Here is a 71,433-nt window from a genome sequence, read left to right as displayed (position 1 = left end):
ACTTGCAAAACCCAAAACACGTACAAACTCCAAAACACTTGCAAAATCCAAAACACGTACAAATTCCAAAACACGTACAAATTCCAAAACACGTACAAATTCCAAAACACTTGCAAACTCAAAAACACATGCAAATTCCAAAACACAACGGAAGTGCTCCAGGACGCTAGGGGCAGTGTTGAGCTCGATTTGCAAAATAAACGGCAAGTTTGTCTGTATGGGACGGTCTAGTCTCCGTCGCGCTTCCCAGGTTGCCTAGCAACCGTGATACTAACCGCTGGAAACGTGTCATACAACTTGGTTTGACAGAAATGAGGGAGAACATATTTTGTTCATTTGTTTGTTTGTTTCTACATGAGCTTTGTGTGATTTGATAAGTATCTGAGGCTGAGACCACAGGACAGTAAAACATGATTTTTGGGCTTCATTTCTGTACTGAACAGTCATTTCAAGATTAATTAGTAAATAAGAATTAGCTGATGTTGTTCATGAGACTAAAGTCATATCACTTTGGTAATGTAAATATAATATGGCCAATATTCTAGTTATTATATTAATCATTATTAGCTATTACAGCAGTGAACATGAACTCTGTGTCAAATACTGAGCTTCAGTACAGATTCAAGTTGCAGTTATTTATATGTCTTATCACCTTAAATCTTCACTCAAAGACAAGTATCTTTGACAGTGCATATATAGGTGTATCATATATAAGAGACAAATGTTGTTCCTTCATGCTGGCATTACTAAATTTGGCTCATTGCTTACATATATTTATAAAAAGAAAATGTACAAGCTGTGATAACTGTTTCTGATAAAATGAAGAGTAGACTGATATATGAAATATTCCTTTATTGGGTGAGAAAATCAGACCATGTCATAACTGCTTTAAGTCATACAGAATAGATATCAGAGCCTTAAACAGGCTGGCTTCTGCTAAATGGGTCAAACTGGGCAGAAAGTAAACAAACACATAACATCCTTACAGAATATGATGTAACACTATAGATCAACTTAGCTCAGAATATATAAAGCATATAAACAATTACAGCAATATGATGCAACAAACACAGCAGTGCTACTGATCCAAAATACTCAAAGCTTCATAGAACTGAAACAAACATTTGTTTTTAGCTCCATTCTGCTGCTGATACATACTTTAGGTTTCTGAATATTACACTTGTTGCTGCCTTTCATAGTGTGTAACTTGAAGGCCCTGAGTACTTTCTCCCACACTGAAAACACTGGAATGATAAAATTATTTGAACATTACCTAATAAGACTGATTCAGGACAGACAATTAGTTATTTTAAACTTTTCTAGCAGTCCTTCACAAACAGGGAACAGTCTGTCTATTCTCTCCATCTGTCAGCTGCTGCTGGCTCTTCCTCCTCCTCTTCCTCACACACTGTTGAGTTTGTCCTGGTGGATCATCAGGGGTGCAAAGCCTCACAGATGATGTGCAGCAGTGGGTCCCTCAGTCTGTCCTCACTCTGGACACTTGCAGTCGTCACACATGGAAATCAAATGTGTGATAAGCTGCAGGATTCAAACACAAGTGTGACTTATAAACACATGTTCATATTTTTATTACACAATCAGAGAGAAAGAAACAGAGAGAGTGCAGGACAGACAGACAGGTGACAGTCTCAGGTGTATACACTGCTACAAAACAGCACAAAAGAAGGAGGATTTAGTGTTTGTGTTATTACGAAACAAGAGGAGTTCCCAGATGGTACAGTGGACACACATGTGTGACTCCTGTGATTAAAGCATCTTTCTTTCAGCTTAACGAGTGAACCGTCAGCTCGTTCAAACACACGTTAAAGTCCGTTTGGCTCGACACCACCGAACAGAGGCAGCAATATAACACAGCTAACATTAACAGTGCAGTGAATCCTGCTTGTGCTGTGATATTCAGGACTGCAAACCGAGCAGCATCACTGACTTTCAGCTTGTTGTGTTTGTGGATATATGACTGACTTTAATTATCCACAAAATCATCACAATCTCTGTAAGATTAAGGTCGACTATATATATATTTTTAAAGTAAAGGCTTTAAAACCAAGTTAATTCTGAAAGTACAGACATGACTAATGTCACATAACTTTCCCGACATGTGGCCAACAATAATGGTTTAATGTTCTTCATTAAAAAAATATTTGCGCATAAATAAGTGACATAATATTCAGTACTTACTTCTGAAAGTTTACACTTCCTCCGCTCCGCTTCCACCGTTTTTTTTCGGCAAAATTATCCACACCACCACCGCACTATGAAGTCTGGGATATGTTGGGCCATGAAGGCTACACCGACCCATCCTTAAAATTCAGGGAAATTATGGACGCATTTGAGGGCCGCATTTCGAGCAGCCTTTGAATTGGGAAAGCCTTCTCTTGTCGCTGTGACGTAATCGGCCTTAAAATGCGGCCTTTAAGGCTGCAAACCCCAAATCCGGTCATTGGTACTTCCTGGCTTGTGTAGTTACTAGGTAACAAAAGCTCAACACTGCCCCTAGCGTCCTGGAGCACTTCCGTTGTGTTTTGGAATTTGCATGTGTTTTTGAGTTTGCAAGTGTTTTGGAATTTGTACGTGTTTTGGATTTTGCAAGTGTTTTGGAATTTGTACGTGTTTTGGATTTTGCAAGTGTTTTGGAATTTGTACGTGTTTTGGAATTTGTACGTGTTTTGGAATTTGCATGTGTTTTTTAGTTTGCAAGTGTTTTGGATTTTGCAAGTGTTTTGGATTTTGCAAGTGTTTTGGAATTTGTACGTGTTTTGGAATTTGTACGTGTTTTGGAATTTGCATGTGTTTTTTAGTTTGCAAGTGTTTTGGATTTTGCAAGTGTTTTGGAATTTGTACGTGTTTTGGAGTTTGTACGTGTTTTGGAATTTGTACGTGTTTTGGATTTTGCATGTGTTTTTTAGTTTGCAAGTGTTTTGGAGTTTGCATGTGTTTTGGAATTTGCAAGTGTTTTGGAGTTTGCAAGTGTTTTGGAGTTTGTACGTGCTTTTTAGTTTGCAAGTGTTTTGGATTTTGCAAGTGTTTTGGAATTTGTACGTGTTTTGGAATTTGCATGTGTTTTTTAGTTTGCAAGTGTTTTGGATTTTGCAAGTGTTTTGGAGTCTGTACGTGTTTTGGAGTTTGCATGTGTTTTTTAGTTTGCAAGTGTTTTGGATTTTGCATGTGTTTTGGAGTTTGTACGTGTTTTGGAGTTTGCATGTGTTTTTTAGTTTGCAAGTGTTTTGGAGTTTGCATGTGTTTTGGAATTTGCAAGTGTTTTGGAGTTTGCAAGTGTTTTGGAGTTTGTACGTGCTTTGTCTCTAGGGGCCACCGTACAAAAGCGGTGAATATCACCATCAGTCCCTCATGATGCTTCAGTGCGAAAATTGTGACTTTAGACTGAACGGCGCACCCTGGTGGCAATGCAGTTCACCATGAAAGATGAAGTGGCTTTTGAGGGGCTTGGAAAGTTTAAAAAGTCTTGAAATTTAGCGCAAACCTCCAATGTGATGAAGGCTTTGTTGTTATGCAAACATTTTTCTTGAATAGCGCAAAATGGCTCCACAGCGCCCCCTACAAAATTTCAAAACATCAGCCCCTGCTCTGTGTTTTATCAATGAGTCTGAAACCTGGTAAGCTTATAGAAGACATGACGATGTACAAAAAAGTCTCTTGGAGCTTTATCCCAAATCCAACAGGAAGTCAGCCATTTTAAAATTAATGTGTAATTTTGGCGACATTTTCCCCTCTTTTCAGGCACCGTATACTTTGACGAACTCCTCCAAGGAATTTCGTCAGATTGACACAATCTCCAGTGTGTGGAATCTAAAGACCTTTGTGATGTTAAATTGCGAAGCTTTTTACGTTCAGGGAAACGGGGTGGTCATGGCAGTCTTCAGTCACCAATTCTGAATCATAACCAAGGTTATTATTGGTAACGAAAACTAACGAAATAACGAAAACTAGAAGTGAAAAAACATTTTCGTTAACGGAAATAAAAATAAAAACAAAAAAAGGAAAACTAACTAAAACTGTAATGAGTGTTAACAAAACTAACTAAAATTAACTGAATTTATAGCAAAAATGTGTTTAGTTTTCATTGATGTCAAGGGTGAAAATGAAGTTTAGTTTCCAGATTTTTTTCTTGCCGTCTCATTATGCCAGCAGGTGGCAAGTACGTTAGTCGAGTCGTCTGTGTTGCTGCTCCGTCCACGCGCAGAATCATGTCAGGAAAAGTCGGGAGAAAGCGCCAGAGTCCAATTTGGGATTACTTTGAATATGACTGTGTTTTGGATAAAGCAAGTGTCTTGTAGTGGAAAGAGACAAATTATGAGGGACATTTCTAAAGGGAAAAAATCCCACAAACCTTAAAGTGCACTTGAAAAGCTCACACAAGAAGGCTAACCTAGCTTACCTTGAGAAGGTAAGGGAGCACACTCAACCTTCATCCCCAGAAAACAGAAGCTAACCCAGGCAAGGCAGCGTGATGCATCCCGAGACAACAGGACGGGGATATCTACATAACTGTGTGAGTCAATTGCCTTCAAAAAGTTTATCAATTCACTTGAACCAAAATTACGAACACCCGGTGCTGCAAGAGTTAATAGTCTCATTGGGGCCAAGATATACATTTTATAGTTGCCTGGTATCAATGGTTGTTCATCTGCCTTTATTTATTTATTCATTTATTTATTTATTTATTTAAAGAACCCATCAAAGGGTCCTTCAATTGGCACACTGGCTCAAACAATACAAAAAAACACAACACAAACTCATGTGCTTTCATATATCACACCTAAATCAGGATTCCAAGCCATGGAAATAGGGCAGTCATGGCAGTAATCATCACAGCCTGAAAAGACTGGGCCAGCATTGGCTCCCTCTTCCTACTATCCTCCTCGCTAACATCCACTCCATATGCAGCAAATTATAATAGCGCTTGCCTTCTTGCCTTCACTGAAACAGTCTTATCTTCCCCGTGTGTTTCCAGTACTTTTCTTTGTGCTCATGTTTGTGCTGCCATTTGCTGCACCTTAACAAAGGTTTGTCATTTATTTCTTGAAATCGTCTTGGTAATGTCCATCCTCAGTCACACATTAAGTCAATACTTTTAACATATTAACCCATAAAAATCATTGAATACAGGTGTTCCAATCATTTACATGGCCACAGGTGAATAACATCAAGCACCTAGGTATACAGACTAGTGAAATTTACACCAATTTTGGTCAATCACTACAGACCTCAAAACTTAAGATAACCTTTATTAGTCCCACACGTGGGAAATTTGTTATGTCACAGCAGAAAGTGGACAGTGGACAAAAGAAAATTGGTTCCTACTTTACCTCTAGGGGGCAGCAAAACTATTAAAATCAGTTTCTGCTGCTGTTATTCTGGTGATGTCTTATGATTGACTTATTTAATTTGTTCCTTTTGAATTTTTCTTATACAGCATGATGTTCACTTGATTTCTGCTTCAGCACAATAAAGAACAATCACAAGCATTTCATGAGATTAAAGAGTTTAATTGGGAAAGAAATCAAATTTATGCAGTGTGTACAGTGATGATTCTTCTTCATAACTTCTGAAATTCTCTGTGGCCAAATGATGGTTGATGGCCATCCATTCCTGCCTTATCAGAGCTCCAAGGTGATCACAGTTTGTGGCTCTTTGTTTGTTCACTTGGATTATAAGGATTGACTATCTCAACCGGATTAAGATTTGGGGGATTTCCTCACTGTAAAATGCTATTTTGTGATCATCCGCAAAACCAATCTAAGGAGCTTGGAAAACTGGACTTCTTTAAGTTCCTTGAAGACATTTTACTTCTTCAGTTCAGTGGAGAGTCCCAGATTTTGCTTAAAATCTTAAACTGGCTGTAGATGTGGAAGTTACTATTTCTATCCAGCCTATTTCCAAAAACCAACAACAAAACAAAACTAAAACAAAAAGGAATGGCATTTTTTAGAGTAGATTAAATAGTAGGTAAAAGAACATGAAGTTTTTTTCTCATTAAATTGTTTATTTATGGGTGCCGGTTTAGATCGCTGGGATGAACAGGCAACCATAGGCTCTCTCTCTCTTCCCCTGCTTTCCTGTCTCTCTTCACTGCACTAATTAAGCCAGTAAAATGCCAAAAATTGAAAAATCATTTATTTATTACTTCAATACTTTGGGGTAATATGAATGCCTTGCCCCCTTTCCCATTTTCTAAAATCATCCAGTGGGTCAGAATGGCATCTTTGCCAGACCGATTCTGGGCCCCCAGCCTCATGTGTGATACCAATGTTGTATAGGCTTGGATACATGCACACAACAAAAACTTAAACCTAAAAATGAAAACTGAAAAAAGACGTGAATATAGTGATAACTAGAAATTCGCAGTATCGTGTTAACAGCAACGCGTTACTGTAATCTGATTAATTTTTCAAGTAACAAGTTAAGTAAGGGATTACTTTTGCAATAAAAGGAATTAGATTACTGTTACTTGCGTTACTGTGTTACTAAACAGGGATTTTGTTTGTGAGAGTGTCTCATGACAATAACGTATGAGCCTGCAATGTCCGTGGCAGCAACAGACATGTGCAGATCAACAATGGATAATATGGAGTGCGGGACAGAGTATGACCATGCAGCGTTTAAAACTTGGAATTACTGACATTACTTTGAGTATGATTCCGTAAAAAGTGACAAATACATTTGCGTCACGGGAATGTGAAATTCACAGAGAAACCACCGGATCCCCCATTGACATGACCGCTGCAGCACTGGGCAAACATCCATCCTGCTAAACAGGTGAAAATAATTTTAAGAATGACAGGACTTAGTGCCACTGAATCTTAGATTTTTCTTATTTTTTGCTGTATTTTACTTTCAGGGTGTTGCAGCTGAACAGGATGACTAACGTGGAGTCTCACGCAATGATCCCGCGTCGGTGGGAGCTCCAAGACTCTCCTAAGTAGCTCCCCCGACGAGGCCTGATCAGCAGCAGGTGTGTGGCTTCGGGTGTGGCCAGTCCGCCAGCAGGGCCACACCCACCAGGCCTGAAGGCGCCCGCAGAAACACATATACACACACACGCGCGCAAACAGGGAGAAGGACAGCAACACCAAATACAATAATAATATAATTCATAACTGCTCAGGGATCCTGGGTCACTCCGACCCAGGACCCTGACAGCTTTTGTATAAATACACAAACAATACACATATGCTTTCGATTGTGTAATTTAAGTGATCTAGGTAGCTCTGTTTTGGAAGTTCAGTTAACACTAGAAATTTGTTTTGAAGTTTGTACGTGCTTTGGAGTTTGTACGTGCTTTGTCTCTAGGGGCCCCCATACTTTTGAGGTGGCCACAATGAACCTGTGAAAATCAGTACAACAAAATGAAAGACATGACATTTCCTGTTGCCACTAGGTGGCGCTCTGTGTATTCCTGACAATGGGAAGATCAATCTGTTCAGGGCGGGTCTGACATCACACCTGTAAAGTCTGGTACTGATCAGAATGGATTTCATTGAGTTATACTAATTTGTTTCTTCATGGTGAGACATGAAAGTTCGCCATGCCACTGGGGTCACACCCTTTTGCGAAAAGTCACAGTTTTCACTATAACCCAAGACCAACTTCTTAAGGCTTTCCTGGAGAAATTTGAGGCTGCAGATGTCACCCATGACAATACTGTACCCCAAAGTGTAAAACATGACATTTCCTGTTCCCACTAGGTGGCGCTGTCCCTGATGTCAAATATGGCAATTGAAATATGTTCAGGGGTGGAGCCTTATCATATGTGTGCTCTTTGGTCCAGATCGGACAATGTATGACAGAATGAGAGGCAATAAGATTTTCATGGCGAGTCATCGAAATTCGCCATGGCACCACCGCCTCACCGTATTACGAAAACTCAAAAGCTCTGCAATTTAACATGGCCCAGGTGTGTAGTTGACACTGACCAAAGATGAAGCTTATATGACCAAATCCCAAGGAGTTCGAAAAAGTTCGAGGCATGGAAATGGCAACATTAGAGCCAAAATGTCACCTTCACTTCTTTCTTTTCTTTTTTTTTTTTTTGCTTGCACTTAAGATTTATTGAACAGTATACAATATCAAATACATGCATTCTTTTTTTCTTTTTCTTTTTTTTTTTTTTTGTGCCTGTCCCGTTTGGCTCTTTTGCCATCAGAATTGTTGTCTAAAGGCAAAGAAAGATGCCCAACGGATTTACTTTACCAAATTGACCATCCCAGCCTTGCCGTAATGGTCCATTTGATTCACCTTTTACTCTTTATTTTATTTTCACTTACTGAATACGGGACAGACTTGACTGGGGGAAAGAAGGGGAGAAAGAAAGAGGGAAAGAGAAACAGCTGAGAAGAGGGACGGGGGAGAAGGGCAAAAAACCAACAGAATGAGCAGAAGAAAAAAAAAAGAAAAAAAATGCATATATCAATCACCTGGATCACCTGCTGAGAAAGAAAAAAGAAAACAAGCAGAAGAGAACAAGATTAATAGAATAAACAACATCACAATGATATATGGGAATATGACAGTAAATACTAAATATTAAACATTATTGTGCAGCACATAAGATCAACAGAACACCGTGTGCTTTGAGGTAGGAGCCAAAAAGGGTGTAGTTTGTGGGTGTGATCACCCGTGTGTACACCTGTGAGCATGGACGCACTTGTTGTTTTTTTTTAAAAGGTTCCTTCATGTAATGATCTGCTAGAGGGTGTGGGGGGGCTACAGCCCCGTCCTCCAGGGCATGAAGCAGGTATGGAGGAGATCAAAACTCCAGACATCCAGAGGCCCCCAGAACACAAGAGACCAAGGAAGACCAACAGAGGGGCAGCCGCGCCACTGTCCCAGAAAGAGCTGAGGAGAGCCCCAGATGAGCCCCAGGCTCCAGGCCCCGATAAGTGGCCGCCAAGGAGTGAGCCGGTGTGTACCCGGACGCCCATCCCCGGACACAAAGAACCACCAACGCACCGATATCTGAGGGAGTCCGCCACTGGCAGGGGAAGTGGTGGTAGGGGGAGATAGGCCTCCAAACCTTGGAGGGCCTGAGATGTCCCCAGAGAGGTGGCGCCTGACACCCAACCTGACATATAGACACAGACATACAGGCACACACAGACACAAACATCCATTCCCACCCTCATGCTCTCATATGCACTTACTCCACACTCAACCAACGTGGAGACAGACATAAAGAGACGCTGTACACACGATCACACTCCCCAAGCGTACTCTACAAACCGGGTCTAGGTACCCTTGCCCCTGGAGGGGGGAACTGCACCCAGACCCAGGTGGTGTTACCCTTTTCCCTGCGGTGGGGGGAGGCAGACCGCCCCGACTCCGCAGCAGCAGGGAGCCCCCACACTCCAGACCGCAGTCGGACGGCCAACTCCTCCTCCTAGCCCCCCCGCTCCAGCAGGCCGCAGAGAATGGGGGTGAGAGAAGACTCCAAACCTCCCTCCACCCGTTCATTGTAGTGTTGATGCATGTGTGTTCTAAGGTGCATTTAAAACCCAGGAGGGCATGGAGCTACCTGCCAGAGAGCAGCAGGTAAGCGCATGGTCCCTCCTGCTAGCCCTCAATGTCTACGTGTATTTAACATTGAGAGGTGGGCAACGATGCCAGGGGTGGGGTGTACACCCTGATGGTACTTTGGATTCCGTGTATCGTGCCCACCCCCAAGATCCTATATGTATGTGTAATGAGAGTGTGAGTAATGTGAATGTCTAAGTTGTGGGATAAAATTGAGGCAGAGGCAGCCAGAAGGGGACGGGGAGGGGGGGTAGCCTCCTCTGCACCCTGGTGACATACCCCTACTCCAAGGTCCTGCATGTGTGGGTGGTTGTGGTGGAGCGGGAAGGGGGAGGCAGCTGGAGATGGGGAGGGAAGGAAGGGAGGGGTAAGTGACCCCTCCCTGGGGCCAGCTCCCCCGCTGACCCCAGTAGGCACCCCCATACTCCGCGACCCGCCAGGAAAAGGGGGCCCAGGCCCATCCAGACCGGGGATGTCACCTTCACTTCTAAATTGCGGACTTCCTGTTGGGTTCGCGTCAATGGCCCAACTAGCTTTTTTGTTTGTCTCGGCATGATACATATGTGTGCCAGATTTCATACATGTAGCTCAAACCATGTGGTCATAGGGCTGCATTTAACAAGGCATAGGTGGCACTCTAGAGCCATTTCCCAGTGCTCATATGTAAAACCATTAAAATACAAAATTTTTCACCAGACCTGGCATGTGTGCAAAATTTCATGAGTTTTTGAGCATGTTTAGGCCCTCAAAAAGGCCCTTGTTTTGCCTGAATAATAATAATAAGAAGAAGAAGAAACGGAGCAGATACAATAGGGCCTTCGCACTCTCAGTGCTCGGGCCCTAATAATAATAATAATAACAGCAGTTTAATGGAGTGGATGGACGAGTGAGTAAAATGTCGAGCTTAACCATTTGGCACTGCCGCTGGTTTCAAATTGTTTCCATTTTCTATCCATTACATTTTTTTAATAGGTTGACCTCAATTGTCCCTCAGGCTAAGCAATGTTTTGTAACCATGGCAACAATCAATTTTCTCATCTAATAAGAAAGCTAAAGAGCAAACTCTCCAAAGTGTCCTATTTTCTTTTTTCTTTTTAATAATTCACTTACCTGTATCGCTAAGGAAGATTGGTGAGTGGGAAATTTCATTAAAAATTACCCCCAAATGAAATCTTCTATTGGAGTGAATAATTTTAAAAGCAACTTAATGTCAACGATCCTTCACAGGTATTTTCTAATCTAATCAAAATTCGACACAGAAATGTCCTCGGGTAGCAGTGAATACCTGCTGCTGTCTGGTGTATTCACTCGGAAGTGAAAGAAAGCATTTATCCAATAGAAACGGTGTATATTTATAATTTAATGCGATTTAGGATTTAACATCTGATCATTCATCAAGTGAAACAATCTGTCACTTTTTAAAAAAGCATTTAATTTATACAGCCTATGCATAATGTATGTGTTCATATCATTAAACTTCATTGCACCGGCAAACGAATAAATCGAAAACTGGGGATTAAATGACAAAATGTGCTTTGCTTTAACAGGACTACATTTTCACTGAATCAGTAGCCCATAGAAGCAGTTCAGCTCAGCTGTGATTTATAATACATGACACCCTTTTTAAAAGCTCTGAAAAGATCCCAAAAAGCAATGTGATGATTTAGTTGCACATAATACACTGTATTAATGAGCTCATTGAACAGAGACTGCCTGGATTAGCAGCACTTCTCTGAATCAGCCCTTTACATGCTGAAGTACCTTTGCACACTTTCAACAGTGACGTGTTCACATACTGACCCCTGTTCACTTAGTGACGCCTTGTGGACTGCACACAGACGTCAAACAAGTGCCCATCGAGTGCACCGAAGTTTGGTCTGAGCCTTTAAATATGGGGATAAACAGCATCGCAGCCAACGGATAATACAATGAAAAGTAACAAATAGGAGAAAAATCCTTGTGTGGATGATGATTCACGGGAAGAAAACATAGCAACAGACTTTGGCAGGGAGTCTGCCTCCAAGCGCAGAGAGGAGTAAAAACTTGCAGAAGAGTAGTGAAGGGAAAGCGCTGAGGCCATCTGGTTTCCCAAGGCGGAGATGCCAAGTTTAGGAAAACACTGATTTCTCTGTGCTTTATCACAAATTGTTATCAAGGGGACAATTGGCATGCCTTTGTCATAATTTAACATTTTGAGTTTTGTAGGCAGTCCTCTTAGCTAAAGCGATAGATCTTTGGATTAACGACTCTTTGTTGTAAACTATTTCTTTCAATTCCAGCACTCACTTTTGAGTTTCACTTTATTACTGTTTGTCAGGACTGTGCAGTACACGGACACAATGGCACCGTAACAAGCCACACTAATTAAACCCTTAGCAACAACCACAAGATTGTTGCAGACAATTTGCAGTCAGGGTCGACTGAAAAGAATAAAAAATAAACAGAAAATCATTTGCTTCATTTCAATAATTAAAAGTTAACAAGTAAGTCATACAGACGTGCTCGGGAATACTATTTTGAGAGGAAAATATGTCTGCAGTTTCTCAGCCATCTACAGGTTGTCAGATTTCAGATCTATGTGGAAAGATAGTAAGAGGCTTCAGTATGTACATGTCTATTCACATATCTGCTGTAAAAGACAGATGTGCAAAGGAGGTGCTTCAAATGCAGCACTTTGCTGTTTAAAACTTTAAAATAGAACATTTCAGAATATTTGACACCACCCAGAATTTGAAAGAGGTTACCCAACCAGCTCTCAGTGTCCCAGCACTTATATTTGATGGCACTGCGATAGAAAGTTTCTTAATAAACAAGTGGTATAACCTTAAGGGGCGATCGTGGCTCAAGAGTTGGGAGTTTGCCTTGTAATCGGAAGGTTGCCGGTTCGAGCCCCAGCTTGGACAGTCTCGGTCATTGTGTCCTTGGGCAAGACACTTCACCTGTTGCCTACTGGTGGTGGTCAGAGGGCCCGGTGGCGCCAGTGTCCGGCAGCCTCGCCTCTGTCAGTGCGCCCCAGGGTGGCTGTGGCTACAATGTAGCTTACCATCACCAGTGTGTGAATGTGTGTGTGAATGGGTGGATGACTGGATATGTAAAGCGCTTTGGGGTCCTTAGGGACTAGAAAAGCGCTATATAAATACAGGCCATTTACCATTTATTTACTTATTGGGTTTGATTTAATTCAGTACGTTTCATGCGCAATCATCTGTGATGTTCTGAGGACAGCGATACTTCTGCTGAGGAGACATTAGAGAGGTTAGAAGTAAGTTTAATAGAAAATATGAAGCTGTTTTGTGTCTTTGTGCACGTAGTCATGTTCCTATGATGCACCCTAGCTCCTTCATTTATTTCGTAAATAAAGGAGACGATCAGACTTGAAAAGTCCATCTACCCAGACTGATTTTCCACAGTAGCTCCTCATACTTAAGGTCAGCTGTTAATGCAGGAGACCGTGTCCTCTGTATCCAGTGAGAACTTCCTTACCCTGATCATATTTCCATAACCATGACAGTGTTTGTTGTTACACCCTTATAATATTGAAAGTTGTAAAAAGAATTTCTCTCATTGCTCTGCAATGGAGTTTATATACATCACCTCTGAGGGTCCTACTGGATCGTTTGAAGCTGCATTGCTAATAATAGCACTAGATTACAGACTAGTGTGTCAGTGATCAGAGAGGTAAGAACAGGTTTATGTAAATTATTTTCTTCAAGTTGAGAAAGTACCCAAGCTTTCCTGACATGTTCTGACACATTTCGCCATCACTGTTGAAACTCAAAGGAGTTATTTGTCACTCAGAATAGAAATTGTACTGTTTGATTTCCTGTTTTTTTTCCTTTACTTTGTTTCATTGCGCTATGTTCATGTTTGCACTGCGTGCTTATTTTTATGAATATCAGAGTACATTTTATCATAAGATTGAGAAGAACTTTTCACAGCATCAAAAATACTTGCACCAAGTTCTTTTCTTTGTTATATAGTAGTGTGAGTGGGCATAAGTCTCGCTTTACTTTTTTCTTATGTTTTATATTTTTTATATATATATATATATATACATATATACATATATATATATATATATATATATATATATATATATATATATATATATATATATATATATATATATATATATATATATAATGTTTTTGTAAAGAATAAGCTGGCGATACATGTGACTGTAGTTTATGGGTGTGGCTATTTATGGCTTCACTGAGACATTTCGTGCCATTTCTTTGTGCTCATACTAAACAAATGATAAACATGCCTCTGAGACCTGAACATAAACTGCAAACCACTGTCTTCATATCTCCCTGCATGATCTTAATGGCTTGAGCGAAGCACTTTGTATGTGAAATTTGCTGTACAAATACTTGCTTTGACTAATATTTCAGCAAAAAAGTGCATATTGTTTATGTTTAATGTCACTTCTGGAGGTCTCATTCGTGATCGATGTATTGAAAAAACCAAATTTAGCCAAACAGAGCAGAACTGCTGACACAGACAGGAAGACACATCATGAAAAGTAAACACAGAGATAGCATAATGCTAAGGTCATAGATTAAAAGGAAATGGAAAGCACTAATGCATCCTTTTAAACAATCTAATGAGAACTATTTATATGTTAATATAGTATTCTAGCATAGAGTCTTTACAGGCTCTTTGTTATTGGTAAATGAATAATCACTTATGTTTTACAGCCATGAAAACAACATATTGATACTTGTTATTCTTGTGGTGAATGAAAGGTGTGTAAAAGCAGCAGATGAGATAAGGATATGCGAGATCCTGAAGAAAAACTGGAAATCTGGCATTTTTACAGATAATCATAGCTGGTGAGTTATTTTGTGAGGTTCACATGGAGTTCCTGTAATTATTGGAAGATTTAATGGTGCTGAATATGCCAGACGATTGTGCACACTGTAGCTTAGGAAAACCTGGGGATAAGTGATAATTATTTGTTTGAATGTAGTTATTTTAAGCTTTTTCTGCGACGTCAGAAATATCTCCCTGTTTATATTAGATTGAGACCACGTGTGCATTAGATGGAGAAGTTAATAATAATAATAATAATGGATTGCATTTATATAGCGCTTTTTGGGGCCCTCAAAGTGCTTTACAATTCCACTATTCATTCACTCTCACATTCATACACTGGTGGAGGAAAGCTACAGTTGTAGCCACAGCTGCCCTGGGGCAGACTGACAGAGGCGAGGCTGCCATATCGCACCATCGGCCCCTCTGGCCAACACCAGTAGGCGGTAGGCGAAGTGTCTTGCCCAAGGACACAACAACCGAGACTGTCCGAGCCGGGGCTCGAACCGACAACCTTCCGGTTACAAGACGAACATCCAACTCACGTTGTATAATTCTGAAGATTTCACTGTGAATCACAATTGTGCATCTGCATTTCAGCACGGCTCATTTGCTGATACATCCATTTATTTCTTGTATTTGTTTCCCTTCTGGAGTGTGAATGAACTCCTGCCTTATTTGTCCATACCTTCTATTTCACCTCAGGAAGGGTTTAATGAGAAGAATAAAGAATAGACTATTTAGATATATGTATATATGTATGTACATGTATTTGCTGTGTAAATGACTGAATGTTTGTTTTTTTTGTGCTGGAAGTTGTAGCTCGTCTGCACTTTTGCTATACATGATATAATGAAAACAAAGACTTCCAGGTCTAATTCTAACAGCACAGTCATGTCGTGTGATTGTTAACAATCCAAGCGGCATATCCATTCATCAACATCTTACAATTAACCTATTAACTTTTGATTCATTGGAGCTTTATTTTTAAAGAGGAACATAAAGAGTACTTGTATAACAAAAAAACATGAAGTTCTCACGAAGTCACATTTGAAGTGTTACTGCTTGGTTTTGGAGGGTTTTTTGTTGTGTTTTTGTTAATGGCAGACATGGAAACCCTAATGGTAGCACTTACAAAATAATAATAATGCACCTTTTGTTGAGGACTAAAGGTTTCAAATCTTAGCAGTGCTTTCTAGATCAGTTATAATCAGTTAGAACAAAGGACAATTACTGCTGATGTGCAGACCTTCTTTTCCTTTTCATTTATTTTATGGTAATTATGAAGTTATATGTTACACCTTTTTCATCCATTAAACCGAACTCTCTTTCCAATGAGGCACCAAGTAAATATTAATGTCTCCTCACAAAGGATCAAATAATCGCGTCATAAGTTAGAAGTGTGAGTTTTTAAACGGATAATGGATTTTAAAGGCACTTACAGCAGCATTCACAAAGTGGGCCAACCCTAACTTCCTGCAAATACCCACACCTATTATTTACAAATCATAGGCTATTTGATTCTATAATTTTTACTTAAACAAAAGCGAAAAACATTTTTTAAAATAAAGTAAAAATTGGGGAGGGGGGGGGGGGGGGGCGATTTAGGCCTCCAATGCAAACAGTTGATGACGGACCAGCTGTGCAGCTGCAGTTAACATGGTGCTCACAGTGAAAAGCCCACCAGTGTTCTCTTGCATAATTGCACTGCCACTAATTGGTAGTTTGGCCACAGATGTATTGAGCCGACTGGAGATTTTTAAAGAGCCTGCTGCACCTACACGCTGTGGGCAACCTACGTGCAGAAAGCGCTACGTAATCTTTGTGTGTGTGTGTGTGTGTGTGTGTGTGTGTGTGTGTGTGTGTGTGAGTGAGTGAGTGAGTGAGTGAGCGTGTTACAGACAGGCAGTGGAGCGTCTCTGGTCTCTCGTAAGCATCGCGGGGTTTAATCGCTCCTTCTCCTTCGTCTGCAGGAGGCGCCCGTCGAACCCGTCTGTCTGTCGTCGTCCCTTCGTCGGTCTGTTTTAGCCGTTGTCTTTAGACAAGTTGAAGTTTGGAGACAATAACCCGTCCTTTTATTTTACACCCCTCTTCTCCTGCTCTTTGGGTGAAGCTTCACTGTCATCCCGGAAGATTCAGCACCTTCTCTCTCTCCTCAGAGGAAGTTGAAGCAAACAGGTGCGTGAACCCACAGCTCGTGTATCCATCGCCCTTATCTTAAAATGTGTTAAAATCGTCCGTTTGATACTGCTAACATCTACACAGTTATTTAGTTATTTATGCATTTTTATCACACACTCCAACACAATAGATCCGTTCTCTATTCCGGTTATTTCAATTTATAGTAAAATCCATTCATCCATTCATGGATGCTTAACAAAGGCTGTGACCAGCAGTTCCTACAGGTGGGATTTCCAGCAGCCTCAGAGCACAGCTGCCTGTATGGGCTGAACCCCACATTTGCACAAATATTTCAGCCGGCGATATTGGCTTGGCAAACCTGTCGGAGGGAAAAGAAGAAGGGCGGTGGCATCGTGTGTGTGTTTCTTTCTTTTTAATATCGGGCGTTTCATTTCATCCCAGTGTGCTTTCTCACTGTTCCTGTTTTCAGCACCCTCACAGCTGTGTGTGCGTAAAATAAATAAATAAATACATCGGGAGCCAATCGAGCAGCCATGGACGCGTTAATGAAGGGTTTCTCTAAAGCCAAGGACGGGGTCGTGGCAGCGGCCGAGAAAACCAAGCAGGGAGTGACCGGAGCGGCTGAGATGACGAAAGACGGGGTTATGTATGTCGGTGAGTTCTGGATTTTAATTTCATTGGTGACAGTGTTGCCAGAAAAAAATCGACGGGACCTTTCCAATGCTACTAATTCACTAATATTAGTATAATTACTTCTATTATAGGCTGATTACTGAATTCAACAGGGGACTTGTGGGTTATATTTCTAATTGACCTCCACCTGTATGTTGTTACAGGTACTAAAACAAAGGACGGAGTCACAACAGGTAACAGCATACATTATTTCACTGCCTCTCTGCATGACTTTACCCGTTTTCTGAATTCAGTCTGACTTTTGGTTTGGCTCAAGCTGTTAGAAAATGTAATCTATCCAAATCCACAGGTGGTCAGTAAGAGAGCTGTACTGTAACTCTGTAGGTTGGGGTTATATTTCACTGTTTAACTCAACACAAACCGCCTAATCCCCCACAGGCTATGCCTTGCCATTTCTCATACATGAAATACAGAGAAGCAGAAGGAGGCCGTCTGCTGTAGGCATTCAGGGAAATGGCTGTGCTTTTGTAGGCAGGTGGGATTATGAGAGGAAAACACAACAGCGTGATGTCTCATTTATTGTGAAGGTGGACAAGGGATCTTTGCTTCCAGTGGGACTAAGCGATGCACATTAGATGATCTGATAATCTGCTTTCAGGTGGTCCGCACAGACCAATCTAATGTCCTATGAGTACCCACGACTTGACTAATTATCCCATGTAGCACTGCTGCATCCCTGTAAGCCACATTTTGGCTCACTGCCAATCAAGACAAAGCAAACATCACCTCAGAGTTGACTACACGGCAATCTGAACAGTTCTTAACTGTTTTGCAAAGTCACAAATTAGCATTACAAATTCCTCATGTTTAAATTGTGGGCCAACATTGGGTTTTTCCAGTGTTGCTGTAGGGAATACTTAAGCAAGACATCAAACAGACAGCAGAAGGTTTGGTGCTTGGCGGCCCACATGTCAATTGTTAATGACATTTTCAATCTTAATTTCACAAAGAGATCTCACTAAAAACACTCTGCAAGATGCATACAGGAACGCTGTTGAAGACTGGATACGTCACAGAGAAAGCTTTTGAATGAGAAAGCCTGCAGCCAGCTCCCAAAGTTGGCCTGTCAACCAAATGATATGTCAGGTGATGATCCTGTTTTAAATAACACCGCAGGCAAAGCAAGTACGTTTATTTACACCAAAGAAAATTATCATTGGCAACAGTTGACTGGGACATACTGTTGCCACTAAACAAATGTAATTGCTGTAGTTTTGGAAGTAAAAAGTGTTCCCATTCTTTCCATCAAGAATTTGTTTTTGTTTGTTTTGTTTTTTTTTACTAGTGTGACAGTGTGTTCTGGGATTATCTTGCAGAAATAAGCAAGACTATTTCAAAAAAGATATCGTCCAGATGTGCAAGTTAGATGTGCTATCAAACAAGGTCACACCCAGAGAAGGCAGTGGCCTTTCTGGATCTTGTTCATATATACACACACACGCACACACACACACATATGTGTGTGTGTGTGCGTGCATATTGTTGTGGCTCTATAGAGATACATCCTCTATTCTCCTCCTTTCCCTACAGTTGCAGGTAAAACAGTGTCTGGAGTTTCTCAAGTGGGTGGAGCAGTGGTTACTGGAGTTACTGCCGTGGCCCAGAAAACCGTGGAGGGCGCGGGCACCATCGCCGCTGCCACCGGACTGGTCAAGAAGGACCCAGCCAAACAGGTAAGAAAGAAGACTGTTTTTCTATATCAGTATAAGAACTGATATTACGATATGTAAGACACGTATATAGAGTCTGCAGTGTGGGTTACAAATTTGCCTAAAGAGCTAAAGATCACTGGTTTGATCTTTGGGGTTGGATCTGGTGCATAGCTCAGGTATATATATGTATATAAAACGGTGTGGTTTACAAAGTTTTAGATATTGCAGTCTCTGAAGAGGATGCAATCTTCTCAATACAGTTGGTATATATAACTCCAGCATTGAATACCCAAAGCTAATAGGTAGCACAAACACAGACCGTGATTACACAGTTACACCAATTTTAAACCATCATCTGACAGATGGAACTATACAAATTAAGGATACAACCTCCTTGTTTCATGCTATGACGAAGACCACAAACATTAGCATGTATGATAGCGTGGCTAAATAAATTGATGTACCTCGCCCTATGGAAGCTGGGATAGGCTCCACCCACGACCCTGAATCGAATAAGTGGAAGAGAATGGATGGACGGATGAATGACATTAAATTTTGTGTTGTACTACTTATTACTTTTAGGTCTTCAGGGTTTGAGTTTTAGACATTACAATTACAAGATGATAAGTGATAAGACAAATTCCAAGGGACTCTGGAGTTTTCCAGACTTTTCTTTTCCTCACCAAGAAATTTTTGATAATTTTGCAATTTCCAGTCATAACACATCCATGTGTCTTAGAATTTTAATTTTAGCATGCATGACCGAACATTATGGATGCTTACGCTTCCCCACGGCCAAATCAATATACCCTATATGCACGCAGTTAAAACACACCGCAGGAAATGTCATTTGGAGCCCAGCACATCCCTCCATTTCATGCTGTGGCCGCAAGCCATAACCCATTACTGTGCCAAATGGCCTCCTGACCTTGAGTCATTTGTCATCAATTCTCATATTTCTTCTCTGAAATGGAAGGTGTTACATATTGTTAGTTTTCCTGTGTTTTTCATCAGTCAGTCTGGCCTTCGTTTGTCACAGTAGGAGGAAAAGGCGAAGGCAGTTTACCGTAGCAAACCATTTACTGCTGAGACACAAGTCAAATATAAAGTATGACTCTTCTTCTGCCCTTTCAGTGGGTTCTGTGATTGTGTATTTTGCCACCGTCTTTTTATACATCTCTCTCTTTGCCTTAAGACTGAGATTTTGAGAGCAACTTTTGTATGGGTAGTGCCTAAACCACCAGTTAAGACAAATTTTTTCTGAAATTACAAGTAGCCTTTTGATTTCACTAAAAGCGCTTTGGAACAAAATCTTATGGTTGTGTTAATGTCGCAATCTTACACCTGCATAGAAAAAGTTAACTATTAACCCATGATACATTACTGTAGCATGTAGTTTGTTGTATTTTTTTATCTGATGCCACAGGAAAGAGGAAGGCTTGACTGAGAACATAAATCATGCCCTTATTTTACTTCATATTTTACTTTAAATTGACCCATACTTTGAAAATAAACACCATGGCAAATTAAAAATGACTTGAAAATAAGGTTTGAGACAATTATCTGATTAGGATAGTGTTAGCTGAGGTCAATGCATTTTCCCATAGGCTTCTAGACAGTCAGACTTCTTTATGCAACCAGACAAGTCGCCCCCTGCTGGCCGTGAAAAAGGTTTAAGTCACTTCCGAATTGATTTCACTTTTAAGCGTCAGCATTAGTGTGTCTAGGTTCTTCATATACATTGATGGGACAAAGATAATACAGCAGCACACCGAAAATAAAGTAAACATGGTCAGAAAAGTGAAGCTAATGGCTCTTTTTAATTACTTTCACAAGTTATTCCTAAAAAAAAAAGTAAATACTTAACATTTGTCAACGCTGTTAGATCTTAATGTGTTTTTGCGAGAATCCCTGAACAGAAACAGCAAAATTAAACGTGTCAGTCACCTTTAATTGCAACTTTAGATCTTCACTTTTGCACTTCTGCTTCACATCAGCTCACATTAACGTTGCAACTCTTTAGCACTCGAAAAGACAAACTTCAGCATAAGCAGCAGAAAAGGAAAGAAAAAAAGCTGTCACCACTTTTGTTGTCAACACACAGCAGTTACACTCTCCTGAACTTACACTGTTATATATCTGGATTAATAAGGTGTTAAATTGTGCTTTTCTGACGGCAGCGTTAAATTTGCCTGCAATAATTATCCTCCTCTCTCATAACGCTGCTGCGAGCAGCAGGAAATAACAAGCCAGCCAAATATTTCCCAGGGCAACGCAGAGACTTTGTCGAACGTTTGTTGTGATGCTCTCTCTTCCCTTAATTAGTTATGAAACACGGGAGAATCCATAACAGCAATTTAACAACAGCATGCACACACATGCACACATTTCTTTAAATCAGCCTTAATTGGCCGTGATTAGCAAATAAGTACCCAGTGGAAAGATAAGATACCAAAGAAATCATTGAGCGATTTCTCCTGCCGGTGGCGACAACTAAAAGGGTAGAAAGGGTTTTTCTGCAGCTTTTTTTTAATGCTTTCATCTTTTGTTGCTGGCAAAAAAAAAAAAAAAACCTAGAGCATCTGATTTTTTTATGAAAAGACAGAATTGGCCGGCAACACCTTTCATCTTTCACAGAAGTTGTTTATTGAAGCAGCGAGATAAATATTCAGTCTAAAGGAAGAATCATACATAGACATTTCTGCACACTGTAACTACACACACACACACACATTCAACCAACCATGCTTCCAGTGTGTCTGTACAATAACTTTTCTTTTTCAGTGTCAGGTGAACTCACCTGTCAGGCATAACATTCCACATGTAGACTTCTGTACTTCTGTTATACCTTCTTGAAATTGACTTTAGATTTATAGTGCACATGTACATTTTTGCCACCCTTATTTTTACTTTATTGTGAGATTAATAAAGTATCTATCTATCTATCTATCTATCTATCTATCTATCTATCTATCTATCTATCTATCTATCTACCTACCTACCCACACACACACACACACACACACACACACTTTTCCCAGTGAGAAACTAGAAAGAAGAGAGCATCAGATTGTCCTCATTTAAGCGTCATTTCCAGCCGGCTCAGCCATTAAACTTCATTAATATTGATTTTATTTAAAAATTGATGCCAGGTTGAGCGATTCCCTCCTTTAGCTGATACATACACACAGACACACACAGATCCACAAACAGAGGATGGTGGGATGCTGAGTTTTGATTAATCTCCTCATCTGGTTGTTCCGCCAATTCATCATCTGCTGGTGAGTCATATCATGACAAGAGAAAAGTGATGAGGATAGTGGGAGAAGAAAATGAGGCGAGGGTGGGCAGCGTAGTAGAAAACGTGGCGTAGGGCAGAGGGGAAAATGGTCTCAATAAACACATCTTATTGATGAAATCTTTTCAGCCGCGTGTGATAAAAGCTGCCGTTTCACGTAAAGCAGTTTTTGCTTGAAAATGGCTCTGAAACAACACAACGTGGTCCCTAGAGAGCTATCACTTTAGTAGATTCGCACAATATTGCTTCACTGAGATATATGAAGCAAATTTCTGTGTAAAACTTTTGCCCAAAGTTGAGTCTGATCGCAGCAAACACACAAGGTAGAATTCACTGTTACAGTGAATGTCTCCGGCTCCATAAGGGGAACAGATGGAGGCTTGATGGGTGGTGTTAAATGCAACAGCAGGAGGATAGGGTGCAGTAACTGGAGCACCTCACATCAGCCTTTCATCTCAGTGCACTGTGACCACTCCCCATTAAGGAAGGTCAGTTCAATGGCACAGCGCAATCAAGGAAAAATAGGAGGCATCACCCACCCCTCGCCCAGTCTTCATTAGCGTTTCACGCCTCGTCCTTGTCCCGCTTTTAGCCATCACAGTGACCGCCGCTCGTAATGAAAGTTGTGAAATGAGCATGAATGAATGCATCCGCGAACAAAGCTGCAGCACAGTGAACTGTGCACGCTGTTTACGTTCAGTCTTTTTGTTTTATACTTTTCAAAGTTTTTAGCTCAGTCACACACAGATGAATTAGAAGGCCGCCACTTCAGATCAACTCATTGGTCGTCTGAAGATTTTAAATGAGAATAACCACAATTACAGGAGCTTCATTTTCATGGTTAAATTGAGTCTGTGTCACAGGCACAGCAGCTTTAAAAACTCAATGTTAATTGCTGGAAGAAGATAAATGTTTTGCTGACCCACCACTTCATCCTGACCTCCTCCATAGTGGATTTTGTGACTCATTAACAAAATCAACAGGAACCTGTTGATTTTGTGAGACGCAGAACACGTAGGGGCTGATGCTGTCAGTCCACCCCAAATATTTTTTTTATTTGAAATATTCAGATAGATGACTGTAGAAAACTGTACAGAAATGTCCTCACACGTCCTTTTAAATTACTTTTGCCAAACTTTCAGTCATGTAATATTCCTTCTGCAGACACAAAAGCAGGCTCAAGGGATCACTCAGAGGTACTGTAGTCCCACAGCATATGTGGGTGACAAATGCGGAGGACACAGCGATGCAGCCGGTGTAGTTACAATGAACGTAATGACTGTAATTTGTTTTGGACAAAGGTGTCAAAGAAATATAATTTGATGTAATTAAATTGTGTCAGATCTTAAAAATGGCTCCAAGCAAAAATAGTGCAATCGCGCCCATTATCATATCCTTATTCCAAGGTTTTCCTGTGTCTAACAATTTGAATAACTGGAAATGGGAATATCAGTACATTTAAAAGTGAAGGTCGGGTCTTTAGGCTTCGGTTTGGCTTGTTAACTCTGTTGCTTGTTCACACTACAAGCAACAGAGTTAAAAAAAATGGACAACCTCAGTAGCTACACCTTTTCTATGTCACATGTCATCCTGGGGCCTGTGTGTATATGTGAACATTGTGATCGGGCAGGGCTGAAAAAACCTTGGCTTTGTTGTGCGTCACACAAGCATCAGGTGTCAGTTTGGAGCTTCCATTGAGCAGGACTCACCTTTGGCTTCTCACCTGTAGACTTATTCTGAACCACACACGGGACAAAAGTAACCCCATGACGTCATGCAGTGGTTATGGATGTGTAGTGTAGTCTGTGAGTCTACACAAAGAGCTTTTCTTTTCCCCAGCAATAATCCCATGCTGTGCATGTTTGCTCAAAGTGACCACCGTTCTGAGTGCCGGTCTCTAAAACCAGGGAAGAAATTTCATTTCTTTGAAATGACAGTTGGATGCAGTTAGTAGCACATCTACAGCTCAGGATATTTCACCTGCGTAACCATGTTTTTTATTCTTTCACTTTTCTTGCTGTTTTCTAGTTTAAAATACAGTCGCATTTTAAAGATCGAGCACAAATAAAAATACAATGTTTCTCTTTGGTCTTTCTCCAGAGTGACGATGCCTCAGCGGTACAGGATGTGGCAGAGTCACCAGTTGATACCGACCCTGCTGATGTCACAGAGGTAAGGCCCACCTGCCCCCACCGACCGTGTTAGCTGCAAATCACACTTGACTGGATAAAGTCTTGCAGGTGTAACCTCACCTAAGTTTTATTAGAAGTATTACGGTATAAAACTATTCATTCATTTTAACACATATTTAGCAAATGGATAGTTAGCTCAGGGACACGATAACTCGCTGTGTCTTTGGCATACCCAAGACAATAATCTTTAAATTACATCAACATTTCTGTTAAACAAATGAAAGGTTCATATATTATTTGGCATTTGCTGGCAACTTGCTTAAAGGTTACATCCTGCTTAAGGCAAAGACAGACTGTGAGCAGCTCCAGACAGCCACCAGAGTTCATAAATAAACCATTTAATGGGTGGTGTAACATTATCTCCGTTACTTTGCACAGTTTCTGTGATGTAATGTCATTAAGCTGCACAGACATGCATCTTTCAAGGTGACAACGATCGCGCCGCAGGAGGTCATCTGCATCCCAGATGATAAATCCAGACCTCTATTGTTTTTGGCCTGTTTCAGGAGGACTCTGACGAATAACCTGCTGGGGAGCGTCGCTGTCGAGGATAAATGATCGAAACATTCCATGTTGCTCTGCCAAGTCCCGTCGTGCCTCGTTTTGGTCCTTTATGGAGTCTGTGCTCAGCGTCGGTGTGCGTGCGTGTGTGCGTGTTTCCGTCCGTGCCGCCCCGTACGTCTGTACAATATCCGTGTAAATGTTGTGAAGATCGAAAGATGTCGCGTGAACGTGTTGGTGTGCGTCGGTGTGTGCCTTTTAAACATCAGTCTCGAAGGAGACCTCAGGTGTGTGTCCTCTGTGACCAGCTGTCATTTACAGTGACTCCCTCCCACTGAGAAAGCCAGCTGATCACTGCGTGTCTATGCGTGTGCGTGTGTGTCTATATATTTGTCAACTGTGTGGCTATGTCAGTAACTCAAACATGGAAATATACTGCAGTCTACAAACACCTAAGTGTCTCTATATAAATGAACACTTTACAGTGATCTGTTTGAGATGGGAGCAGAATAATATTCTCTATTTTTGTCTGTATACTGTCACTGTTTTTTGCGGTGGACTATAAAGTGCTGAGCTATTTGTGCTTTTCATATTTTTTAAGTTGTCACTGATATAACAGATATACTATATCATGTTGGATGGACTTTTGAAAACCCAGAGCATGTAAGGAACTGATATTCATTTAATGGGAATTAAATGTTGAATAAAATGTGTAAAAGTGTGAGACCCATGATGTTTTTAGAATTGTGCTTCATTGCTCAAATTAAATACAAAAGGAAAGAAAAAGCTATTGTCTAAAATAAAAGAGTGTAAAAAGAAACAAAAAGGCAAATCGCCTTTAGTCAGTAGTTGAGGAATAATTAGGGCAAAGCTATTTAAAAGTGACAGATGCGTCTTTAAAATGAATGCAGGAGATAATGGGCAGCCACTGTAATTTGGCAAGCACCAGCGTAATATGTTCAAATCATATCTGTGTGCCAGCTAAGATCTGGGCTGCGGTGTTCTGCACCAACAGGATGCGGTGAAGTCAGCTCTGACTCGTGCCAACACACAGCGCAGTAGTCACGACAGGAAAAAATAAAATCCGTAGCAGGGAGTGTGATCTGATTTGAAAGATTCAAATCTATCTATATAGATCTATATCTATATGTGTGTAGACTAGCTTTAAGTAAGTTGGCTGACCTATAACAATAAAAACGTGTTGAGAGCATTTTTAAAATTGTGGTGAGCGATGTTATGTGAATAACAGTGTATGTTAAAACAATGATCACACTGATAGTTCACAAGCTGGATGTCAAAGCATCTTCACTTTCTCACTGAAAGTGGGACAAAAATCAGTCTGTCCCCCTGATGACAGCCACTTCATTAGGAACAGTTCATTAGGTGTTCAGCTGCTCATTAACACTAATATCTAATCAGCCAACTACGTGGTAGCAACTCAGTGCATTTATGCATGTAGACATGGCTGAGAGGACCTGCTGAAGTTCAAACTGAGCTTCAGAATAGGGACGAAAGGTGATTTGAGTGACTTTGAACACAGCGTGGTAATTGGTGGCAGATGGGCTCGTTTGAGTATTTCAAAAGCTCCTGATTTTCAAACAACTATCTCGAGGATTTTCAGAGAATGACCCAAAAAAGAGTTCTGTGGATGTTTACGTCAGAGGTCAGAGGAAAATAACCAGACTGCTTCGAGCTGATAGGAAAGCAACAAAAGCTCAAATAACCACTGGTTACTGTACAGCCAAGATATGCAGAAGATCATCTCTGAAGGCAAAACACATCTAACCTTGGAGCAGATGGGCTACAGCAGGAAGACCACACCAGTTGCAATTCTCTCAACTAAGAAAAGGAAACTGAAGCTGGAATTCACACAGGTTCACTACAACTGAACAACAGAAGATGTGAAAAACATTGTCTGGTCTGATGAGTCTTGATTTCAACTGCAGCATACTGATGGTAGGGTCACAATTTGATGTAGACAACATGAAAGACTGGATCCATCCTGCCTTGTATAAATATAAAGAACTGAAAGCGGCTGGTGAGTCTCTCAGTTCTCATCAATTACTGGTTTCCGCTTTAAGAGATTTCGGTATCGTCTAAGGATTTTGGTAATCAAAGATAATCTAGGATTAGATGTTGGCATGCAGCTTAAACAGAACAACCATGTTGGGCTTGAAAATGTGCTGTAGCCAGCCCTCCAGCTGCAGGCTTTAGAGAGTGCGAGGGGAGGAAAAAAAAGAGACAGACGTGCACTCACAAAGGCATGTCCTTGCAATTAACACTTCCAGCATTTTGCTTCCTTGGAGAGACAGCACTCTTCATCAACACTGAGGCCAACATGTCTTTTAATCCTGCAGGATTTGGTGGGTATTTATTGTTCATGACACATCAGTCTACAGCTGCAGTAGCCCACTGTTTTATGATGCACTTGATGAAAAGCATACATCATATTCATGCTAAAGCTGGGGTAGGCTACATGTTCTGGGGGCTGGTCATTTGGACCAAATCAGGTGAGCACTATAAAACAGTAAAAAGAAAATAAGATGCACAGGATAACTAGTGTGCGTGGTTCAGATTTCATGTGGGCCATAACGATGAAAGTACATATTTGTACTTGCATGCCTATCTGGTGGGAGGAGCCTAAAAAAAGCAGAAATAGTTGACTATTTTTAAATGCTGTTTAGATTTTTATTAACCTTTTTTTCTTAAACACTAGACAAAGTAGCATTCATATTGCTGTTTCCTCAACACTTTTTTCATGCCGTAGTTGATAATCCTCCGTTTTTATCGTTCAGCCCAGCCGAGTTTTAGTTTTGTCACACCGTCCACATTTAACAGTAACCCAGTGGCAAGCGGTGTATTAGCTGTGCTCAAAAGCTAATACACCGATAAAAATCAGGAAGCTTACCTGCTTCACATCTCTGTTTAAGATCCTTTTCTCAGGCATGTCCAGGTGGCTTTTCCAGGAACGTTGCTATTCTAAGACCGCTCGCTGGAAGTCCGACTCCAACCATCATGGTCCTCAAACATTGCAGGAGCAAAGGTCAACTTCTAATTCCAAGTTTCTCATGGAGAATCATTGCTGGTAGTGAGAACTGAATCTACAGCTACTCCCAAGCAGATTTTAATTTAATTAAATCCAGGAGTCCACAGTTTCTAAGCAGAAATTAGCTAGATTGCAATTTTTGATCAAACCTCATATCTAAATAATAAAGTCTCAAGAAAGCCAGAGAATTCAGATGATTTCTCTGGCATGATGCTGCTGGTCTGCCTCCTAAAGCAGACTTCCTATCAGCACAACATGGAGACGGATCTAGGTAGCAGCTGTCTTTAATGTTTAAGAGGACAACAGATGATACATGAGCAAGTGTGACTCCCTAAAGGTGCACAGGAGTAAGCACAATAACCTTCCACTCTCAGATCAGCATGCAGTTGACTGGCAGTGATGAGAGCTTGCAAAAAGATCAACAGAGAAACAGCTAGAGGGCATGAAAATGACCCAAATGGACAAGGTAAGCAAAAGCAGGGTGGGGGCAAGCATGGAGACCAGAACACTGCTGGACACCAGCATTAATACACTTCTGGAGATGGTTAGGATTTACTGGGTGAGCATGTTTTTAAGAAAAATGCAGAAATGTATCCAAACAAAATATTACGCTGGCTACGACAGCTCCAAAGCTAATGTGAGTCCTGAATGAACTTTTGTATCGGCTAAGGCGTGAGCAGATCTTGCTGTTGTGTTCGTGTCTGCATGTAACAGCAACATAACTCAAAGAGAAAATTCATCTCCACTAAACACCACACCGAAGCCTTTTTAACCAACATTTCCTGCCTTCCTACCAATCAAACGTCTGTGTACCAACCCACATCATCTGAATGCCTGCTTCCTGTTCAGGTTCTTGGTATTGTGTCAATTGCCCAGCTGCAGTCTGAATTCAAAGTGTTTGAACTGTCCTGTGATGCGTGCGACCGGATTTCTAAAATCCACTCACAGCGAGATAAACCACCGAGATCATCAAGAACCGCATCGGCAAACGATTCTCAGAATCGCTCAAATCATTTCACTCAGACTGGATTTGTAAAGATACATTTGACGGCCTCGTGTTTCCATGTTGCAGTGAACAAAAATAGTTATATTTAATATATATTTAGTACATAATAAAATACTTTGTTTTTAAGCTTTTTATGAATAAAGGCTGCTAAGTAATAAATTATTACCATAACCCTGCTAAGACCACAACCTTTCAATTTGTGCAGGACTGCATTAATGTGAAGACCATGCAGCTGTTTCCAGGTGTTTTATACGACAGAACATTAAACATTTAAAATGAAGACCGATGCAGCTTGATCCATGTGCTGTAAATTTATTTACATTTTTATCATAGTGGGAGTAACCCTGACCTTCTTTATTGGAAAAGTATAGCCACTGTTGACAGCACACACAACAGCATAACGTTGTGATGGTTTCTGGTTTTTAAAAAAAGGGAAAATGCGAGCAAAATATTCACTCCTCTGTTCCTTTGTGGACTGACACTTCCAACAGCAGTATCCAATTGTCACATCAAACGCCTACATGGGAATATGTGATAACATGGTGTGCAATCATGACAGAGAACTCTCAGCTGTATATTCCATATATTTCAACCTTATACATGTGATCCACAGCTGAACTGGAGAGATCCATTTGAAAATGATCAGACAATGGGGAGAACTGGTGGAGATTAAATATTTCACTTCTTCTTCCTCTTCAGGGATTTCCACTCTCCCTCCTGGGTGGCCAGACTGCCCATTAGCTCTTTCACTTTTCTCTTTCTCTCTGCATCCCTGAAACACAGAATGTGTAAAAGTTAAATCGTCTACTAAGAGAAGCATGAACATTTCTGAACGGATGCTGGAGTTGTATCCACACCTGTTCATGACCTCGTTGAGCTTCTCTCTGGCCAGGAAGCGTGAGTCCTTCCTGATCTCTCTCAGAGCGCCCTTAAACTCCCTCTTGTATTTATGCTTTAGTCGCTCCTTCTCTCTCTCCTCTCTGGTGCTGCCACGCTTCTTTCCATAGTCCAGCCTGATAATAACCAAAAATGGCACACGAAATATTAAAAAAGAGGGGAGACATCCATTGTCAATCTTTGGCTACCTGAACAATCTGAACTGCTCGATTTGGATGAGCAATTTATTTTGGTGCTTACACTTCAACAATCTTGGGCGTGAGCAGCTTCAGAGGAATAGGCTTTCTCTTGTCAAAAACAAGCGCACTCTGAGTCACAGGCATACTGCTAATGGCCTCCACGATCTCACTGCTAAGCTCCTGCAATGACAAACACTGTTACTAAACACAGAAAATTCATCCAATTAAGATAAAAATAAAAATAAAAAACCCCAAAAAGAAACAAAACAACAAAAAATCAGCACAAATCTGTAACTAACCTGTAATGGCTCTGGTAATGTTTGGGTGGAAAGATGTTTTGAAAGAAGCGTTCTGATTGGCTGAAAGATGTGTGTGAAGGAGGGGAGGTCTTTGTAGAGCAAGCAGCACCTCTTCACCAGGTCGAGGCAAGTAGACAAACACGTTAACCTGTGAAAAAACACAATTATGAACATTTCAGTTTTATAACTTTTCTCATGTTAATTAGCCTCTATATACCTCAGGTCCTGAAGCTCAGTTCTCACTTCACACATATGACTTCCTTTCAAACACTGCTGCACGTGCAGATCGCAACATTTGATTTTACAAGTACCGTATTTTCCGGACTATAAGTCACACTTAAAATCCTTACATTTTCTCAAAAATTGACAGTGCGCCTTATAATCCGGTGTGCTTTATGTTTGAATTCTGGTTGTGCTCACGGACCTCGAACCAATTTTATGTGGTACGCAGCGCTTAAAAATCTGTCAAAAAAGATGTTTTAGTACGACTTTGGTAAGCTATGAAGCCGCACTGCTTGATGGATTGTCTGAGCATTACGGCTACCGTAGTCAGGAGCCTTGAAGAGCAATCTGGGTCCTAAACTCTGTCGTCTTCAGGTCCCAAAGTCAAACGAACACTGTGGCATCACTGAGAGTTAAAAACTGTCTAAATTCTTTCATCTTTAATAAAACAATCAGCGTTTACCAGGTGCAACAATTATGTTTAACATCCAGGCATCCATGAAAAGTTTAAATGAAGGCAGAAAACTAAACAGCAGTGATGTTTGTAGGGTTACTGAAGTTGAACTAGCTGACGTGATTGCTAGCGACACAGCTATGTTAGCATAACATAAGCACAGTGACGCTGGAGGATGAACGCTAACTTTTTTCCACTCGATAAAAGTTAATGTGAGGGTTCCCGATGGTTAGAGACAAATGCAATCGCATGGCAGGATGCTGTAAACGGACCAAACTTCAGTCAGGAGAACAACTGAGATAATCCATCCACAATACGAGGTTAGTCATTAATATACTGCAACAACACGGGAATAGAGCAGCTGCGAGAGAGTTTAACATTAATGAATCAATGGCACGGAAGTGGAGGAAGCAAGAAGAATGAGTCGAGGAAAGTTTGACTTATCTGACCATTTTGTTTCGCTTAATGCGTCTTATGGTCCGAAACATACGGTAACTGTTGCCTGCTGTCTATAAATGTCACTCAGAACTACAAATTACAAACATGGTGGAGGCCGGGTTGTAGGATATACGGCTGCTTTTGGAACCGGGACACAAAGACCCACAAACAAGAAGCTGAAGGCAGCTACGGTAATCGTCTTCCAGACCATCTCAAGGAGGAAATGCAGCATTTGGTGACGTCCACGGGTTCCAGACTTCAGGGAGTCATTGACCTCTCTAAAAGCATTAGCTCAATTTTCTGTGTGACACTGCACGCCTCCATCTTTACACATTTTAGACACCCTTTAACCTTCAGTGTACACTCACTATCCTCGCCTGCTTTATCACCCAGAAGTAATTACCACACCCACTGGCCTCTTCACACACAGCTGCTTGTGTGCATGTGTCACTGTACGGCCTCAAGGAATGCAGAAATTATACTATGAAACTGAGCAGAGGGACTCTCATGCAGTGGCGTATATAACACTGTGGGAGAACTGGACTTGATCAGACCCCAGGGCACAGGATTTAAAGATGACTCACTGAGTACTATTTGATCAAGACTCATTCTGAGTCATTAGGAACACAAATACTGGAAAACACGACCTGCCCTTTGTAAACTGTACATCAAAATGATTAGCAGCTCAAAACTGACTGAGGAATAAATTGGAATAATACATATATCAGCCATGAAATTAAAGCTAAGGTGGATAACACTGATTATCTCACTGCAATGGTATCCTTCTTTTAGATCGCGTGGACATCTTTGTGAATGTGTTCTTTTTATGGGAAAAGACAGCAGTGTGAAGAAGGCGAGTGGAAGTAGAAACCCTGGATGTTCCATGTTAACATCCAGCATCATCTGGATGTTATTCTCACCCATACCCCTCACATTTACACTTCTTTATGGCAACAGCATTCCCTAATGACACTGAGAACAATCGCAGGCCCACTGCAGAAATGGTTCAGGGCTGGTTTGAAGGACATTATAGAGTTCAAGGTGTTGACTTGGCCTCCATATTTTGGAGGCTCTTTTAAATTTTTCCCCCCATAAATACAACCAGTGGCTGCTGTATTTATGTCTCTGCATGTTTAATGAAATGTTATCGATAATTACCACTCATTACAATACATTAATAAGTATTCGTTTTAGTTGAGCATGAATAAAAATGTATGTTCTGACAAACTGTGCACAATCATGATCTGCTGAAGCCTGAAGCTTAGCTTTGTGCCCACACACCAGCTGCTGTGTGAAACCGTGCTGGCGACTCACCCGAATTCACACAAGTGGATAAATCAGCTCTGAGCCACTCAGCGTATCCAGGTAAACCAAGTATGAAGGCCTATTTTAGGTTTATCAGATGCAAACAGCGGTGGCTGTAATAATAATGAGCATGTTTATCACACAATAATTGCATTAGCACTGTGGAACATGCAGCCAGTTACAGAGAAGATGCGTATGAATGCACGCTTGTGTGCTTCAGTTTTGTCCTTACAGGAAAAAAAAGACAAAAAAACCAACAAATTAACTTTTTTTAATGTGGCTCCGTTTTTTTAATCTAATTATTTCCTTTTTGGTGATCCAAACTGATCATGAACAGTGTGAAGGAGAAGACAAAGGATTTTCTCACACTCCCTCTCTGTCCTCCCACTGTGCCTATAACTGTCTCCAGGAACGTGTTAATCTCTGTTATTACATGGTTATCATACATACTACACTTTCAATAGTCAACAATGGCACTCCTAGATTTACAGATTTGTTGTTGTTTTATTCGGCTACTCTAACAAAGAAATTTTCTAATTTTGGCATAAACCGCGTGTCTGCATCCATCCTCCATGTTCTTACCAGGAGGTTTTGTGGTTGGAGTCTCAGCTGGAAAACAGCTGAACAACTCCGCTGGCAACAGGTGATGATCAAACGTAATTCTGCACGTCACTCTTCCCCTCTAAAGGTCTTTATTAGGATTATTCACATGCAGCATGGCACATCGGCTAATGGAAAAGGCTAATACAGTCTATTGGCTGCAGTTTTGTCTTCTCCTTACCAAATTACAGCAACAGTCTCACTGAATGACCCTGAATCAGCACTTTCATTAAGAACAACTTACCCCAAACTCTTCTAAAAGACGTTGCCAGTGTTATAATTCAACTAACTTCAGTAACCCTTCAAAACCAACCGAGATATTTCATCTTGATTTATGTCCAAAGTTACACTGGTTTCATCTGTTTGTGGAGGGTTTCTTGTTTGTTTGCTTTGATTTTTGGAAAACCTTACTTCACCTCACTACTTTACAGCTAACTCTACTGTACAGTATCTATATTGTATTTATATTATTAAGCTAAGCTGCTGTCCATTTTTTGGCTGCTATAACACTTAATTTCACAATTTTAGGGATAAATGCAGATATTTTCTAATCTACATAGAACAGCCAAAGCGATTATTTGTATTGGACCATTTTAATAATGCCCAGTGCTTGTTTAAGAATTAAAGAAGCATTGAACTAGACTTGACTGAACAAGCAGGGTCATGTTTTACCTGTGGGTATCTCTATCAGGGTCGTTTTCGAGGTCCAGCTGCTGAGTAGCAGAGAGTGGGAGGCTTTTTTTGCTCCAGCTCCTGCAGGACTCTGACGATGACAGCACTAAAAGATCGCTGTATTTTCCTGATGCTCTGAAGGGTGGCACCACAATGTAACCTGCAACACAATGTCAGAGTATGTCAGGTCAGTTTCACACCTTAACAAAGCATACCTGCCGTATAAAAGTGTCATACCCAAAGATGCCTTGTCCTGCACTGCCAGGTGTAGCGTCCCAACCAGGAAGTTGATGAGCTCAGGCAGGAAGCGCTTTGAAAAAGAGACATACTCCACTCCCAGAGAGCACAGAACTAAACCTGATGTTAGGTCCTGTAATGATCTCACTGGGCACTGAAAAATTACAAGACATAGACACAAGCACACAAGATTCAGGATTACTGTACACAGAGAGACAGATCTGGAAAGAAAATGCGTTTGTCAAACTCAAACACATATTTGTTTCAAATAACTTACAGAATGTTCACATAACAAGGAGCATGGACTTCGTCCCTCATCATTTCATGATCTTTGGAAAAGTTTACTAACGCTATGCTAAATTAATTTTTTTTGTTTTTTCTGTTATCAAACTGTTCTCCCACTAGGAGCTCAGTCTGAGTGGAGTTTTTTTTCTCCTCCTCTTACCTCATGTAGTGTATTTTCGTTGTTTTTTCCTATCAGCCTACCTTCCTGACATGTCTCCCCAATGTGATGTTTGTGTAAAGTTGGTCAGAAGGTTCCTTTGTAAGTGCGCATGCGCCATTAGCGTGCTGCCTGCTGTAACCCTAATTTCCCTCGGGATTAATAAAGTATTCTGATTCTGATTCTGATATATATGCATTTGGTTAATTTGCAACAGAGGCTTAATGTCTATTTGGTACAATTCTAGCAAGAACAATGAAAAGAGAGAGATTGTCATCTAGTGTATATTTGGCATTTTGAACAGGTCTATTCTAAATATTATTTTGATTTAACTTCTGATTTTTACCTGTTTAGAATTGTAGCCTCAAGTGATGTGTGGGTAAGCATGTGTGTATGGAAAGGACAAAATATGTGCACGTGTGTTCGTGTATGTCTGTTGGTAACATAGAAAGGACAACCAGGATTCAATGTGATGGCCTCCTGACATTTAACAGCAACTGTTTTCTGAAGTTCCACAGAAAAGTAATTAATGACACACACACACACACACACACACACACACACACACACACACACACACACACACACACACACACACACACACACACACACACACACACACACACACGGTAGCAGCTAGGCAAGTTTAACACTCGATAAGATCCCAAACTGCTCAAACAACACAGATATTAAAAGATATGTAAAAATATTAAAATGTCTGTGTGTACCTTGGTGAGAGCCTGGCTGATGAAAAGCAGCGCTGGAGTTGTAACTGGGTGCCTGAAGTCTGAGGTAGGAAACAGCAGGGCTGTCACCTTAAGGTAGATGAGCTTAAAAAAGAAGGAAATATACAAATGAAGGTGCAACATATACAATAATAAGTGTCTTTACATTAGAGAATTAATTTTACTAATCCTACTTTAAAAACATCTGGGACAAAGTCCAAAGCATTCACTTAAATCCTGAACATAACACATCAAACGTTAAACGTCTATTAAATCTTTTAAGAAAACAGTTGCACTTCTACACAGTCCTAGTTACATTTTGACTAATATCAGTTTGAACAGTGTCTGATTGTTGAGTTGCCAGAATCAGATGAGCAAAGAGAGGATCTGATAAAAGTAAGCTCATCCAGCTCTTCTTCAGTTCTTACCCCAGGCTCAGGGCAGCAGAGTGAATGATTCGCAGCATGCCTTGCTGGCTTTTACTGTGAGGGATGACTGAGCGACGGAGGCACAAATAACAGGCCTTTAAACAGATTGGCAGTCAACTCTCATTTTATTCCCCTTTTAATCACAGCAGTGGGTTAGTGAGCAATATTTACAGTGCAGATTGATTTTTCATCAAAACTAAATCAAATTACTAAAGAAACCATTTAAACCAGGCTAAACTTTGTTTCAGTGCAACCACTGCGGCCTACTCATCATCATAGCCTGACACACAATGATCCCCACAACAGGAAATGGGCCACTGCTCAATCCATCATTCAGAGACAATGATAATAAGTTAACAGATTATATAGAGAGAATCTACCTGCTCTTTAGAAATATATACATTTTAGAACCAGTACTTTCAATCAGCCTCTCATGACTAACATGGCAGTATTACTCACTCACGCACGCAGTGCAGCTGAGTTAAAAGTTCTGTGTAGTGTGTTAAGAGGTCACGGTACAAGCACTGATCAAAATCAGCTGGGATGAAATCAAACTGTAAGAAGCTCTATTGCTTAAAGATGAATCACTAGTTTTCTTTATATAACACTGGAAGGTCTTAACATTGATTCAAACATTGATTCTACCTGAAGCGAGAATGGCGCAGGCCTACGAATCAGTCAGTCCCTGAATGAGCTGACATTTAAAGACTCCAAAATCTATAAACACCACGGTGAACATCAAACATTTACCACAATCAAAGTAAGTAATTCATACCATGTCTAGTGTAGGGAAAGCTGCGTGACCTTTGACCTCAAGCGTCTCTTCCATGCTATGAGCGGCATCTCCGAGGATGCTCTGCATAGCCTTACAGGCTGCATCTGGAAACATCTGGCACAGAGCGTACACCTCGCTGCAGAGGGATTTGCAAAAGGTAAAGAAATGTCTTTATTTCAAGGACTAAATATTTTGAAGCCTCTTTCTGAACTCACGGTATGAGCTTATCAATGGTGCTAAGTTCAGGTGGACTCCTAGTGGCCAGCTCTCCGATGTACTCCAACAGAAAGCCAAAAAGTTTCTGGAACAGAGAGAGCTCTGTGAATTCACATAACGGTGAAAGCTGCCGACTCATCACACATGTGCATCCAACTCTGTAACTGTACCTGCAGTTTGAGTTTATTGCCTACAGCCAAACTGGGGTGGTTGCTCTTTTGAGTTCTGGCCACAATGAGGCGCTGGTTGTCAGAGGTGTGACCACGTAGCATATCCTTCAGATCGTTGTAGCTCTCAGGGGCTGTGAGAGGAAGAAGAAGAACAATACAGTATTGGATATTTTGTAAGGGAAAGAACTAACTATAACTAAACATGACACTAATCTGCCTTTTTTTATTTTATTTTAATGAGTAATAAATTCTGGTACCAGCAAATGTGTATGGGAGCTCTGCTTTGGCTGCCTCCTGCTGGGCCTTCACTTCCTCTTTGCTGAGAGTCTTCTTCGGCTTGGGGCTGGCCTCTTCCTCCTCCTCATTTTCGCTTTCTTGCTCAGACTCGAGGTCTGAGTGGCCATCATCTTCACCACTTCCCTCCTCTTCTTCCTCCTCCTCCTCTTCTTCTTCTTCTTCCTCAACTTCATCCTCCTCTGCATCCGATTCCTGTTCCTCACTGCTCTCGCCCTCTCCTTCTTCATCTTCAGCCTCATCTTCTTCTTCTTCCTCCTCCCCCATGTTCCATTTTCCATCCTATGGACAGGAATAACACATTAAGATAAAAATCAACAGTCATACTAGGAGGAATAACCCAAAGTAACAAAACTGTTCTGCATTGTGCCGTCTCACACCTGATAAGCCAGAGTCTTCTTGTCATGCTTATCCAGAACGAAGCCGTCATTGAGGTCATCAGCAGAGAAGTGAATCTGACTTTGTGCACCTTCCACGACTTCCTCTCCCATCATCCTCCTGAGACGGTCAGCCTGTAGAAAGATCAGATGATGGGAACTGGTCGTTATCAATTACTTCTCTAATTAAATTCACCATTGAAGTAAAATCTCAAGGCGATCTCAGGTGACCGTAACTCAAAACCCTGCAATCTGGAGAACAGCAAAGCTGCTTTTTTTGGAAAACCTGTACAGTTATTGGTTTCTGTTAGTTACATTGTCCCATGATTCCCAAACTTAGGGGAAGACTTTTGAAAGGAGAAAAACTAATCACAGATTCTGATAGGATAGGGAAGGGGTTAAGGATTACAGGTACTTAGATCTCACAAGGTCAAACCGCATTTGAATGCTGCCTTTGACGTGACTGTCATAAGAGCAAGAAGCTACTTCTCCTGTCAAAATGTAAGAGCTGCATCGTATAATGCTACAATGTGGCTTTCCAGCATCTTTTCTACGTGGCTCCTGTTAGCTGAGAGCTCGATTTATTGGGACAGTGATGTCTTTGCATTAAAATGATGTGTCTATCAAGAGGTATTTTCTCTTTTTAAAGACTGAGAATAAAACCTGATTTCAATTAAAAAGGAAAAAAAACAAAGAAAGATCAGGCGATTAACATCAAAGTGGTCAAAGGAGCTTGCAAAGAAAAGCGTCTGGACTTCTTTAAGTTGCAACTTAAAGAAGTCCAGACGCTTTTCTTTGCAAGCTCCTTTGACTACGATGACCTGGATGACTGAGAACCTTCACAGACAATAATATCAAAGTGCTTGACAGCTGCAGACAACAAGGCAAATTTCCACAGAGCAAATGTACCTCGAGTTTCTGCAGCTTCTCTCTCTCTTCCTTGGCTAGCTCCTCTGGAGTTTTCATCTTCTCTGAGGGCTGAGCCTTCATCTCAAAGCCGAGCTCTCTGACCATCATGTCATATTCCTCCAGCTAGAAAACACAAACATGAAGCAAAAGGTATTTATTACAAAAAAACACACACACACACACACACACACATCTGGGTGGAATGGTCTTTTTGCAGACTCATTTGTGTATTCCTACTTTGGGTTTCTCCTCCTGTTTGTCAGCTTTGGGCGTCTTTTTCACCATCAGAGACTGTATGTTCTTCCAGTCTTGATCCAGCTTCTCGGTCAGCTCCTGGGCCTCCTCTCTCTGCACCTGGCGTTCCCTCTGAAAACAAGCCCCAGACATCAGCCCTTAGCAGTTTAGCAAAGTCTGTAATCTGCAACAATATGACAGGCAAAGGCAGCATGGGCCAAAATCCATCAGCAGGACCGAAGCCTTACCTTCTCCTGCTTGGACTTCTGGATGAGCTCTTCAATGAGCTCCTGCCTGGATTTTGCCCTCTGGCCTCCCTCCTCCTCCTCCCCCAATGCCTTCTTCCTGAGGAGACCACCTCCTCCTCCGAAGTGGGACGCAGTGAGCTCAGCTAGGTGTGAAAGAAAAATAATGTCACTAATAAATGCAAGCTCTGTCATCTATAATAACACTCGTGTTCACTCCAAGCTGTGGGCTGGGAATGAAAAAAGATGGGCAACATGTTTGGGAATATGCAGGAAAATTAATTAACATTAATTCCCCCCATATCAAGGTGAGCTTATCTGGAGGATAACAAACAGTGACTATTAAAATATCAAAGTATTTAAATGAAAATGGATTCAAGGTACAACAGGAATATAAGAACCATGTAGATGTGGAAAAAATCCCTTCATCTGGCACTCAGACTCACCAGACAATAGACCCTTTTCTTCTGATTCATCATCGCTATTCACAACATCATTGAATTTCTCCATTTCAGCCAAAGACTGGCCATAATGAGTCAGCTCTTCCTCCTCATTCAGGTTGTACACGTCCTTCTTCTCATGGACGCGCTAATAATAAAATACAAAGTAACAGAAGGTGTAGGTTTGGTACATCTGTGCACAAGCCAGTTTATTTTCACTTTTTTCATTATGCAGCTTGGACAAAAGAAGCGACAAATCTTTGCCTGTAAGTCTAGTATTAACATGACCAGTTAGGTCAACAAGTATTTAAACACAGTCGTTATTATGCTGTGATAGATTAGAAGTGAGCCAAGGCTGCAATGAAGAATAAAGTGCATTTAGTTTATACAGGCTCTAAAGGAATTAGAAAAACTAAAAATTGATCTATCAGGCCTTTACTGAAGCCACCTTCAGATGCTGCGCAATTGTGGGTCTTCCTGTATCCAGTTTTCTCTTTAGTAAGTAAACAGCACACACAGATGGCATGAAATCAGTAGGCTATGTGACCATAATCAAAATCTTTGCCTTCAGACAGTCTTGGGATGCTTCTGATGTTTCTTTTGGGTCATTATTAATCCACACTTTGAGGCACAGCACTGATTTTGCAGCATAACACTGGAAGCAGAAATGAGCGTTCTTGGCTTGACAAGAACCGTTTTTCCTGCATCAAAGAATTCAATGATCCTCTATTTTACTCTTCTTCTGTGGTCTTCTGACCAGTCCAGAGCTGGCCTGTATACTTCCTCTTTTTAAGAATGCACCAGATTTTTTAGTCACTTAAGCCTCGACTCTACTTCTCTCATTTTTGAGTCCACTAGGGAGTTATGTAAATTTCATCATCACACAGTGAATGGGTCCTCAAACCTAAGCTTTACGTTACAATGCACCATCTATGCATGCGGCAAACTTCAAAATAAGTTTGATAGAAACAACTACTCAGCTGTCATGTCTCCAGTTGTTTGTGTCCTTGTCAGATTGTATATTCAAGGCGTTTCTTTCACTAAGAGGTCTAGAATCAACATTTCAGGCCATAAAAAGGAAGTGACGAGACTTTGGTTTTTTTTAATTGGAAAAAAGAAAAAAAAATGTCTGAAATTCACAAAAAGTTAAATGCAGGTTTTTTGTTAAACTTCTCAGGTCTGGACTTGAATCACATCATGACTGGTTTATAGCAAATCTAATGAGTTATGGAGGATGTACACACTGATTAAGTAAACGACTGATGCTATATCCACAATGACGAAAGTAACACACACAAAAAAGAAAGAAATCATGTTAATCACTAAATGCTTGGCTTATTTTATCTATTCTTTATTTCACAACCTGATGATCAATGTGTCCTTTCAGGCAGCAATAAACACATCGCATCACTGACCTGTCTCTCCATCGTGAACCTCTGGAGAATTTTGTCTTCGGGTGCCATCTTGGTGTCATACTCTCCAAAACGTCTGTCAATAAATTTGCTGCATCTGTTCTTCTGTTTGTATTCCTTCAGCAGGGTCTCTTTTCTCTATAAATTAAAAAAAGAACTGCTTATTAATTACAAGCTGCCTAAACCCTATCAATTTAAAAAACAAAAAATAATAATAAATCACACAAATTAGAAACAACAAATGATGAAGATTTTACTTTTCTTAGCACTTCTGCTTGTATTTAGACCAGTTCACGGCTCTCTCTGTTCTTACAACCCTCTCAGTGACTCCTGCAGAAAGTCCCTCTCCCAGCATGACTGTGTGAGCACCAGGCTTCACAGCACAGATAGTGTTAAATGCACAGCGAGCTGTGAGCAAACGCTGCCAGAACAGAAAAGTTTGTGGCTTCAGTTCTCTGGATCTTTGGAGATTTTGGCTTAAGCAGCAGAGCTTATATACAAAACAGGTAAGAAAATGTCTATTCAGATGTCTATTCATATTAATGTACAGAATTCACCTGCTTGCTGCTACTACTGCACATTCACCCAATGTATATACTATATATATATATAATGTTCTTCCTCTACACCGCCCCAATTTTTTTGCACATGTCGAGGAGCGTGTCAGGCTACATTTCACTGTGTGTTATACTTGTATAACTATGCATGTGACAAATAAAGAACCTTGAACCTTGAAAAGCTTTTAACTAGAGCTGGGCGATAGAACGATAACGATATGTATCGCAATATAACTTTTACTCGATAGAGAAATTAAGCTATCGCGATAGACCTCGCCGCTCTTGTCCTCTTAAAAAAAAAAAAAAAAAAAAAAAAAACAAGGTCAGCCAATCCAAATTAAGTAGCGCAGAGCCGAACCAATCACAGCCGCAGCGTCACGTCGCGTGACTTGTTACGTACAGCACAAGTGCCAAGCCGCACATGTGTTTGGGAAGCAGCCAGCGGGTAATGGAGGAAATGAGTGTGCCGACTAGAAAAATCAACCGAGCATGACCGAAGAGAAAACAGATGATGGTTCCAATGCCGGAGAGATTGTCGAACGGAAGAGCCAAAGAAGTTCCGTAGTGTGAAGGTATTTCGGCTATTTCAAGTCTGACAAAAAACAGAGTAGCGTGCACTGTAAATTGTGCCGAAAGCAAGTCTGGAAATACAATAAACTGGTGCATGCGTCACGTTATTGTTTCGGTGAAATGAATTTCTACAATACTGTTAATTCTACTCTCTGCAGTGTTTAAATGCTTACATATACACACAGTTACTGTCCCTCCACACATACGACTCGGTTCTGCTTCTATGCCCCAGCTTTGTTTACTTTTTCCCACCGAGGCTTCTAGACTTCTGATTGGCCAACATTTCCGCACGGTTAGGAATCTAGCGCCACCTGCTGCTTTGGCATGTTCATAGCAGCGTTTTCCTTCATTTCTGCCTTTATGTGTGGACGGGATTATTTTTTAAAATGGAAACGGAAAATCTCAGTTTTCAAAAATACCCGTGTACGCGTGGACGTAGCCTCAGTCTCTGACTGGAAGCGCTAATTCGTCATTCGGCTTTTGTCAGACTAAAGTAACTGTTAAAACTGTTTGAAAAGCTAAGCTATACAACAAGGAGAGATTGAGAATTTCCTTTTAGTTCTCAGTTTATTTGATATTGACAAAAGTTAGTCAATTTTGTCTGTTCTTCTGTAAAACAAACTAAGATTTATTTTTAGAATTAATGTTTTGTTTCTAAGTGGAATTGACAATTTAGTCTGTTTCGTTTGTTCTATTTTGAAACTTAAACGCTTTAGCGGCTGCCTTTTGTGTAGTTTGCAATATTTGCCTTTATTTATCTGAAAAAGTCTCATGTTCCTTAAGTACATCTACCCTGTTGAACTTATTATGGGAAATAAATATTTAAATAAAAACAAGCTGCTGATTATTTCACATTTTACTTGTGAGCAACGGCACATTTAAATCTTACAAAAACAGTTATTTGGCTTATATCGTGATAGATATCGTTATCGCCTGAAATGGAAAAAAAAACATATCGTGATATGAAAAAATCTCATATCGCCCAGCTCTACTTTTAACTGTCAAGTTAAAGGTCAAGTTAGCAGGAAGTCTTCAGTTTAGGACTTGAAAACACAAAACATAAAAAGATAAAGTTAATAGTTAAATTCATATATGATTTACACGATGTTTAGATAAATAGTTTTCAGCACTGACGGTCGCGCAATGCAGTGTAACTGGTCTTTCCAAAAATATGAATACAATTTAATAAAACAGTACTGAGCATCAGCAAATCCCTCTAAAGTGAGCTCACACCTGAACACAAGGTCAGGTGAGTTCATTAAAACATAATAGGGGCTGTCTCTTACCTTATTGACGGCTTTGGATCGAGATACACCGGGCAGACCCACATCATGCTTGCTTTTTCTCCCCAGGACATCAAATTTCTTTCTGTTGATTTTCACCTCAAACGGGTTGTTTTTGATCTCAGAGGAGGTTTTGGTCTTTCGCACCTTGTCAGCAAGGCTCCTCTTCTTCGGCGCCTTCCCCATCTGTAACAAAGCAATGGCTGAGTTAACATTACTGTCTCTTCCCCTCCTCTGGTTGTTTACAGCTTAAATCTTAGATCCTATGATAGTTAATTATGTTTATTTACTTCCTGGGAGTCTCGTTTTTTTCCTGCGACTTCTACAGGATACAATTTTTTGTTATCGTTATACTGGGTTAATGCTAGCTTAAAAATTAGCTTTTAAAGCATTCAGGTTTACAAAACAGACACACTTGTTAGATGAAAATGCCAAATGAAATAGCACACGATGTTAAATCCACAAGAAAAAATATTGGGCTACTTTCAGGACAGTTAGCTTCACTGTGAACCGTCAGCAGCTTGTAAACAAACTCACATTTTCACAGACAGGAGGTGCTCACCTTTGAGCCGCGTCGGATTATTAAGTCCAGGCGGAACAAAAGATTAGGAGGAAAAGCTTCAGCGACACTAAATTCAAGAAATAATTGTTTAATATATCCCTGCCCACGTTGCTTCACTGACTTTCCATTTCTTCCAGCGTGCACAGCCTAAGGTGAAAGTTCACCACAATAGAGCAGACATGAGGTACTTCCGGTGGAAAAGCTCCTACAGCGCCTCTAGAGTTTAAAGATGGAAGTTCACCCTTCAAAATCAAGACGTGGAGACGAAGCCTCCTGCAGTTATCGTAGCAAATTCAAACCGTGTTTATACAGATGGATGAAAAATTAAAAGAAATTGAAAGAAAGCCCAATAAAGTAGCTTAGGAAGGGTAATATTACTAATACTAAACATTCCAATATAATAGAAGCAGCCAAAATCTGTGAAATACTTTTTGTAGCAGCGTTTTCAAGCATATCATTTTTTATTTATCCATCTATCCATCAATTCATCCATCCAATTTGTTCTGGTTATCCAGTTCAGGGTCACGGCAATGGGGTGAGATGTGCCAGTATGCTACAGATCATAGAGAGACAGACAACCATTCATACACACCTACAGCCAACAATTTAGAATCACTCATTAACCTGATGCCACACAGACTGTGGGAGGAAGCCAGAATACCAAGACAAAACAGACACAAAGAAACACGCAAGCCCCACACAGAAAGGCCCCAGACTGGATTAATTCATTGTTTTTTTGTCTGTTTTTCTCTTCCAGTGAGAATAAAATGAGACAGCTCATTTTGACCCCAACAAGCCAAACAGAACAAGTGAATGGAATGAAATAACTTCTAGCAACGAACATGCTGACCTTGTGTCTGCACAACAATTTTATTATAAGGAAGTACACCCCACTGTGTCCAATTTACACCCAATGTTTTGACCCCCTTAAATAAAAACTGGAACTGCATTTTGAAGGTCAATGCAGTGTCCTGCAATTTAGGGTTTTTCATCAATGTTTACTATCTGCAGAAAGCTGTATATTATTAATGTCCAAAATTAAAAGCAGAAACAACTGAACATAATTCACTGAAGTACAGAGTGTTTCGTGTGTTGACTAATCTGCTAAACCACATAGCAGGAGGGAATTGCAAAATTGTAGTGGTGAGAGTCAAAATGCTGCTGCTGGTGGAGATGTAGCAGGTAGAGACATGTATGAGGTTCTCTAATTAGAGTCTGAAAGGCTAGTGACAGAACAGAGGATGAACAGTTCACAGAAGAAAAGCTAGAGAATGATCAGGCCTGAGGGTTTGAAGGACATGGGGCAACCATAAGGAATTAAGATGAGGAGATGCGACCATGATTTGTCTGAGTTATTAAAATTTACGTGATCCTATAAGGATAGAAAGGAGAGTAAAGACTATGAAAGCCCTGGCTGTTTCACAGTCGTCATCTCAAAGTAATAATTTCTGTATGAATCCAGGAAGAATGTCCCATCAGATCATCAGCTCAATTAATCCCAGAGGCACCCAAGGTTGGGATGTTTTTAACAGTGAAAGTGTGAAACTCTTCATCTAACCTGAAAACAGGAAGTAGACTGATTCATCACAGATCTAAACATTTTCGAGAAAAGCACAACCCCCCTACACACTGTTTCCCATGGAGTGGTGATTAGACTGGAAATCAGTTTGAGGTTCCCATGGCTAAACTGACATCATTAGCTTCACTGCAGGCTGACTAATGAATAACTGCATCATTTTATGGGTAATTAATTGTGGCAACACAGCTGTACTATAAACAGATGCCAGCACATCCACACAAACACACTTTTCACATGAATCAAAGCATAGCCACCTATTGCAAAGAGATTTAAGATGTTTGTGACTGTTTGCCAGGATATTATCATGAAATCAATGATCCTGCATGTAAATTAGGTTAGCATTTCTTTCCTCCACAACTTAATGAATTGTTGCTGACATTCCAAACTATTTTTCATTGGCTAATATGACCAACAAGAAGACAGAGACATACAGGAGAAGAACAACAAACACACTTTTAGTTGTTTGATTTATTTGTGGCTTGTTTATCAGATCAGAACGGAAATGCAAATGATGGTAAATACATACAGTTAATGCACTTGGATTCATTTAACACAAGCAGCTAAACCATTATTCTTATCACTGATTCTACAGTATCGCACATTTTAACAACAGCAGTTGGTGGATGGGATAATGTTCTGAAATATAGCTTGACGTTTACGTAGAAGTGCAGAACAGTAGTAAACAGGACAGTTTCACTCTTGTACTTTCAGATTTCATGTTCAGAGAAAATGCACTATATTCACTTCTTAATTTAAATTACTCCATCATTAGTCATAGATATCTTAATTTTTTACAGGTCAACACAAATAGCGCACTCAGACACTGGTTTGCCATGTTATGATGAAAGGCTGATCCACATAAACATCCTTTGAAGTCGCATCAATAATCAGCTCCTATAAGAAGAGGCAGAGAAAACAGAGGGCGACTTAATCCTTTCGTTCATTTAACGTGGCCTGTTCTTCGTTATTTGTGAGCTGTATAATATTAATGATAATAATAACGCTCTTTAATTATTTACATTTAAATAGAGAAACCTACAGTGTTTAGATGTGTATAACAAAAATGAGCATCCCACAAATGCACTGACCTGGGAGTCAACGTTGTGCTCTGGGGTGAGATTATGTGCCACTCCAGCTACAGTCAGGGTAACCTTTGTGATCTTAGTACTGCCTGCACCCCAAACCTTCACGACGCCCAGCTTCAGCCGATCACCAGCAGTAAGACCATTGTGGGTCACCTGACTGGACAAGGTGTTCTAAATGAGAGGGTTGGAGACAAGGAGGAGGGTTAATGAAAACCAAATACATCCAGTGCAAATGATTACATATTTGATCTGTATCACTGATAAACAAAATAATAATAATAATAATAAATTCCACCAGCTATCAGTTTTACAGGATTGCGGTAATTGTATGACATGTTGGACAACAATCGGCACTGGAAGACACTTTAAGCCCTTTGGTGTATCTACAGATACTAAATCTACTCTGAGATCATGTCCAAGTTTTTCAGGTTTGTGAAAGAAATGCTTTGAGCTTGTCTGACTGCTAAACATGAACTTTTGCAGAAACCTTCCAACAAAACTGGTGGTGACTACATTGTGGCTTTTATTGTTTTATTTAACTAAATGGTGTCGAGGAAGAAGAAACACAACATTTCATTCTCTTCTGACTAAGCATGTTCATTTTAAGCCACAAAAATTTAAGCACAAAATACCTTTGCTCTTGAGTAATTTGAAAGCATCTACTGAGTTATCATTTTTTTACTATAATGGTCACTTATCTGCTTTGACATAATTAAAATTATGTGTTAATATTATATCATTAAAGCACTAAAACATTTTTCTTTTCCCTTTTCTTTTCTATTTTTTAATACCGGTGTCAAAATATTTTCTAAAGTTAGAAATTTATCTGAAGAAAAACATATTTCAAACCACCAACTGCTAACAGTTAGCCTTTGACATCCACTTAATTTGGCCATTTTGAATGCTAAAGCATGCATTTACAGTAATAATGACAATGAAAAAAAAACACGATACGTAGTTGGCTCTTGAACTCACCGACTGTGCTGAAAATGAGATCAGAAGATATTTGTTGGTCTCCACCGTGTCTGAGGAGAGAAAATACGAACATGAAAACAAAATAACTGACACAGAGACAACTTACGGATACGTGAGAATTTGTGCCGATGAAGACTTGAGTTGATATTCATTTGACTAAATGGAGAAAATATAAAAATGATGTAACATAGTAATGACTCGCAAGCAGACGAGCCATAACAATAACAATTAAGTAAAATAAGTAGATAATTGGCTTAACGTATGCAGAGTAAATATACACATGGGTGAATAATTAATTGGTGGCGTGAATAAGTGAACATGGAACTGGTTGGATGAATGACACCATGACCAGGTAAGCAAGTAATGCATTGAGAAAAGAAAATAAGACAGCTAGAAAATCACCATTCGTTATCAGGACTGGGGATTAAAAAAGTAGCTCTAAATTTTAATAGCAGTCCAAAGGAATGTTTGTTGAAGTATTTCAATTTAAGCAGACGGACTGACAAAGCAGCATTGCCTTTCATTAAAAGAAAAACACAACAAAGAGCTGGCAAGATGTTTATCTACTGACTAACAGGATTACTAAAATGTTAAAATAAAATAGCACTGTGTTCTGTGTGTTTGTGTGTATATGCATGTGTGAATAATCACTCTATAAACACATACATTAAATGTCAAACCCCATGCTATTCGGTGTGTTGATAGGTGTAGGTGTTTAAGAGGGACCTTTCACTTACCAATTCCCTCGCCATCATCCCAGAATAAAGATCCTTCAGCGGTGCCGCTGTCACTCAGAGGGACGATCAGTCCTAGAGGATTCTTCCGGCTAAAAAAAAAAAAGCAGTGGAAATGTTTGTAGCAGATATCTAAAGGACACCGTCTGTTTAAACCTGATGCTGAGAACAAACAGGGGCCTGATCTCCTTACTGTTGAAAATGATCATCACCTGAGTGTCCCACCTCTCATTCCCACTCACACTTAAAAACATTCAAACACACAAGCAATATGTGTTTCTCTCTCACTAACCGACAAACAAGCACACAGGTCACGCTACACACAGGATGCAGACCTGTAGCTAACTGTATGGGGCATAATGTGTGCTCACCTGTAGTATGTAGTGTTCTCGGGCTTCTGCCAGGGTAAGATGTATCCTCCTCTGATGTGCAGGTTAATATGGTCCAAGGGTGTCGGCATGTTAATCATTTGGCCACGCACTCCAACATCTCCGGCCTGATGAAAGAAATGATTGAATGCTATTAAAGTACTAGAGGCACAGGTAGAGTGTGAAGGCATCTTTTAATCAACAGAATTATGCAAATGCATTGATAACAAATATTTGCTTTTAAATGTTATTGCTATAGACAAATACTTACTGTGTGGTAGTCATACCAGCGTGCGTTGGGAAGATAGCCATTCACATTTGTGACTCCCTGAAATCAGTCGCAAATAAAAACAATCAATCCCAACACTAATGGTGTAGACATTTAAAAGAAAAAGGGGAAGAAAAATGTGTGTGTATGTGTGTGTGTGTGTGCGTGTATGTGCGTGTATGTGCGTGTGTGTGTGTGTGTGTGTGTGCATGTGTGTGTGTGTTACAGCATACCGGGTCAAGTGCGGGGCTGATAAGTAGGGCAGGTCCCCAAAGGAACTGTTTGTAGATTTCCCATGTAGATTTGTCGTCCACAAACCTGCGATACAGCAGCACAGACGCCATTAAACCTCAGTATTCAAGCACTCATTCAGGATTCAGTGGCTTCCAGATGAAAGCCAATTAAACTCAGCCAGCCAGCTCCTTAAATACCAGCTGCAACTTTTTAAGAGTCACTTAAATTGATCTTGTTTTTCAAAGAGTTTCACGTGTTCATGTTTGGAAGTTGCCAAGTGTAGCTAATCATCTCACATGCAGTGCCTTGCTCAGAGAGCTTTTGAAATGCCGATATGAAAGAAGTGCAATTGTCAAGAAAAACTATTCTAACTTTCTTACCAGTTCTAGTTATTCTCATGAGCAAATTACTTAAACTCCATACAAAAGTCATGGGTAACCAAAGTGAGTTTTATCTACCACTTTAACTGAACATCTGCAGCCAGTCAGAGATGTTTTGTTAGTAGTGTTTGTGTATTTGTGTGTGTTGTGATCTAAGCTTACTCGTGCAAAAGTGGTCTGATCACTGTGTTTCCTTTTGTATGTGCCTCATACATCAGCGTGTACAAATAGGGCAGGAGGGTGTAACGGATGTTCAGGACATCCCGGCTTGCTTCGGCGAATGGTTTATCCCAAGCAACAGGATCTTGTCTCTAAAAGAAAAAAATGTAAACACATTATTATTTAAAAGTTTCAAAATTTCAGCTTCAAAAAAAGCAAAGTTCATGAGTAAAAGCACCATTTTCATGGCACTGTTCATGACACTAGACAAACTCCTAATTCCCAGATTGGTGTAAAAATAAATTAATTCTATAGATAATGAAATAATTCAATTGTTGGCACTGAATCCAAAAGCAAAAATACATTTTAAAACCTTTAGATTTTAAGATCCAATGATGGTTTAGTAATTTAAGTCAGACTGCACAAATATAAACCTGAAAAAGTCAAATAAGCTGATTTTAAAATTCACAATCCAATCCATCTCTATGGATGCATATTTAACCCACTCACCGGGTTGCCCTTGCCATTGTGGTTGCGTGAGTATGGATAGAAAGCACCCAGCTGCATCCAACGGAGACACATCTCATAGTCAGGTTTATTAAAGAACCCACAAATGTCTGCCCCGGTCTGAAAGAGAGAGTCAAACCCAAAGTCTTTTGTATTTTTAAGCATCATGTTGAATCAAATCACACATTGCATTTCAAGATGTAAATAATGAAACTCAATTTAAGCTACTGTATGTTATTTAGTAAGTACAAGATCACTCAGAGGGTCAAAGCCAGGAGAGATGATGATACTTACGTAAGGGATTCCAAAGAGACTGAACTCCATCATACCTGTAGAGCAAAGAAACATTGGAAATTATGTAAACTGATTAGAGTTTTTGCTTCGTTTTAGGGGTTTGGGATCATGTTAACCTATGTGTTAAAGACAAAATATATATTTTCAAAACACAATTATGAACAGCACGTTTTATGCAGAAGAGTAAAATTAAAAATAAATGTGTATGTGTACCAATAATGGATTTGTAAAGCTGGTCCCAGCTGGCATTGTTGTCTCCGAGCCAATGTCCAGCCCATTTTCCACTAGAGGGGTAGGTGGACCTGGTGACCACTATGCCTCTTTTACCAGTCACGTCCAGAAGGGCACTGTGCAAAGGAGAAGGACAAGCATATTTGCCTTACACATGCAAATAACACACGTGCGCATACATAGCCGAGCAATTAGAATAACATAAAAGTGTCGTCTTTCTTTTAAAGCAGTTATTCATTTATTATAGAAATGAATTATCCAAGGTGCTATTTTTTAAATTAAATTAAGCTAAAGCAACTGAGCTAACAGCCTGAGCGTCCGCGTATCCTTTTCTGCAGCTAATTCTTCTCTGCGGTGAGAAAAGTGTTTCACTTCATGGACAAATGTATTTTCACATTGTTAAGTTAAATAAACATGCTGAAAGATATGAATTTTCAGTCTTACATTTACATTATTTTTATTCACCTATATGCAATTGGACTTTATTCCAATTATGGATTTAGATTATGATGACAATTTTGTCTGCTTCAACATATTAAAACAGATCTCTGGCATGATTTGCATTACTCAGATGAAATATCCTGGATGCTTAATATGTAAAAAAATAAATAAATAAAAAAGAGCGCTTGACCTTTTATGGTTAATTGCTTTTCTTAAATACAAAACAATAACAGCACCTGCACAGATACTGATGTCAGCAGGAAAGAAAACAATAACGCACAAAAGCACGCATACAGATATGCAACGACACACACACATGAACCGGCACATATATAAACGCATATTCACTTACTCATAGGTTGGCTTGGTGTGCGACCATCCGTACAGGTTATGGACATCATAGTGTCTGACTCTCGTTCCATCACTGAGTATCTGTTCACTGTTCATGCACAGAGTCTTGTGGTTTAAGCCAAGATGTTTGGACTCCAAGGCTGCAAAATGCAGGCACATGTAGATAAACATAATGAGTTTAATAACCTAATTATTCTTATTATTGTAATCTAATTAGGATGAACAAAGACAACATTCAGCCTTACGTGGCATATATGGTGGGTTCTCTAGTTTTGGATCACCAAGACATTTCCCATCAACTGTGCCGTGGACAAAACTGGCAGGTTCATTCATGTCCTGCATGGAAAGGTAAAGTCCAGATGATGAGAGTGAAAAGGACATCTGGTATAAAGGTGCCTTTGTTACATTTTCTACTTCTGGACACTCACGATCCAAAGGCCATCAAACTTCATCGTTTTCTCGTAGAATTCTTTGATTTCTTGGTGCCACCACTGTGCTGTTTCTGGCCGGAAGAAGTCTGGGAATGCGGTGTATGACCTGTAGAGCTGGAGGTGAGAAGTCTTAAGTTTAGGCACATATTAAATATATCTGAGGTGGTGAGGTGAATGGATATTATTGTACCTGTACTTGGGTATCCCAGTCCAGATTCTCATCTACTGTAACGTTGGGATAATCAGGCCAGACCTGTAGAAGAAAGCCACAAAAAAGCCACAGAGTTTAAATGCTTTATTTTACAGTACATACTGAGCTACACACATGTTGTCCAACCTCATGTAACCTTTCATTCCTTCTTACCTTGCCCCACACAATTCCATCACTGATGTGTTTGGGCCACTTGATGAAAACATCTGCTGCTTTGCCTCTCGCAAAGGCTGGGTAGGGCTGGGTCTCATTGCCTGAGATAGCGGGATCCTGGAAATAAATATGCACAAGTCTTGTGTGTCCAGTGGTAGACAGTGGCTACTTTTTCAATAACATTTATCCTTTGCAGATATAAATGACTACCATCACATTCAAACATCTTTTTTTCTTCCCTGTGGTTACTAATATGTCATTACCAGGATGAAGATGAATCTCATGCCCTCTTTTCTCATGCTGTCAACGAGTGCAGGCAGTCCTTTAAACTCTGAGTCCAGGACAAAGTCCAGCTGACGCTCCATGTAGTCAATGTCTGCATACTGCACATCCTGGAACAGACAGCAATTCAAGCTCAAATGAACAGATGTTTAACTAACTTTGAACAGCCTGCCACATGTTCACCTGAATGCACTTTATATAGTGAGTGGATACAGTTAACTTTTATTTAAAGTTGTTTTGTTTGTTTGTTTTTTAAATAAACCCATTACTAAAGCACTAAACAGCTAAATCACGTTTTAAAATGAAAACAGGAATAGTATTTAAATTATAAATCATTTGCTAACAAGGCATCATTAGCTGGGTTTTAATTAATAAATATGTCATAACAAATAATGGTTCCTTTAGACGAATGTTTAAAGAATTGAATTATTAAACTTTGTGCAGACTTTCTCTCTTTTTCACAAGCATTCATAAATTAAATGTCTTTTATTTAAATAAACAAATATCATAGGTGTGCACACTTGCTCCATCGCTGAATAATATATTCTGCCACAGAACTGCAGAAAGTACAAACATCCTGTCTCCATGAACTTACATAGGGTATAGCAGCTGCCCTCATGTCTTTGTATAAGTCTGCTATTTCCTTGTCATTGGCGTAACCATAGCGACAGAGTTGGAACCCAAGAGACCAATAGGCAGGTAGAACAGGTCGTCCAATCAACTGTTAAGAAGAAAAACAAACAAGGATGTCAAAAAGTGTTAAGCACAGGGAAAAAGGTGTTATGCGGGATTGGCTAAATAAGAGTGCACAATGAAGCAAAAAAGTAAGGTGCTGTATTTTATCAACAGCTGCCCAGAGTCAGGGCCCTGTAAATTACATCTAGCCTATTTGGAGCACAAAAAGGAAAGCTGGCAAAAATGCTGACTGTGAACGGTTCTCAAAAGACACGATTAGCATCTGAGAGCAAATTAATAAAACATATAAAAATGTAAGCTTAGACTACGTGTGAATTTGATTTAAGGTGAGCAAATACAAATAGGTATCCTGTTTCATATATTAGTAATTGCAGAACAATATAAAATTGTTTGCAACCAACGGGAACTTTTTATTTGAAGCATACCCTGCTCTGCTTAGTTCTACGACACAAGTTACCATGACGATATACCCCACAAACTACATAGACGCAAACAAACCAGAAGTCCAGAAGACGTACCTCAGTGTACTCCTGCACCACCATCTCGGGCGTAGGTCCCAGGACCATGTAGAAATCCAGGATGCCACCCAGAGTTCGGTAGGTTAAAGCTGGATCAGGTAGGAAGGTCACATCTACAAAACAAAGCAAAAAAGACATTTACGTGACATTTTTATTACTTTCAAATGTACATTAAATTTACAGTAGGAATTACTATCCTCGCAAGAAATGTATGGATATAACAGTATGTGTAATGCACGTTCATCTGTTTATGTTTCAGGGGATGAAAACAAAGGACACAAAAGCAGGGGTGTGCTTATTTTGTGATGCTGGTCATGCAAATATCTCCCCATCAGAGGAACATGTGCGCATGTGTGATTATGTGTAGATGCAAAAGTGGACCAGCAATAGTGTTTATTCATCAGTTCCAACGTGATGTGTGTGTATTTCGCTTACCCATTGCATTGCTGTTTAGCAGCAGCACACCGTGAGCATCAGCTGTGTTCTCAAGGCCCATGTAGAAAGGATGGACTCCATAGCAATTCATCTTGTACTGCAGCAGAGACACACAAAAGGTGAGCATCAAGTGTGGACCATGTTTAACATGTACTATAGCACGCCGCTCCCCTGTTTTATTTCCCTTAACAGTTGTCTGAACCCTGTGGAGCTATTTTTTAAGCTTAGCAACTACCCATGATAATGTCAAGGACATAAAGTGATGGTGTCATGGTGAACGCTCATGTCAATAGAATCTCATCAAAGTATCATGAATGGGCTTTAAATTCACTGGCAGGTTCTTTACAAGTCATCTCTATAGCCTCTACAGCTCGTGCTGCTAAAGATATTTAGTGCAGGGTGCTCTTGTATACAGCAAGCATGTAACCAGTTTTGATGAAACACACTAATGCCTAAATAATCTATACCTTTCAACCATTCCTTCAGGGAAGTTATGCTTTAATCTCTGCATCAAGAGTAGAAATAACAACTAAATATTGTCAAATAGAGAGTAGCACTCGTTTTTTTACATTGTTTGCAGATACATATACACATGTGCGATGTTACAGTATGCGTGTTAGTGTGATACTTACGCCAGGAGGCTGGTCCTTGGCAAACATGCCCCAGGTGTGATAGTTGAGATCGTGCTTGTAAGTGAGATGCTCTGTTTCCCCAAAACCATAAACATACTGAGATGGCAGCTTAGTTGACACTTGGATGAACATGTCTGAGAAGGTAAAGCCTGGCACAGATGAATCCCAGCTAAGAAATGCAACAGAGGAGTGAGGGAGAGAGAGGGAGGGAGTTAATTGCGATATGTTTGACATATCTACAAAATAATTTCATCCTTTCTCCCTATCTTCGCTTTATTTAACTAGAGAAGTTTAAATTCTCTGTAAGTGAGTACTAAAAATAAGCAGTAGGAAGAATATTTTGAAATCACTGTGTGAAAGGTCAAAAAATCAATAAAATCAACAATTAATTCACAGCATGCCAACTTCCAACTTTTTTGGAAATGCAAGCCAAGATACTCACATTACGGTTCCTGTGCTTTTCCTAATGACCTGGATGCCGAATGGTTCGTTCACAATGACCACCTTGTAAAGTCTCTTGTTCTCATCAGTCTCAGGAGTGGCAGGAAGTGACAATCCCACTGGTACCTCATAGCGCTTTGTGTTTGGGTCAAAGATCTGAATGCGGAGGAATTGTTATTGCATTAGCATATAGGTAGAATCAATACAGATCCACCATTGGCTGAACAAAAAAATAAATGAGCAAAATCAGACCTTGAACTGCAGCATTTCACCGGTGTGATAATTAATCTCAACACGGAGTGTGTCAATATCCCGTGACTGTGGACGACCGCTGCTCCTGTACTTCCTGTTCCTAGTGATGTCAAGTGTCATGCCCGAGCTTCTTTCCCGTACTGACGTGACAGTGTAACCATAGTCTTGAGGATAGATGCACCATGGGCCTTGTCCACTGGTAATTGGCTACGTAGGGAAATAAAAGAAAGCATAGAGATTTTAAATATGTGCAACTTTGTTTCTAAAATCGCTGGGAGACTCTACAAAATTAACAAATTTAAAGCAATAGTCACAAAAGCAACACATCAAAGGCTTAAATAGAAACGTTATCTTATTTTTAATAACCCCAACCGGTTCTGGTTCTGCTGGAGGTTTCTTCCTGTTAAAAGGGAGTTTTTCCTTCCCACTCTCGCCAAATAGCTTGTTCATAGGGGGTCATATGACTTTGGGGTTTGTCTTGGTTTGTAATATTGTAGGGTCTATCTTACAATATAAAGTGCCTTGAGGCGACTGTTGTTGTGATTTGGCGCTGTTTAAATAAAACTGAATTGAATTGAATTGAATATGCACCCATCTCACTCCAGTCATGATTGGTGCTTCTACCTGTTCATACCTGATACCTGATTCTGACACTATGGCAGTAAGAACAGGTGTCATGCACCATAAACAGTTCAGATCAAAGCTTAGAATTTTTTTTATTTTGAATTAATAACAGGATTCAAAAAGGATTACTTGCTTAATAAATTATTTAGAAAAAGTTTATACTTCGTTGTCATATGCACCTATCTTGTGTTTTAGAAAAACACATGTGTATGTGAGCATATGACCATTTTTTACTTACATCCCAGATGCAGCCTCTGGCCTCGCAGTTAGCCTGATCCGCATGTTCCTCTGGATGGCAGTCGATGCGTATCACTTCCCACTCCAACACGTAGGTCTCCCCGAGGGTCAGTCTGAGGTCACGCAGGAACAGCACCTGAAGTTTAAGGGAGGAAAATGTTTTTGCGGTGATCCTTTCTGAGCTGTCTCTGAATTCAAATTTCCCCATGCTAGTGAGCTCAAAACCTGCTTCCTCAAGATAGAATGTGGGCTTGATGATGGATGTCCTCTCATTTCAGAATTATTTGTAATGTTTCTAAATTAGTTGTTCCTACAGCAATTAATAATTATTCTTACAATAATATTGTAAATCTTTTTTTACTTTTGCCTCTGCATTGATCATCTGATGCTCAACTGGAGATAAAAATAAATGTGTGGCGTTTTAAAATATACATTCTGCTGACACGTGAGTAACAGTAACATGGTGTTAGCATTGCTAGCACTATTACACCATGTGTTTTGTACATTAACTTTTTTTGCGAACATAATTTCCTTCGATATGAAAAAAACAGTAATGTTGTTTTTATTTTACATTTATTTTGTACGTAATCATGTCGATGCACATTCATGTGTTTACCTTCTTGTCTCCATCGTGGTGGATGTTGCTGGGTTCTAATGTGGTAGTAGAGTTTGTGGTGCCAACATGAGTCACAGAGATGGACACGGGAGGAACGGGTATCCCAAGGATAGTGATGTTGTCAAACTTCAGGTTGTTCGGATCATTGTAACCAGCATGGGTCACCTGCATAGTCAGAACTCCCTGCAAGGCAGCAGATACATAATCACACGATCTGACTTTCTACACATTATCCCAGATTTAAGAGATACAGCATTTATTTTCACTGTTGCCCTCGAGTAATGTTAACATATGAGAAATGCACATTATGGACAGGAAAAGCTAAAATTCTCATGTGGTTTGGAACTTTGAACTTTAGCGCAGATTGAAAGGAACATGTCGGCTGGATTTGAAAAAGTGCTGCATGGTTTTGTGAGGTGAACTCACCTGCTTAAGAGAGAACTTGTAGTGGATGTAGTTGCCATTCTCAATTGTATCTGTAAAGAGAAGGATGTGCAGATCTTTGTCTGAGTAGATGAACACGAGTGATTCACAGGTACATAGCAAAGTGGCTCACTTCTACTTGTTAATGTAAGTGAGCCAACTGAAAGTGATTTCAGAGTCACATCAATTAATTAACTTTTTTGCTAAAAAACAAACAAACAACCAAACTTGTAGTGCCCCAGATACAACACATTTGCAAACAAAAAGGCAAAAGATGAGAAAAGAGATAATACCTCTGGAATCTCCATCATCCCAAAATAGTTCCCCATCTGCATTGCCGTTGTCATCAGGAGCAATGAGCAAACCCATTGGGTTACGCCGACTAGTTAAATATACAGAAACAAATGTAAAATTACAAACATATGAATAAATGAACAAATCCATCCAATGAATATAGTCCAATAAAATGAAAGAATTGTGCAGTATAAAATTATGCGCACATTTGTGTGTGTGTGTGTGTGTGTGTGTGTGTGTGTGTGTGTGTGTGTGTGTGTGTGTATACACCTGTATGTGGTAGTGACATCAGGTTCCTGTGTGGGGAGGATAGCTCCACCTCTGATGTGTAATCCGAGCTTGTCAGCTGGTAGATACATTTCCATGTGTGTTTTTCGGACTGTTAGCTTTTGCATCTGATCAGAAGGACAGAAGAATAAAATATTATATCCCTAACTTTCCTCTTGTGTGCTAAATAATCCATGCAATTAACTTTTCATTTTTAGATATGGATTTTTAATTGTGTTTTAGTTCAGTTTCAATTTAATCAGGGTGCCCTGATCCCTCAAATCTGTTAGTCATCATTAGTAATTGTTATTTAAACTCCAGTTTAAAACTAGAAGGGGCGTATCAACTAAAAAAAGGACATAATAATTAAATATGTCCTTTATAGCACACTATAATTAGTAAAAGACTTATGATTTGTAGAGTAGCTGTTCCATTTTGTACAAGTGGACTAAGCACTAATATATGACTTCCTTACATTATGTTGAATAACACTGGACCTCATTATATATCAGTCAACTTTTAAACCTGTGTCTTACCTTAGACGACAGGCTTCATGACATTTGGGTGTTAAAATGGTTTTCAAAATATTATAAAGATAAACTTCACATTGCTCTCTTTGTTTTGTTTTGTCTTTCTATCCTCCATTCATTTCTTTATTGGCCCACAATCAACCACAGTTGATATCTAATCACTTGAAGACAACATGCTCACAGCAGCCTAATCTTCATCTTCCTTTCTACTTGTCCTGTTTTTCTCTCTTGTTTCTGGTTTTTGCTGTCTTTGTGTTGTGCTGTCCAACGTTTGCCCTTTCTTTTCATTCCACTGCTTATCGATTTGTTTTTGCAGTATTTCTTTGCTCTGTAGCTTGTTTTTCATGGTCACTTTCACTGCATCATTACTCCTCCACTCTTCTATACTCCTACCCAGATAATAACGGGGGACTAACCAGGACAAGGGTCCAGCAGCATGACAGCCAGCGTAATCATTCATCTGATCGGTGGATGCTTTCCATCACCGCCATGGCGCCTAAATAAGGTCCCAAAGGAACTTAACACCTCTTTTATCTTTCTGTCTCTTTCTTCTCTTCTCCTTGTCCTCTTTCTTGCTCTTTGTTCTCACTCCCACTCTGTCTTATCGCCTTAGTCTCACGATCTCAAACAAAGAACTTTCATGTGAAACATGTTTTTGTCACAGTGTAACATGATGCTCCATCTATCTGATCTCTTTCTTTTTTAATCTATTTTCTTATATACCTATTGTGCTAATTCAGCTCAATGGGATTTTTAAGGCAGTTGTTTTTTGTTCAGATTATATTGAAGATATTATTTTAACTCGATAACTGGGTTTGCTACATTTTAACAGCTGCTCATACTTTACTGTCTGATTTATGGCAATTGTACCTAAAAACAGTTACTTTTGGAAGTGCACTTAGCTTGGACAACTTCCTGAAAACAGCAAGAATTTGACCTGAAAGTAGTGCAGTGTCCAAATTGAATTAATTATACAACTGCTTTTTTTTCTATAGATCTATCAAGACAATCACACTAAAGGAAATAGTCGTGCTTTATGGAAAACATTTTAATCAACCAGAACATGTTCTTACCGACTCATAGTCATACCACAGAGCATCTGGTACATATCCCCACACCATGTCTACGCCCTGAACAACACAAGAGCAAAAGGCGTCTTTAGCCATTTTCACATTTTCATAATTTTATATATCTAAATACAGAAAGAGCAAGAAGGAAAAGAAGAAAACAGATGAGTAGGGGAGTGTGTTTGTGTGTGTTCACTTACAGGATCCAGTACAGGTGTGATGAGCAGGTGTTTTCCCCAAAGGAACTGGCGATCCACTGTCCAGGTTTCACTATCAGAGTAGAATCTACGACGAGGAGGAATACAAGTGAAATTAGATATCTGTCATCATGTCGTGACTGACTAAAATATATTTTAGATTAAGGTCTATATGTTTAATGTTCCACTGTTTAATGCCAACTTTTAAAAAAAAAAAAAGCTTCATATTGTTTATATATTGTTACTGTTTCTGTGTCTTTATTTGCTGATTATACCTTCTTTTTAATTTGTCTGTGTTTTTCAGTTTAGGCCTCATAGCTTAGCTGTCCTTACATCGGCTAATCATGCCAGTTTTCCATCATGCTTTACAATGATTGAATCATTGGAGTAATCTCCAATCATTTTTTCACTTCTATGTCACAATCACTTTTATCTCATTATTATCGTTATTTTTCCTTTTGTTATTTGGTACTAAATTGATTTAAGACAATATGCTGAGTGACTTACTCATGCATGACGGGACGTACAACAGTCTCCCCCGTGGTGTGGGCTTTGTAGAACATTGTGTAGAGGTAAGGCAGAAGTGTGTAACGTATCGTCAGGTAATGTTTAGAACTCGCCACCAGTACTGAGTCAGCGCCATATGAAGCTGGATCCTGAGGCTGGAGACAGAAAGACGGATTAAAGGGATGAGGCTAATAAGGAACAGGTAATGGGAAAAGAAAATAAAGATTTGTGGGGGGGGTTTACTGATAAACTAATGGAAAAGTGATCAAACAGCAAAGGGGCGAGGGAAGTAAAAAACTAGAGGATTTTAGAAGGACTAGAGAATTAGAAGAATCGAGTGGCAATAAAGCTGTCAAAAGGATGGGTGAGGTAGTGCAAACAAATACACATTAGGCCTGTTCATAATGAATAATCACAAAATTACTTTTACATTACGCTTTTTAATTACTTTTTACATTTGAGCGATTCAGAGGTAACGTTCGTAAAGACAGCTAGTAAATGAAAACAAATTATGCGTGATGCTAGTTCAGTGACAGTGGTGAGGGCAGGCTGTGGTCCTTAATCTGATCTGGGTGATCTTTTAATCCCATAACTCGTTTGTGCGTCTGTGTATGTGTTGGAACTAGCTGTATGGGATGTGATGAGTGCCATGAGTAGGGCAAAGCAAAGGTCACACTTCAGCTGTCTCTCCCCAGCTATGCAAAGCTTTTAACTGCTCGGGCTCTACAGCACCTATAAAGTGTTATGAAATGAAATGAAGTGTATACCCTGCAGCACTTTAGACCAAACAGGCAAAAAGTGACATCTGATATAAGACTTGTGACAGAAAAAGCTGCCTTTAGAGTACCTTGTAGCCCTCAGCGTTGTGGTTCCGACTGAAGGGATAGAAAGCGCCGACCTGCATCCAGCGACGGCACAACTCTTCAGGGGAGTCGTCAAAGAAACCACAGATGTCGGCTCCGATCTGAAACACATTTCCATCGACGTTTAGCCAAAACCAGCTAATTTAAGTGTATCTTGTTGTATTGGAAAAATGAAAGTTGAATAATATTTGACAAACTCCGAGAACAGGGAATGTCAAGGATTTTAGACAGATTTGATAATGAAATATTTCTAGATTATAGTAGCCAAAATGGCACCAATGTGATAACTTAGCCCCTTATTTGTCTTTTGAAATGTCTCTCTTGATCTTGGCTCAGTCCACTTGAGATTTACTGGCAGTAGCTGTTGGTTGTAATCTTTATTTACATTAATTGCACAATTGAGTCCAAAAAATAGACTGCATTCAAAGGCCACTCTGCAGAGACTGTTTGCTTTCTATTATTTACTTATTGGTCACATTTTACAGCAGGCTCAATGGGAGGGAAATGATCCAAATCCTTTTTGCCCTGTGTTCTATATGTGTCTTCTGAGAAACCTAAAAGGCAGGCTGCAGTGATACAGTCCCAATAGGAGTCCCTGGCATGTATATACAAATGCCTGATGTGCACAGCTGGGGAAGTGTGTGTGTGTACATCTGACTCACTGTTTTTCTACTGTTGTTTGAAATCTGTGAACTAGGCATATATGTGTCCGTGAAATAGTTTGTGAAACCCTCTGTTTTATTTTTTTCTTTACCTATTCTATGCATCTGCACATGTCATATGTGTGTGATAATGGTTAATGTTATTATCATACTTTTATATGTTGCTAAAGTGGAAAAAAACATCTTTCTTTTGTTTATATTCAAAGCTTTTTGGTCAGCTAGCATTTAACATTTTTTCTGAAGGTTTGCTACTCACATAGGGTATTCCAAAGAGCCCAAACTCCAGCATGCCAGGGATAGCCCATTTCATGTCATTCCAGGTGGCAGCATTGTCGCCTAGCCAGTGACCTGAATATTTTCCCACACCTGGAAAGGAAGAGCGAGTCAGCATCATGGAGCGGTTTTCTCCAAACACACGGTCCATAGCTCTGTGGGATGGAGAGAAGAAAGAAAGGAGACAACCAGATGATACCGGATCACTAAGTTACAAAAGGACAGGGGGACAAAAAAAAGCAAAAATGCACAAGTAACAGAGAAACAGGTATCAAAAGTGGATATGAGGGGTAATACTGTACTTTTAGAGAAATGAGAATTAGGAGATGTAAAGTAAACAAAATTCATTTGTTTGCTATAACTTACTCATGAGTCTCCCCTAATCTAAAAACACTCTTTCTTGGTTTTCTTTGGTTTAGTTACTCTGAAATTTAGCCAGTTTAGCACCTTTCAATCTTAGAGATAAGGCAAATTGCACAGTATGTAAGATATTTAATCTATCATAAATGGGCATTTGCATTAGCAGGATTTATGCTAAGGTTCCATTAGTTATGCTAATGTTATGCTAAGGTTAGCGCTAAAAAAAAGCTAGCATGAAGCCTGCTAATGCAATGTGTCTGGCATTAGGAATAAACTAAACAGATGTGTTTACAAGTCAGGTGTTTATTTTAAGTATCTGTGCAGTCAACTAGCTGTTTTCATGAATTTCAGGCAGTCTGTACAAATCACTCTTTAACTGTTTGCCAGCCCCTACCAGATTCTCATATCAGCGCGCCTTTCTAGGTTTGTGTACATAAATTATCATTAAACTCATGTTGAGGGCCATGGGTCAGTAACTTCTGCTTCTACATCACTTGATTTTGAAGATTATGTATGTCACACTGCTTGTGTACTCACTTCTTAGTAGCCAGGACCATAGAGTAGCCATACAGACTGTGGACATCATAGTGGTTGCCCCAGGTTTGCTTGGCATCCATACACAGAGTCTTACTGTACATGAGGTCATCCAAAATTTCTGGGGGAGAGAACAGATAAGGGGAAAGTTAGAAGCAGCACAGAGAGAATACAGGATGCAGAAAAGGAAGAGAGTGAAAGAATGAGATAGGCATTGATGTACTGTATACTTTAATAGGAAATGGAACGAGAGCAATAAAAAGGGTGGCATCAGGGGAAGCTGCTTTTCATAGTTATGATCTTCCTGTCTGGGAAACGGTCAGAACAAAAGACATGGCAGAAGATTCATTTTCAGAATTCTTCACAGGGGATCCACTATGCCTGATGAACTCACTATGTTTGCTATTGTTGGACGTTCAGCTGCACTTCTATGATATATCCTATTTCATGAAATATGTAGCATTATTATGGCTTACCAGAACATAGAAAACAATGTCTCTTACTTGGAATGTAGGGAGGGTAGTTGAGTTTGTTAACAGCACAGCCCTTCGATGATCCTTGCTTGAAATTAGCAATCTCATTCATGTCCTGCAAATGCATATGAGAATATTTTCTTGTAAATATACAAGAAATTAGAGAGTAAAATTTATTTGGTGCTTCTTTATTGGTGCCGATGTCCAGCCCACAATTTGACTAGCAGCCCCTGTGTGCATAATACCTTCATTTTATGTATTTACAACTGACTTACAATCCAAAGTGCGTCGTGTTTGACCTCCTTGGAGAACCGCTCGTACTCATCCACCCACCAATCGATGCAGTTGGGGTTGGTGTAGTCTGGAAACACGGTCTCCCCTGGCCACACCTTGGAGGGAGAGAATGTGACATGATGTTTACCAAAAAACCCTAAAACTTTGAGGCATAACTCATATTCCAGTGTTTTGTTTATACACCTGACCTTCCAGGTTTGGGAGAAAGCTTTAACAGCTTTTTTAACATGCGTTTAATAAAGCAAGAGGTTAGTTTACACAATAACATATATGCAGACAACATGAGATGGCATGAACAGCCAAAATTATGAGCTCTGAGTGAGAAATCAGTGTTCCTATGAAGATGCTGGAGGAACAGTTTAGGGGCGTGGGAATAACAGAGAACAGAGATGATGATGCGATACAGAAAAAGGAGAGAAGGTAAAGGATAAAGGGGCTAAAGAGACAAATGAGCCGAGCAACAGGAGAGAATCAATAATGCAATAAGAATCTGTAGACATGTCTGTTTGAAGTCAACGTTAGTGATGCACATTGAGAAAAATGATTCATCCACTAAGAAGAGTGGAGGTTTGGTGTGTGCGTGTTAGGATGACAGGAAGATGTTTTTAGCAGATGGTCAGAAATTCAAGGTCAAAGTAGTTCCTTGCAGATGCCATCTTTTTTCCTTCAAGACTAGATTTTATCATCTCCAGCTGCGTACTTATAATGACAGGAGTGTAAATAAAATGTCAGCAGCTGTAACTCCATACGTCACTTTATTATTGCCTTTTTATGGTCTTTTTTGTACATGTCTCTATCAGACCCTGTGCGTACTGCCTTTCTAAAGTCTCTTTCTACCTTCCATCTTATCTATCCTTTATTCATCTATCTACTTTGTCTCCTCTCCCTCATTATGTCTTGCTTCCTGTGTATGTCACCATACACTCAGTGCGATCGTCGATCTGTTTCACTGTAGATTTTCTTCTAATCTGTTATTTGTGTCCATCTATCTAACCTTTTCCTTAAACCCTCCACTCTCCCCGCTGCTCTGTTTACGCTCATCTTTTTTAACTAAGCAGAAATGTTCAGAAATGTTTGAGTGAGGTCCTGCTATGATGTTCTAACGCACGCCAACATTGTTGTGCCACCAGGAAAGGCTTTTATCTTGTTCTTTCCAAGCAATTTTTGCTTGGTTGTAAAAGCAGAATAAATACCAGGTCTGTTTATGTATCTCCCTCATTACAAATGCAGCAACAGCAGAGGTCCCGCGGCAGACACCTTTGTTTTTATAGCCGAAAGACAACAACATATGTAAATAAAGCACAAACCACACATATGTGTGCACTCATAAACCACAAAGTAACACAAATACATTTGATCCAGACAAGCGGATGCAGGTGGATGAACACAGGGTGTATACAGCATGTATTTTTCTACTAAATTTGTGACTTTGTGTCACAACAACAACAATATCATATGATGGTACTGTAATAGTCTAGTTTTACTGGTCTTCCAGGTAAAAAAAAAAAAAAGAAAACAAAAAAGACATAATAGTATATAGTAAAAATATATAGTAACATATAGTAAATATATAGTAAAAAAAAAAAAAAAGATTAAGTACATAAAAGGAGTGGTACCTTTGGTATTTGATATCATTAACAGAGTAAGTAGCAGACAGGTGCTGCTAAGCAAATACGCTTGATGCATCAGAATATCAGGCTTGTACAATGTAGCTCACCTCTCCTATCAGAGGAGTCTTCCCATCTGATTCAGTGACCCAAGCATTCTTCGCAGTGCCACGGTCATAAGACTCATATGGAGCATCTCCAACCCTCTTGCTGGTGGCTATTGCGGGATCCTGGGGACAAATGATACAGTCATAAGAATATATGCTCAAATCAAATCAATAAATTCATAAAAATTACACGACTGCCGTCATTTTCATTTCTTCTTTGGTGTTGCTGATGTAGCAAATGTTACTGTGCGCTAGAAGTAATGATTTAAACACTTTGATGTCTGTTTTTGATTTGAAGTTTTTATGATTTCTTCTTATTTTTCTAGGTTACATAAATACACCCAATATGGCCACAAAGTACTTCTTACCAGGATAAGGATGTATTTCTGCCCCCTCTCATGGAGATAGTCAGCAAACCGAGGAAGTTCAGTGTAGTTAAGCTTGTCATAGGTGAAATCTTTTTTATTCTCCATATAGTCTATGTCGGTGTATTGGACATCCTGCATGGGATGGAAAAAACACTGCATTGATATGCTATGTCCATGCAATTTTCAATTCTCAAATGAGAGTCTGATGTATAAAAGGAATTTTAAAACTCAAACAGACTGAATCTTACATATGGGAGGCCCACAGCACGGTTTCTCTCCACTGTTTCCTTGACTATGTCGAGGTTGGTGTAGTTCCACCGAGAAAGCTGGAATCCCAGTGACCAGTAGGGAGGCATGACGGGCCTGCCAGTGAGCTGAACGGCATAATTGGAAGTGTTTTTAATGTAATTAGTGAGCCACACAACAATATTAACAAGAAACCTCGCGCCACATGTTTTGCATTTAGTAAAATCACCTCGAGGAACTCCTGCACCACTTGTTCCGGTGTGTCACCAAAGACAATGTAGAAGTCAAGAAGCCCTCCAATAGTCCTGTAGGTCACAGCTGGGGCAGGCTGCAGTGTCACATCTGGAAACAAACAGAAAAAAGTAGCTTAATCATAGCAATATAAGTTTATGTTGTGATTTTAAAATAAGTCACACAAATTTCCCACGTGTCTGATTATTAAAGGTTATTTTATCTTATTTCCTTTTTTTTTGCAAATGCGTCACCTTTTCAGAATATATATGTGTGGGGTGGGGTTTTTTTTTTACACTTTCTGTTGGTTTTTAATCAACTGCTAGTGTGTGTTCTTGCATTTGTGTGAATATGTCTTTACCCATAGCATTGCTGTTCAAGAGAAAGACCCCGAATGACTTTCCACTCTCATCTTCCAGACAGAGGAAGAAGGGATAGTGTCCGTAGAGGTTGTGTGTTCCCTGCAGAGAAGCCACAGTGGGACAAATGAGTATACAATAGAGGCATGTGGGACACTTACTGAAACTGAGGGGGTGACTACACAGAATAATCAGCTTACAAGGCATTCAATTATAGGCCCTATGAGAAGGCAAACAGACTTGTAAGAAGCACATGCAACATGTGCATGCTGTCCTCACCCCATTAGGGAAAGCGTCTCTGGTGAAAATGGGCCAGGTTTTCCAGTTGGTGTCATGGCGATACTGCCTGTGGACGTGCTCCCCGAGGCCGTAAATATTATGTGATGGAAGTCTGGCAGACAGCTGTATGTACTGATCTTCAAACACCAGTGGTGCGATTGTGGTGTCGAACCTGAACGTTATGAGGAAACAAAGGACTAAATGATCACTGGGAAGTGTAAAGACAGACTGATACATTGGGATGTGGGGAAAGGGAGAGCAGGTAAGAGGGAAACAAAGAACCCTGAAAAAAATCTATTTTTGCCCAAATGCTGACTTTTAAGTAATCCGATTACATGTAATTCTGTTAAATAAGTGCAATGTAAAACGTTAAATTTAATGGGATCTCTCAAAAGCAATGTTCTTGGTTGGTATGCTTTCACTTGATACCAAAGATATTTTCCTTAATGATTAACTTAAGGATTAATGATTACTCAGAATTATGACTTCATGTTTGAGTGAAGTAAGTAAAGGAATTAGAGTGAAATGGAACTAGAAGTAAACATAATTACTCTGGGAGATGAGTTTTTAGAGCAAATTAAACAACAAGGAGGAAAAACACACAGAGACAGGCCAGCCCATTAATCTCTAATAAGGCCTCTGGGTAGCATTTGTCTAGTCTTCAAAAGAAGCCATACACTGCTGACGTTTCCAGTTCCATTCTTCTGTTATCTGTATTTATCTTATCTGAGGAGTACTTGATCAATGTGGTGTCAGCTAGGGCCAGCCAAGCATGACTTGTATCACCATCAAAGTAATCACGTGTTGCATGGGCATTATCTTACAGAAGTTCTTACACAATGATTTCAAATGATGCACAGAATCATTGATAATCTATTAGTATCTATCCTCTGTTGTCTAAAGCGACAGAATTCTGATAAGTTATCATTTCAACAAGCCTCTATTGCAATAAATTTTTTAACAAATATATCCTCGTCCGTCTTTATTTGTGCAGGCATATGTGCATACACAACCCTATTTTCCATCCATCACAACAAATACTCACGGTACCTACGCAGAGTGATTGCTTACACAACTTTCTGGTTCTCCTTCCTGCGCACAGTAAGGCCAAAGGGTTTCTGTGTGACCTGCAGTGTGCTGCTGATGGGAATGGATGGGTTACTGGGAAGACTGCTGATGTGTTCATGGGGGACCTCGAATCTGTTACTGTTGGGATCGTAGATCTGAGGGAGAGGAAAGGAGTCAGGCCTCATCTCACAGTCACAGTAACAATTTCTCATGTATATTGCTATTTTTGTATTAAGCATCCTTTCATTAATCCAAATCCTTTGACCATTAAATATATCTGTAAGCTGCAGATTTGCATACGGTGTAAGTGTTCACCTTAAATCGGAGACGATTGTTTGTCTGCATTTCTGCCTCAAGCGACAGTTGTTTTATCTCCCCACCGAATAAAGACGGAGAATCCATTCTTATCAGGTTTGCTTTAAGAACTGCAAAATTAAACAGAAGACAATAAGATGGTAAGAAGGTTAATATATCATCCACATAATACATCATATCCACATACTATAGAAATCAATTGGATACATCGGTATCAGACAACCAGCAGCAGTTCAATTTGATTCAGTTACATTCACATACTTCCATTTAACAGTCGTCTCAGTGTCCCAGCGCACTTAAATTGTAACATTAGAGACATAAACCTAACGATCTAATGATTCACTATAAGCAAGCATTCCTGTCTCATTCCACAGCTGTAGCATCACATTAAAATTGTCGGGTGAATTAAAATGGGAATCTGTTTAAACAATATACTTTAGTCATTCAGTGATAAAAGGGTGCAGAGCTTATCGAGTACGTTGTCAGCGCTAATATGTCAACGTGTTTGATGACATTTTAACTTACATGTAGTAAAAAAGAAATTAGTTCATTTTTATGTGACAGTTAAACTCACGTCATAATGCATATCTGACTATGCTCATGGATGGAAAATGCATGAAATACCCAGCACTTCACATGAGGGTAGAAAAAAGAAAAACCTGTTAATAGTGCCACATTTATACCAAAAACTTTGCCATAGGCAAAGTTATAAAAGTGAAAAAGGAAAAGAAAAATTATGTGAAAAAGATAAGTGGAAGGAACAAGAGGCGGTTAACTAGAAGGCCACTTAATTTTCCTCTGTTAGTGAGTACATGAGTCCCAAAACAGGACAGAATAAGAGGGGAATGTGTTTTACCGTAAGGGCTTGATGAATCCTGCGATTCCACGGTGTATCCATGGTTGGTTGGGAAGAAACACCAGGGAACGTTACTCTCATCCCGTGGGCTCCAACAGCATCCACGCGCCTCACAATTTGCCTGTTCAGTGCATTGTTGTTGTCTTTATTATTATCCGCATTAATGTCACTAATGCTGTGATTAGTATTACTACTGCTTTTTGCCACCACTGCAAATGTTTAAATAGACATTATAAGCAGTGCAAGAAAAAAATTACGTTAGTAGTTACCCACTGATTATAACTTTTTTTCTGTGTAGGCTCTTTGAGGGGGAAAAAAACATATTCTGTTCACACATTACTTTGGACTCTAGGAAACTATGGTGACTTATACCTGGGAAGCTCCAGGATCAGGGAAGCAGTCTACTCTCTCGCCAAGAGGAATGTTGGGACAGGTAGGGACAAATGCTTTAGTTGTTCCTGGCAACAACAAAAAAAATTTAAATATCTCCTTGAAGCCAAGCAATCAAATCAATATTATAAAATGTAAATGCTGCAATTTTGCTAGTGTAAATTGATATGGAGATTATTCTCTGCATTGGGAAATATAATCATGATCAAACACGCAAAGAAGGAAGTAATGTAATATTTTAAGGGTAAAGAAGAAACAAAAAGCAAACTAGAGATATATATAAGAAAACAATAATAAAAGAAAAATGCTAAAAACACTGAAATCAGAGTAAGAGTAATTTGTATATGTGCAAACAGAACTACCTACACTAAAAGACACATCACAGGGATTTTAAAAAAAATATGCACTTGTGGTATATAGATATTTATCCAGTGGGCATATTGTCTGCCTGCAGTCAGGATGAAGGACTCGATTCAAAGGAGGTATCATTTAAAGGTATGTGACATGCCTCGGTGGTCCACCTACCCTTTTTGACAGCAGATACTGTGGTGGCAGACAGAACTAAAAAGGTGATTGCAGTCGCGGTCATCGGCATGAACAGATCCATTAGGGTCACCCCCAAGCCAGAGAAGCGTCTCCTCCCCATCTAGCACACACAAAAATGAACATGAGCAAAACACTATAAAGGCCAATAATCATTAAAACCCGGGAATGGATAAGAAGTTTAACATTTCACATTTTCATTGCATCAACCTTGAAGTTTCTGCAAAGGCTTTGCAAAACTGAGACAGAAAATGTAATTACCTACAGTAAAGAACGAGAATGTGAGACTACAATAAACCTAAAGTTGGATATTGAAGACAGTGTTCAACAGTCTTAGCCTAATCTTTGCAGATGCACCCATCAAGCAATTAGGTTTCACGCGAGTGTACTCTCCTCCATACTGTAAGGTATAAGTAGTAATATTTTTGAGCTGAGCAGCTAAACAGCCTGCCTCTGTGGTCTTACCTTGGTTCCCTCCACAGGTTGGGGCCAAGTACTCAAAGTTTGACAGCAGTAGCACCCTTATAAACCAGAGGATGAGGGAGTGTTGTGCATTGTCACAGAGACTCAACCCCCTTTACTTTGTGTGTGTGTGTATGCGTGTGTGTGTACGTGTGTTTCATGCAGGTCCCAAAGCCATAAACCATCTATCATTCGATAGAAGTAGTGTAGCCTACAATCTGCTTAGCGGGCTGTTAGAAATCACCCCATTATCATGCACACTGTGCATGGACATGGTTGTGTGGTTAGAATTTAACTAAAGATTATTGTGCATACTTAGCCATGACTTAGCAAAACCCATAGTTAGTAGTCTATAATTAGCAAATGAACATAGCCTCTCTCCCATCCCAACTTTTGAGATGTTGGGATGTTATTTTATCAGTTTATCACTGTGCAGCATCCCCTGCAATATATATTTTTTAATATATTACTATTAATATGTTATGTTTGCATTTAGTCAGCACTTGCTGTTTTAAAGCACTTCATAAATAAAGTTGGCTTGGTTTGGATTATTTTTTAAAAATATCTCCTTAAAAATACGAGAAAAATAGACAACTGACAAAAAAACACAAATAATTAAAAAAAAAAAACCAATTACACTCATAAAAAAATATGTGTAACATAGTTGCAGTAGCACATTTACATTTCAGCAACAGCAATATGACACTCATTCTGTTACATGATATGTTGAAGGGTTGAGAACTAGTTTCAAATGGCGAATATTGTACGATAGAAAAATCCAGTCTCTAGAAAGTGAAGCACTTTAGCCTCTAAGGCACGTTCATTTGGTCAATTATTTATGGGCTTGGCATTTGTTGATAATCACATGCTGCAATAAACACATAA

General features: G+C 39.8%; 3 protein-coding genes and 1 long non-coding RNA gene across 6 annotated transcripts; 1 reads left to right on the top strand and 3 right to left on the bottom strand.

Annotated features, from left to right (window-relative positions):
• Positions 1 to 832: 832 nt before the first annotated feature.
• On the bottom strand, positions 833 to 2,636 carry LOC309711738. Its single transcript, XR_014278086.1, has 2 exons — positions 2,200 to 2,636; positions 833 to 1,539 (listed from the first exon to the last, which is right to left on the bottom strand). It is a non-coding gene; the product is annotated as an uncharacterized lncRNA (long non-coding RNA).
• Positions 2,637 to 16,021: 13,385 nt separating this feature from the next.
• Positions 16,022 to 25,575, top strand: LOC309710686 (uncharacterized protein). Its single transcript, XM_082540378.1, has 6 exons — positions 16,022 to 16,545; positions 16,979 to 17,163; positions 17,346 to 17,375; positions 18,733 to 18,875; positions 24,253 to 24,324; positions 24,851 to 25,575. Exons 2-6 carry the CDS (start codon positions 17,043 to 17,045, stop codon positions 24,866 to 24,868), a joined length of 384 nt encoding a protein of 127 aa, XP_082396504.1. The 5' UTR covers positions 16,022 to 16,545; positions 16,979 to 17,042; the 3' UTR covers positions 24,869 to 25,575.
• Positions 25,576 to 29,193: 3,618 nt separating this feature from the next.
• Positions 29,194 to 44,029, bottom strand: nop14 (NOP14 nucleolar protein homolog (yeast)). 3 transcript variants are annotated; one of them, XM_082539666.1, is made up of 19 exons: positions 43,815 to 44,029; positions 43,281 to 43,463; positions 40,871 to 41,005; positions 39,462 to 39,603; positions 39,019 to 39,161; positions 38,774 to 38,902; positions 38,537 to 38,659; positions 37,631 to 37,762; positions 37,214 to 37,532; positions 36,957 to 37,087; positions 36,786 to 36,871; positions 36,571 to 36,706; positions 35,371 to 35,472; positions 34,201 to 34,354; positions 33,964 to 34,123; positions 30,273 to 30,420; positions 30,035 to 30,153; positions 29,755 to 29,910; positions 29,194 to 29,669 (listed from the first exon to the last, which is right to left on the bottom strand). In XM_082539666.1, exons 2-19 carry the CDS (start codon positions 43,461 to 43,463, stop codon positions 29,576 to 29,578), a joined length of 2,592 nt encoding a protein of 863 aa, XP_082395792.1. In that variant the 5' UTR covers positions 43,815 to 44,029; the 3' UTR covers positions 29,194 to 29,575. The 3 variants fall into 3 exon arrangements, with proteins under 3 accessions (XP_082395792.1, XP_082395791.1, XP_082395793.1); XM_082539665.1 differs by having other exon boundaries at positions 43,840 to 44,026; XM_082539667.1 differs by lacking the exons at positions 43,281 to 43,463; positions 43,815 to 44,029 and adding an exon at positions 42,168 to 42,301.
• Positions 44,030 to 45,868: 1,839 nt separating this feature from the next.
• LOC309709550 (sucrase-isomaltase, intestinal-like) lies at positions 45,869 to 70,623 on the bottom strand. The gene is made up of 48 exons (XM_082538224.1): positions 70,552 to 70,623; positions 70,069 to 70,189; positions 69,526 to 69,611; positions 69,154 to 69,274; positions 68,298 to 68,407; positions 67,986 to 68,137; positions 66,915 to 67,086; positions 66,638 to 66,737; positions 66,275 to 66,387; positions 66,048 to 66,173; positions 65,800 to 65,931; positions 65,435 to 65,554; positions 63,699 to 63,812; positions 63,454 to 63,538; positions 62,954 to 63,071; positions 62,040 to 62,211; positions 61,106 to 61,222; positions 60,259 to 60,413; positions 59,755 to 59,839; positions 59,561 to 59,617; positions 57,961 to 58,085; positions 57,690 to 57,778; positions 57,400 to 57,449; positions 56,974 to 57,156; positions 56,359 to 56,493; positions 55,497 to 55,703; positions 55,246 to 55,400; positions 54,804 to 54,972; positions 54,172 to 54,268; positions 53,737 to 53,849; positions 53,118 to 53,243; positions 52,504 to 52,632; positions 52,241 to 52,357; positions 52,067 to 52,129; positions 51,874 to 51,990; positions 51,691 to 51,781; positions 51,447 to 51,585; positions 50,636 to 50,769; positions 50,423 to 50,457; positions 50,132 to 50,248; positions 49,625 to 49,773; positions 49,082 to 49,166; positions 48,852 to 48,908; positions 48,584 to 48,708; positions 48,216 to 48,304; positions 47,479 to 47,528; positions 46,507 to 46,674; positions 45,869 to 46,312 (listed from the first exon to the last, which is right to left on the bottom strand). Exons 2-48 carry the CDS (start codon positions 70,187 to 70,189, stop codon positions 46,235 to 46,237), a joined length of 5,448 nt encoding a protein of 1,815 aa, XP_082394350.1. The 5' UTR covers positions 70,552 to 70,623; the 3' UTR covers positions 45,869 to 46,234.
• Positions 70,624 to 71,433: the final 810 nt, after the last annotated feature.

The sequence above is a fragment of the Aulonocara stuartgranti genome, assembly GCF_965226115.1.
Source record: "Aulonocara stuartgranti genome assembly, chromosome: 7".
In the NCBI taxonomy this organism is placed as follows: domain Eukaryota; kingdom Metazoa; phylum Chordata; class Actinopteri; order Cichliformes; family Cichlidae; genus Aulonocara; species Aulonocara stuartgranti.
The sequence above is the reverse complement of the archived record's forward strand: the minus strand, read 5'-3'. Positions and strand labels throughout refer to the sequence as shown.

Excerpts from the sequence above, each read along its gene's own strand:
- LOC309710686 (XM_082540378.1), top strand. The coding sequence starts at position 17,043 with ATGGACGCGTTAATGAAGGGTTTCTCTAAAGCCAAGGACGGGGTCGTG. Across the intron at positions 17,376-18,732 it reads AAAGGACGGAGTCACAACAG|TTGCAGGTAAAACAGTGTCT; the intron begins GTAACAGCATAC and ends CTTTCCCTACAG. Across the intron at positions 18,876-24,252 it reads AGAAGGACCCAGCCAAACAG|AGTGACGATGCCTCAGCGGT; the intron begins GTAAGAAAGAAG and ends GTCTTTCTCCAG.
- nop14 (XM_082539666.1), bottom strand. The coding sequence starts at position 43,463 with ATGGGGAAGGCGCCGAAGAAGAGGAGCCTTGCTGACAAGGTGCGAAAG. Across the intron at positions 41,006-43,280 it reads GATCCAAAGCCGTCAATAAG|AGAAAAGAGACCCTGCTGAA; the intron begins GTAAGAGACAGC and ends TTTAATTTATAG. Across the intron at positions 36,872-36,956 it reads GCAATAAACTCAAACTGCAG|AAACTTTTTGGCTTTCTGTT; the intron begins GTACAGTTACAG and ends TCTCTGTTCCAG.
- LOC309709550 (XM_082538224.1), bottom strand. The coding sequence starts at position 70,189 with ATGGGGAGGAGACGCTTCTCTGGCTTGGGGGTGACCCTAATGGATCTG. Across the intron at positions 53,850-54,171 it reads GCTAAACAGCAATGCAATGG|ATGTGACCTTCCTACCTGAT; the intron begins GTAAGCGAAATA and ends TTTGTTTTGTAG. Across the intron at positions 52,130-52,240 it reads ATGGAATTGTGTGGGGCAAG|GTCTGGCCTGATTATCCCAA; the intron begins GTAAGAAGGAAT and ends TTTCTTCTACAG.